Source organism: Cyprinus carpio, chromosome A17 (assembly GCF_018340385.1).
Source record: "Cyprinus carpio isolate SPL01 chromosome A17, ASM1834038v1, whole genome shotgun sequence".
NCBI lineage: Eukaryota > Metazoa > Chordata > Actinopteri > Cypriniformes > Cyprinidae > Cyprinus > Cyprinus carpio.
Window position 1 is genome coordinate 26,875,436 of NC_056588.1, and position 72,089 is coordinate 26,947,524.

Below are 72,089 nucleotides of genomic sequence, written 5' to 3' on the forward strand. Positions count from 1 at the left end.
AGACTCGAGTCCAAGTCCGGACTCGAGTCATACAGCCCTACGAAACATACCAATTTGAAAAACTAACGGAATGCATAGTCGATATAAAAAACTGGATGACGAGTAATTTCTTACTGCTAAATTCTGAAAAAAACAGAGGTGTTAATTATAGGGCCTAAAAGCTCCTGCATGTAATGACCTAGAACGCTGTCTAAGCCTTGATGGCTCATCTGTCAATTCTTCGTCATCAGTTAGGAACCTAGGTGTGCTATTTGATAGCAACCTTTCCTTAGAAAGCCATGTTTCTAGCATTTGTAAAACTGCATTTTTCCATCTCAAAAATATATCTAAATTACGGCCGATGCTCTCAATGTCATGTCAATGTCAATGTTAATCCATGCGTTTATGACCTCAAGGTTCGACTATTGTTATGCTCTATTGGGTGGTTGTTCTGCACGCTTAGTAGACAAACTCCAGTTAGTCCAAAATGCAGCAGCTAGAGTTCTTACTAGAACCAGGAAGTATGATCATATTAGCCCGGTCCTGTCAACACTGCACTGGCTCCCTATCAAACATCGTATAGATTTTAAAATCTTGCTTATTACTTATAAAGCCCTGAATGGTTTAGCACCTCAGTATTTGAACGACCTCTTGTTACATTATAGTCCTCCATGTCCGCTCCGTTCTCAAAACTCTGGCAATTTGATAATACCTAGAATATCAAAGTCAACTGCGGGCGGCAGATCCTTCTCCTATTTAGCGCCCAAACTCTGGAATAACCTACCTAACATTGTTCGGGAGGCAGACACATTCTTGCAGTTTAAATCTGTTTCTCTCTTATTCCGAGGTCACCGTGGCCACCAGATCCAGTCTGTATCCAAGTCAGATGGTCACTGCAGTCACCCGGATCCAGTATGTATCCAGCCCAGATGGTGGAAATTAGCACCTAGAAAGGACCTCTACAGCCCTGAAAGACAGCGGAGACCAGGACTAGAGCCCCAGAGACAGATCCCCTGTAAAGACCTTGTCTCAGACGACCACCGGGACAAGACCACAGGAAACAGATGATTCTTCTGCACAACCTGACTTTACTGCAGCCTGGAATTGAACTGCTGGTTTCGTCTGGTCAGAGGAGAACTGGCCCCCCAACTGAGCCTGGTTTCTCCCAAGGTTCTTTTTTCTCCATTCTCTCACTGACTTGACTTGATTATCATTCAATGAAGACCCCATTTTTGATAACTAAAGAAAAGCAATGATCAGTTCATATTTGGGATGTCCCATGCTATATACAGGTCCTTCTCAAAAAATTAGCATATTGTGAAAAAGTTCATTATTTTCCATAATGTAATGATAAAAATTAAACTTTCATATATTTTAGATTCATTGCACACCAACTGAAATATTTCAGGTCTATTATTGTTTTAATACTGATGATTTTGGCATACAGCTCATGAAAACCCAAAATTCCTATCTCAAAAAATTAGCATATTTCATCCGACAAATAAAAGAAAAGTGTTTTTAATACAAAAAAAAGTCAACCTTCAAATAATTATGTTCAGTTATGCACTCAATACTTGGTCGGGAATCCTTTTGCAGAAATGACTGCTTCAATGCGGCGTGGCATGGAGGCAATCAGCCTGTGGCACTGCTGAGGTGTTATGGAGACTCAGGATGCTTCGATAGTGGCCTTAAGCTCATCCAGAGTGTTGGGTCTTGCGTCTCTCAACTTTCTCTTCACAATATCCCACAGATTCTCTATGGGGTTCAGGTCAGGAGAGTTGGCAGGCCAATTGAGCACAGTAATACCATGGTCAGTAAACCATTTACCAGTGGTTTTGGCACTGTGAGCAGGTGCCAGGTCGTGCTGAAAAACAAAATCTTCATCTCCATAAAGCTTTTCAGCAGATGGAAGCATGAAGTGCTCCAAAATCTCCTGATAGCTAGCTGCATTGACCCTGCCCTTGATAAAACACAGTGGACCAACACCAGCAGCTGACATGGCACCCCAGACCATCACTGACTGTGGGTACTTGACACTGGACTTCAGGCATTTTGGCATTTCCTTCTCCCCAGTCTTCCTCCAGACTCTGGCACCTTGATTTCCGAATTACATGCAAAATTTGCTTTCATCCGAAAAAAGTACTTTGGACCACTGAGCAACAGTCCAGTGCTGCTTCTCTGTAGCCCAGGTCAGGCACTTCTGCCGCTGTTTCTGGTTCAAAAGCACATACCTGTGGACGGTGGCTCTGGATGTTTCTACTCCAGACTCAGTCCACTGCTTCCGCAGGTCCCCCAAGGTCTGGAATCGGTCCTTCTCCACAATCTTCCTCAGGGTCCGGTCACCTCTTCTCGTTGTGCAGCGTTTTTTGCAACACTTTTTCCTTCCCACAGACTTCCCACTGAGGTGCCTTGATACAGCACTCTGGGAACAGTCTATTCGTTCAGAAATTTCTTTCTGTGTCTTACCCTCTCACTTGAGAGTGTCAATGATGGCCTTCTGGACAGCAGTCAGGTCGGCAGTCTTACCCATGATTGCGGTTTTGAGTAATGAACCAGGCTGGGAGTTTTTAAAAGCCTCAGGAATCTTTTGCAGGTGTTTAGAGTTAATTAGTTGATTCAGATGATTAGGTTAATAGCTCGTTTAGAGAACCTTTTCATGATATGCTAATTTTTTGAGGATAGGAATTTTGGGTTTTCATGAGCTGTATGCCAAAATCATCAGTATTAAAACAATAAAAGACCTGAAATATTTCAGTTGGTGTGCAATGAATCTAAAATATATGAAAGTTTAATTTTTATCATTACATTATGGAAAATAATGAACTTTTTCACAATATGCTAATTTTTTGAGAAGGACCTGTACATACCTCATATCAGAATCAGAATGAGCTTTTATTGCCAGGCATGTTTACACATACGAGGAATTTGTTTTCGTGACAGAAGCTTCCACAGTGTAACAGAATGACAGTGACAGAACAAAAAACACAGAGAAATAATAAATATTAAATAAAAAAATAGAACAAGTAAATAAGGAATAAAAATAAACAAATTGACAATTGTATGTACAAATATATAACAACAGACAGTTGTATGTACAGGTATATTATGTGCAAATTGAAATGTAGACTAAGTGTGTTAGATAATTAAGTGTATAAGTGTATAAATAGTGTGTGTTTCACAATTATTGTCAGGTGTTCATGAGATGGATTGCCTGAGGGAATAAACTGTTTCTGTGTCAGCAGTCCGGACTACCCGCTGTAGTCTTCTGAGGTCAGATTTGGTAGCTGAGCTGAACCAGACAGTTACTGAAGTGCAGAGGACAGATTCAAAGATGGCGGAGTAGAATTGTTTCAGCAGGTTGAACTTCCTCAGTTGGCGAAGGAAGTACAACCTCTGCTGGGCCTTTTTAACAATGGAGTCTATGTGAATGTCCCACTTTAGGTCCTGGGAGATGGTGGTGCCCAGGAGCCTGAATGACTCTACTGTCGTTACAGTGCTGTTCAAGATGGTCAGTGGCGAGAGAGCAGGGGGGGCTCTTCTGAAGTCCACGATCATCTCCACAGTTTTGAGCATGTTGAGCTCCAGGTTGTTAAGACTGCACCAGACAGCCAGCTCCTTAACCTCCTGTCTGTAGGCAGACTCGTCACTGTCCTGAATAAGTCTGATAAGTGTGGTGTCGTCTGCAAACTTCAGGAACTTGACAGAGAGGTCTTAAGATGTGCAGTCGTTGGTGTACAGGGAGAAGAGCATTGGGGAGAGAACACAGCCCTGTAGTCATTTAGTCCTGTAATTTTGGGTTTCTTTGGGACAGGGATGATGGTGGAGCGTTTGAAGCATAAAGGGACTTCGCACAGCTGCAGTGATCTGTTGAAGATCTGTGTGAAGATGGGGGCCAGCTGGTCTGGGCAGGATTTCAGACAGGCTGGAGTAACACAATCTGGGCCTGGTGCTTTTTTTTCTTTTCTGCTTCCGGAAGACCTGGCACACCTCATCTTCACCTATTTAAGGTGCAGGTGTGAGGGAGACGGGGGTTGCAGGAGGTGTGAATGGTTGTGTGCAGAGGTGTACAGAGCTGGTGTGGGGTGATATTCATGGCTCATGCAAAAGTGCTGCAATAGACTGCACGATCGCCATTAACGTTACTATAGTAAACATGGTAAATGTGACTATTTGAAGAAATCACATGTCAGCTTCTTATTCTCTATCACAATCGTGTATTTATTTAGTAACATATTTTATCTGTCATAAGTCTCGTCTCGAGAGTTTAGCTCCGCGTAGCCTGTGTCATAGAAATGTAACAATGTTTTTTGTTCGGGAGCTTTTATAAAAATATAAATTATCATTCTTTCTAAATGTGATATATAGGCTACTGTGAATACAAATAGCCTAAACAGAAACAGACTCGACTGAATAGCAGGTTATGTTTATAACACTTTATTTCTGTGTGACTAATTTTCAATCCTGATAAATGTATTCATTATGATCAATGTATCACTTATTATAGTAAAACATCGATGCTTTTGGATTTAAAGCATGCAAACAAACGGCCGCTTTTAATCATGTTCGTTTTGTGATCACGCTAGTTCCCGAGACTTATTTCTGATTAGTTTTCTGATAGCTTCTCTTTGTTCATAAAATTATGGGGTTGCGTGACGTTGTTCCTGAGAAGCATGTAAAGGGCAGGTTTTAGTGAAGTGCAGCGGGGCTTCTGGCCTGACTGTGGAAACGCAGTGCTATTTTGGCCTCGGTGCTAAAGGTCCGAGGCTATTAGCCCCGCTAGGCCTGTTTAAAGTACTGGCTTGCACTGGCCCGACAGTGGAAAAGCGGCTATTGATGCACGTGGGGAGCGAAGGCTGGCCCGTGTGGTACGATCCAATAGACGAGCTACTGTAGCTCAGATTGCTCAAAGGTGTCAGAATACATAGTGCATCGGAGTTTGTTGCATATGGGGCTGCATAGCCGCAGACCAGTCAGGGTGCCCATGCTGACCCCTATCCACCCCCGAAAGAGCCAACAGTGGGCAAATGAGCACAAAAACTAGAGCATGGAGCAATGGAAGAAGCTGGCCTGGTCTGATGAATCATGCTTTCTTTTACATCACATGGATGGCCAGGTGCATATGTGTCACTTACCTGGGGATCACATGGCACCAGGATGCACTATGGAAAAAAGGCAAGCAGTGTGATACTTTGGGCAGTATTCTGCTGGGAAAACTTGGGTCCTTCCATCCATGTAAATGTTACTTTTACATGTAACACCTACCCAAGCATTGCTGCAGACCATGTACACCCTTGAGGAGCACAACAACGAGTTTGAGGTGTTGACATGGCCTCAAAATTCCCCAGATCTTAATCCAATTGAGCATTTGTGGGATGTGCTGAACAAACAAGTCCGATCTATAGAGGCTCCACCTCGCATCTTACAGGATTTAAAGGATCTGCTGCTAACATCTTTGTACCAGATACCACAGCACACCTTCAGGGGTCTAGTGGAGTCAATGCCTCGATGGGTCATGGCTGTTTTGGCAGCAAAAGCGAGACCAACACAATATTAGGAAGGTGGCCATAATGTTATGCCTGATTTACCATAGCAGTTTGGAGTTCAAAGTCAAGAAAATTCTCAGACACTCCAGTTTTGAGAACGATAGAAATATTATTTCAAATAGGTCGAAAGAAAAGGCTATTTCTTTCAAAGTTCCTCCTACTTTTTCAGCATGCCTAATGTGAAGTCTGTGTACTGTGGCAGTTTGAAGTAGCACGCATCCATACAGAACAAAAACTCAAAGACATTTTAATACTTCCTCATTTTTGCAACCTATAGAAAAAAATTCTTAAAAGTACATTGTTTCTCCGGTTTTGAGGCTTATAGAAACATCAGTTTAAATACATAGATAAAAATAATGGCATTTGCATGCAAGGCACTTCCTACTCTATCAGCAAATATGAAGTCACACACACTGTCTGAACACCTAATACGGAGTCTTTGCTCTGTGAAAGTTTAGAGTGGCATGCATCCATGGGACATTAGATGCATGGATGGATGGATCATAGCGTATCACTAGTCTTGCTTCTGGAAATCTCACTTAAAGTTCAGCTCCAAACCTAATCTAAATAACAGAGAGTTACAAAGAGGTTTGCTGGAGCAGGACTGACATTGAACTCTGCAGGAAGGTAGTATTATGTGCCTTTTAAAAATAGACAGTTTCTACTTATGTGGTTAAATAGCATTTTGTTGTATTAGGATACAAGTTACTCCAAACTGCCACAGTACACAGACTTCATTTTAGCTGTGCTGATAGAGTAGGAGATGTCTTGCATGAAATGGCCATTGTTTTCCTCTATTTTTATAAGCTGACATTTCTATACATCTCAAAATTGGAGAAATTATGCAAGGTCTCAGAATTGTCTTGACTCTGAATGCATGCAACTTCAAATTGCTACACTAAAATGTTTTTATATAAAGGCTACACATATTAGGTGAGGACCCCCTTTTTTATTGGAATGAATAAATGTATAGTTTTATAACTCTATATGTAAAATAATTACATGCTCCTAAACATCATACAGTAAAATGTTTTCCATTGACTTTTAGATTTTAGAAAACTAAAACTTTTTTTACTCTAGATTACACGTCTCTAGGATTCTCTGAAGTGAAATAATGGTGCATTTCTCTAAATTGCCTAAGTAAAATGTCTTCATATAAAGTTTGCACATTCATGTTTTCTACTTTAAAGAAATTAGGTCTGTATGGCCTTCTAAATGTAATAATGTCCCATATCTCGAAAACACTACAGTACAATGGTTTGATATGAGGTGTGCATATAGTATGGGACATCCCGTATAAGAACTGACCATTAGCCTTTTCTGCTTATTAGAAATGGGATCTTTATAAGCCTCTTAAGTAGAATAATGTCCCATATCTTAAAAACGCTGCAGTAAAATGGTTTCAGAAGAGGTGTGCAAATAGTATGGAACGTCCCGTATAAGAGTTGACCATTGGTTTTTTATACTTATTAGAAATGGGGTCTTTATAGCCCTTTAAAGTGTATTAATGCATCATATCTCAAAAATGCTGCAGTAAAATGGTTTCATATAAGGTGTGCATATAGTATGGGATGTCCAGTATAAGAACTGACCATTGGTTTTTCTACTTATTAGAAATGGGGTCTTTATAGCGCTCTAAAGTGTAATAATGTGTCATCTCTTGAAAATGCTGCAGTAAAATGGTTTCGTATGAAATGTGCATATAGTATGGGATGTCACGTATAAGAACTGACCATTCATTTATTCTGCTTATTAGAAAAGTATCTTTATAGCCTTCTAAATGTAATAATGCCTCATTTTTCAAAAATGCTGTAGTAAAATGTTTTTATATGAGGTCTGCATATAGTATTGGACGTCTCTTATAGGAACTGACAATTGTTTTTTTCTTCTTATTACGCATGACAATCACAGCTTCTGTCTAATCACGATTTATCACCTTTGCGATTTAATTTTGATTAATCGTGCAGCCCTACTTGGTCCTGCTGAGCCCTTAGATGCTTAAGGCCAGTTCATATAATAGTTGTTCCTCTGTCATAGCATGGCGGGATTGTAATGGTTCCCCACAAGCATTTAGCGACGCAGTAAGAGTGAAGTATCAATAGGGAACATACTCGGTAATGTAACCTCTGTTCCCTGACATATGGGAATAAGTACTGCGTTGCTAGCTGGTGGGCTCTGGCGGACTTTGTGGCCATAGGCTCATGCAGCTCCACTACCTCACTATTAGTTTGTTTTTTATTTCACTGCATGAACCAATGGAGTAAGTGCAGTTACACAACTTTATTGAAAAAGGCTTCAGTTTTCAGAGAAAAAGGAGTTTTCCCCATAAGCGTTCACGCAGTGCTCGTTTCCGTATCTCAGGGAACGGAGGTTATGTAAGTAAATGAGCAAGTTTTGGGTAGCAATTGGGCGGGTTTTCTTGTGAAAACCTGGCAACCCTTATTTTTAATTAAAAAAAAAAAAATTGTCTTGTGTTTATGTATGTATATATATACGGTAACACTTTATAATAACGTTCTGTTATAAGTCATTTATAAATTATTAGTTAATGATGAGCTAATCATTTACAAAACATGACTATACATTCATAAATGATTAATAAGTAATAAGTTAACATTTTAGTAATGTTTTATTAATTCAGTTATAAGTCACTTATAAGTTATTGATTAATGATGAACAAATCATTTTACAAAACATGACTATATGTTCATAAATGATTAATGAGTGGTATGCTAACAATTTACAAATGTGTTGTAAGTTATCTTAAAAAAAGTTCAAATCATGAAAATAAATCAAACGTATCATTAGTAGATGGTTTATAAGTTATTAGTTGATACATTATTTATCACTTATAAATCATTGAAGTCTTTATGTCAAAATTGTTTTGTATAATTATCTCAATAAACAATTGTTAATCATGAACAAATGATGAATAAACCATTAGCAAATGATCAGTATATGATTTATTGGCAAATTTGTTAGCTGGTCTGTGTTCAAAAGCACAAACATGCAGGTATGTTAAAGCACTATTTTTAAGAAGAGTAATTCATTTGTTTTGAAGTTGATAAACATTTATAAATGCCTTAGTCAGGTGATTCCAGTGGCTTGTGCACAGACTTGTGTTCTGTGTGGATCTAGTGATGAAGTGACCCTCTCAACCGCTTTTACCTTCCACTGAAGCTCACATCAGGTGCACAGAGTTAAAGACTCCATGTGTGTCAGAGAAGACAGCTGTCTATACCCTCACCAGTCAGTACTTAGTACACACTACACAGTGTTCAACACCTGTTATAGATTATGTGTAAACGCATGCATAAATCATTTACAAAGCTTTCTGCATCCCCTAATCTAAAGTGTAAACTATTCATCACTTGTAAATGTGTTACATATCATTTGTAGACCTTTCTTACCTGTTACACATTATTTGTATTTGTACACAAGTCATTTATAACACTTTCTGCATCCCCTAATCTAAAGTGTAAACTATTCATCACTTGTAAATGTGTTACATATCATTTGTAGATCTTCCTGTTAACATGATCCATCTCATTCCATCACTTTACCCAAGCTTGAACTTAATTTTTTTTAAATAAATAAATGAACACTCTGTCACCATTTAATCAGCACTTAATTGTTTATTTTTTATTTTGTTTACCGTGGGACAGCTGCTCACCATAACATGAAAACGCACCATAAACGTAGTCCATTATTTTGTGCATTTTATTCCAAGTCTTCAGAAGTCGTACGATACCACCGTGTGAGAAAAAGATTTGTTTTCCGTAATATAATCATTATACATTAATAACAGTACATAGCGGCCGTCTCATCCCTTAAAACTTTCAAAATTGGCGCTTCTACACAACGACACTGGTTTGCGGCATTGACGTCAAACCTCGCTCCTTATTGGCTGTCACTTGTGATTTGCGACCAGCATAGATTGTTTGCGACATGCCAAATTGTGTTCGTGAGATGCTGCGCGACGCTTTGAAGGATGGAAATGCAGATCAGGAGAATGTTTGCAGCGATTAAACACTTTAATTTCATTCTGTAACTGTAAAAAATTGTTTTGCTGTCAGATCACTGGTAATGTAGCACACGCGTCGTTTTATCTGTTCTTTATACTGCTTTTTGTAATGTTTTAAATAAATTATTGTGACTAACGTACATTTATCTGCCTGTTACACTTTGTATATTGTCAAAATGGTTATGTTTAAGATTATAGGGTGGAGAAGGGAGCTTAAAATGATCTTTTTTATACAATAGTATATTAACTAAGATAATAGTCACTGTCAATATATCTATATTGCATTTTTATTTTTGTGAAATGGCTAAAACGTCGTTTATAAGGGATGTGTTAGGGGCTCAAATATATCTATATAATAATAAAATATATTTGCATAAAAATATTTATAATTTAAATATCATATAAGGGATTTGTGTAGATTTGTATATCCTTCAACTAAAAGACATACCACAACCTTTGCATATGGCAAATACATGGTAAATTTACAAACTGCAGTTTGTACATAATTTATAAAGATCTGCAAATGATATGTAACACATTTACAAGTGATGAATAGTTTACACTTTAGATTATAGGATGCAGAAAGTGTTATAAATGACTTGTATACATATACAAATAATTTGTAACAGGTAAGAAAGGTCTACAAATGATATGTAACACATTTACAAGTGATGAATAGTTTACACTTTAGATTAGGGGATGCAGAAAGTGTTGTAAATGATTTATTCATGCGTTTACACATCATCTATAACAGGTGTTGAACACTGTGTAGTGTGTACTAAGTACTGACTGGTGAGGGTATAGACCGCAGTCTTCTCTGAAACACATGGAGTCTATAACCACTGTGCACCTGATGTGAGCTTCAGTGGAAGGTAAAACCAGTTCACATCACTAGATCCCACACAGAACACAAGTCTGCACTGATGAGTGAAAGGACTTAATGCATTGCAATCCCCTGACTTTAAGTCATTTTAAAACTATTAATTTATTCTTAAAAAAAAAATAGCTTTAGCATAATTGCATTTTCGTGGGTTTTAACCAACCAACTTACAACCTTAACGATGCATCAAAATATGATATACTTATCGTTTACTAATGTTTTGATCATCATTTGTTCATGATTAACAATTGTTTATTGAGATAATGGTACATTGACATTTTAACAGTGATTAATAATATATAACTAGTAACTTCATAACCATTTACTAAGGATCTGTTTGATCCTTTTATAATACGCTATTTTTTTTTAAAGATAACTTATGACAGATTTGTAAATTGTTGCGGGCTTATAACTTAATAATCATTTATAAACGTATAGTCATGTTTTGTAAATTATTAGTTTATCATTATCTAATCACTTGTAAATAATTTATAACTGAATCTACAAAACATTCAAAAAAGTAACAATTTATTGAACATTGATACGTATAGTCATTTTTTGTAAACGATTAGTTAATCATTATCTTATTACTCGTAAATTACTTATAACTGAATCTACAAAACATTAATAAATAAATTTACATATCACTTATTAATCATTTATGAACACATAGTCATGTTTCATAAATGATTAGTTCATTATTTACTAATCACTTGTAAATGACTTGTAACGGCATTTACAAAACATATATAAAATGTTAGCATGTCACTTGCTAATCATCTATATATGTTTTGTAAATGATTAGTTCATCATTAACGAACCACTTATTAATGACTTACAACTGAACGTTATTATAAAGTGATACCAAATATTTTCTTAATGATCACTAATATAATTCATGGAAAGATGGCAAAATTGAAAAATATTAAACATCTTGTGGGATTTACAGGGATAAGTAGGGATGCCAGGGATCGGTATGTGGACAAAATCGGCACTATTAACGGTTTGGATCAATTTGAAAATCCCAACAAAGAGTGGAGCACCGACGACGAGTTGCTGCCGCACTTTTGCATTACCAGATATCTTCGGCTACCTTGTTTGTTTTGTGAGCGCCTACACTTCAGAACAGTTCCGAAGCTACAAGTCATTGGAGTCTCATGTGCAGTTCACAAATGGATGGGTTAAGGAGCTGCAGATCATAAAGCCGGGAAACAGTATACAGTAATCCGGACAAAGGTAAACTGCACTCCGCCTAGTTGCTAGTTTAGTAACCGTTAGTGCTAACAACCATTCACATGTACTTTAAACTAACTTATGTGTTTCAAAAGTTTAGTTAGTAGCTGTCAACCCTCCCGTTTTTTTCCGGGGTTCTCATGTATTTGAGCTCTTCTCCCGCTGTCTTCCCGTTGTAGTATTTTCCTGTAAAATATTCCGTTAGCCCTTCCATCGGACCTGTCAGTCTCTGTGCTGTTGTCCTGTTGCTACACAGTTGCCCTTCCAGCAAAACAGATATTTGGCACGTTCGTTTTTGCTTAACGTTACTTGAAAGCAAAACCTCAGCGTGATATTGGCCTTTTTAAGATAACAGCGTGGTTGTTGTGAGAGCACGATTTCACACCAATGTAAGCAAAGTCACGTTAGACATAGCTTCACAATCTCGCTTAGATAATGCAGCAGTTTTGTAGTACGAATTTTTGCTGTCAGCAGAGGGACAGCAACAGAAAGATGAATGTAGAAATTTTCTGGTTTTTTGGATGAGTAGCCCAGGAAATTTCCCTTATTTTCAGTGTTTACTTAAGCTATATAAATTAATATTCAGATACTATACCTCACTTGGTCTCCGTGGTCGCGCCTCCAAGCAGGAAAGCAGTGGCAAGTTAATCCATTTTTTTTCAAAGGGTGATTATGTGTTGCGCTATTACACCCCACAATACAGCAACGGTTTACCATGGTTGAAATAGATTTTTAATTAATCAAATTAAGACACACGGCTGAGAGGGAGTATGTCTAAACACTGCGCAGTAGTCCGAGTAGCAGTAAAGGAGGCCATCAGCATCCCAAGCCCTATTGCCGGGACACATTACCCGTGTATTTTCCAAATCATTTTGATAAGAATTTTATTTTGCTGAATAATTTTGGCATTCTTCTTTGGTAATTGATCAAGCATGCTTGTTGGAACATTATATCTCCAAAGAACCCTAACATGTCTTATAAGTAAAGAGTAATTGCTGAATTTGTTAAGTTTTAGAGGGGGTGTACTCATTTATGCTGTGCACTGTAATATAAATAAAATTGTTGCGGCTGCTCAAATTGAAAATCATACCCCAACATAAATCATAAATCAAATCATTTGCCAACATGTCATGATGGCAAAATTATTACCCAATATATAATTTCATCATGACAATAAAATTCCCCTGCCCTTCGTGTCTGTCTATTGACGACAAAGGTTTCTTATTGAAAGCAATGGAGGTTGAGGTATGATTATGTCAGTGCAGTTGAATATTATTAATTTATTAATAATTAATATTAATTGCTCAATATTAATAGTCTTTTAAACCCTAACTAAGCAATCCTTATTGTTATTTTTTTAACGGACAGAGGACACAGAAGGAGAAGGTTATATATTAATTTTTGGAGGGCATTTATTTTGGAATTCAACACCAGACCGTCCTGACATTGTGAGTGTCAAAGGACTTTGATATGGATCAACACACACGAAGGAAAATAAAATAAAGCCTTACAAACCTCAATGAGCAAACCTAAAGAAACAGTGGTAAAAATGCAATAAGATGTTTAAGAAAATACAGTTTGAACACTGGAAAAAACAGGTTCAGTAAACTTTAATGTTTGCATACCTATAGATCATTAGACTATGTATCAGCCAGTGCATATATAAATCACCCTGAAAAACAGTAAAGAATCAGAACTTAAAATCATTTTTGAAAGACATGTATTTGCAGATATGTATTTGTCTGAACATTTAGTAATACACATATATGTATGGGTATATTTATACTGTGTATGGTTCATTTTGTATGTGTGAATTGAAGTTTAATGTAGAACTTAATCACACTTTTACTTAAACTGTTTGTATCATCTTGTTTAACTGTGTTTGCACCATGTTCCAAACAGGCTGACTATGTAATTGCTAAGGATTTTTCAACGATTCTTTCTTCAGGTTACAATGTTAAGCCAGTAGTTGGAAACAACTGTCTTTATAAGTGAGCAATTCAATTATTAACAAAACAAAAATGTATTTTTCAAATACATTAGTTTCTCGAACACACAGTATGAATTGCTACTTCCATTTTGTCTATTTTTGCCACACAGTTCGAAACAGAGTAACTGGAAATAATTATATTGATTGTTTTTAAAAAGTAATATTACAGCATGATTAATGCTGTTAGTCTGAATAGCATGGATATACCTGCGGACTTGTGTCACAAACATTCTTATTTATCTGTTTATATTACATAGCATATTCCATAATGCTTTAATATTCAGGGGTGATAAAGAGGTTTTTATGCATTTATTTTTTTTTTTATTTTGACTTCTGTAATTTGACATGTGGGTCAATGGACAAAGACATCCGTCTAGTGCAGGGGTAGGCAACGTCGGTCCTGGAGTGCCGATGTCCTGTAAAATTTAGCTCCAACCCTGAAAAAAAAACTTCACTTATCTGTAGCCTTATGCTTAAGCGTTCCAGGCAAGTCAAGCCAAACTGCCTGAGCGCAAGGAATTGTAGCTAGATTATTAATTTTATTGCAATGTTATATTGTACTAAAGTATATTTCACACCGTGTACCATTTGCATAAACACTGCATCCATAGGCAGTATTATCCTTAGGGGCTGCCATTGTTGTTTCGCGGGCTATGTGATGTCAGAGCTCCGAACTCGGAGTACATCGATCTAGTACGAGTTCACGGGTGGGAAGTCATGGGTTTGACTGCCGTTCCAGTGCACTTTCACGGGTAGAAGGCTGGAAAAACACGAATTACGGGTTGCCTGGAACGCAGCATTAGCAATCCTGAAGACCTTGATTAGCTTGTTCAGGTGTGTTTGATTAGGGTTAGAGCTAAACTCTGCAGGACATCGGCACTACAGGACTGACGTTGCCTACCCCTGGTCTAGCGCATGTTTACATAGAAAACAATTAAGCAGCACAGTGGAACACAAAAACACATTCTGTGTGACATGCTCTCAGCAGTGTTCTGTAAAGTACAATGTATATGTATATTGTTCATGCTTAAGAATGTGTAACATGAAAGAGTAAATAAAAAGAGAAAAAAGATATTGATTCAAATTAAGCATGAGGGAAATAATTAGAAGATCATGTAGACCTCGTACCAGTTCAAATGAGGTACATTTTCAGTTTCAAAGAAAAAGAACTAAAATAACTCCCTGCAGTTGTATTGTCATGCAAGCCCCAGTCAAGTTTTTTTTGCACAGACCAATTTTCACAACCATTTTTCCATGTGAAGATGAAATAAAATGGCAGAATACATGTGGCTTTAAGTAGTCTTTTTAACCACATGAATGAAATAACAGGGCACATCTCCTTGCCCTGGGCTGTATTGCTTGAAGTCTCCATATACATTGTGCTCGCATTTTCCAAAGAACGATGCTCTCAAAATCTCCTTAAAACTCTCCAAACGATGGGGGTAGTATGACAGGCGGAATTTACTACAAGACAGAAAAGAAAACTTTTTAAAAACATGCATGTTACATCATGTACAAACAATTCCTGATACACACACCACTTATTTAATTAAAAACAGCTACAGTTCAGTGAAAACCTCAAGTTATGAGGTATTGAAAGAACCGTTCAGCAACCATTTTGTGTCTAAAATCTAGATAGCCATGACTCTGAGTACTTAGTGAGCAACTTATTTATTGCAATTAAATTACATTTATCTTAATTGCTTACTAGAAGTTATTTTTAATGTACTAGGGATGCACTAATTGTTTTGCCACTTAGCACACAAAATCTAATCAGTCATCAGACAAATCATTCATAAATGTAAGGCTTATCTTTTTATTATTATTATTTTAAATGTATAAACAAAGCATGGCATAACAGGATGGTGTTGTCACACCCCTGGACTCATAATGTTGTGTTGTGTTCCATTCCCCATGTTCTGTGTGACCCAGTTTCTGTCCCTCCTTGATTGATTAGTTCCCAGGTGTGTCTGATTAGTTCTCAGGTGTGTCTCCTTAGTCCCTCATTAGCCTGTCTTTAAAACCCATGTCTGTTCAATCTGTGTTTGTTGGGTCTACAAGTCAGTACGTGTGTCTTCCCCATTTGTTCCATGTTGGCTTTACCACTGTGTTGGATTAATAAAGACTCTCTCGATTATTCTCGACTCTGTGTTCCTTCCAGCACATTAGTGTGACAGAAGACCCGACCAACAAAGTTTCAATTGCATGTCTACCCTCTGTTTGTTTTCCTGTTTTTCCTCAGTCCTTTTTTTTCTCTGTAGTGTTGTGTCCATGTATTCCCTCCTTCGCCCCGAATTCCTTCTCCGCCTGCTGGAGCAGGAAGGACGTTCTCTCGAGGACCATACGAGACAGTTCCTACTGCTAGCTAACATCACCAGCTACCCGGACGATGTGCTCTGCGTGTTCTATAATGCCAGAAGATGTGAACGTCCGAAGATGGTCCTCGGGAGGAATTCGCTGCATTTGTGGAGTGGACTCTGATGTGAAACGGGTCACATCTCACCATCTGCCCGATGGAGGATCTCGCCAGGTCCACTCAGGACCCAGAGCCCAGCCCACCATCTCCCCGATGTGCGGAGCGCATGCCCGAGCCCACCGATGACGAAGAGCCAGAGCCCAAACCATCAGATCAGGTGCAAGAGCCGGCTACAGTGCCGACCACAAGGGAGAGAACCGTGGACAGTGTGATGGCGGAGTGGAGCTCCGCCCCCCTTGCATCGTGGCTGAGGGTGAGCGGACTATGGAGTGCCAAAACGAGGAGTATCTTACAGATTGGGAATGTGCACTGGAGGATGAACTGCCCCCTCTCCTCTCTCCAATGTCGCCGCTGGTCCCATCCGGTCCTCCTTCATCCTTGGTTTCCTCGTCCAGCCCTGAGGGGGCTTCCAATTCTCCAGTGCCTGTTCCCGAGTTAAACCCAGGATGGGCTCCTGTTCCCGAGCCCAACATCATTGCGGTGCAAGCTCCGCGGGACTGCCATCCTCCAGCGTCGCCTTGATCTGAGTCTCCCTCACCTCCGCCTCCTGCCTCCGAGGCCTGGACTCCGCCTCGGCTCGTTGGCTCCACCATGGCTCCTAGCTCCCTCCTCTCCGCCGTGGCCCGTCAGGCTCCTTCATCCCCTCGGCTCCACCTCAGTCCTCTGTAGCTCTAGCTCCAGCGCGGCCTCCCGGCGACATCAGTTCCGCCCACCCCTCTCTTGTATCTACGGTGCTAGGTCGTACCTTCCGAGAGGGGGGAGTAATGTCACACCCCTGCACTCATAATGTTGTGTTTTCCCTGCATGTGTTCCATTCCCCATGTTCTGTGTGACCCAGTTTCTGTCCCTTCTTGATTTTTTTAGTTCCCAGGTGTGTCTGATTAGTTCCCAGGTGTGTCTCCTTAGTCACTCGTTAGCCTGTCTTTAAAACCCATGTTTGTTCAGTCGGGTCTACAAGTCAGTACATGTGTCTTCCTCCTGTGTTCCATGTTGGATTTACCCCTGTGTTGGATTAATAAAGACTCTCTCGATTATTCTCGACTCCATGTTCCTTCCGGCAAAGTTGTGGGACAGGTGTATTATTGCAGATTGTGCATACTGTATTTTAGATAATATATGGATGAATGTTTTTGCCAATTTTGCAAGCATCACTGTGGTTATTGCTCTTGCTCAGTACAGTTAGAGATGGAGAGGACAAATATACTGCAAATGGATGTAAAAACAGACACAGACTTTTAATGGAGGGACAGAACTTTCTCCGGTTTTATATATATATATATATATATATATATATATATATATATATATATATATATATATAAACCATCTTAATTTTTTTGTTTTGAAGGGGAATTAAAGAGTTTTATGGGTTTGGTAAATAATGACAGAATTAAAACTTTTGGGTGACCAAACCATGATGGCAACTACATTTTGTTCTGTTCATCATACAAAGTGAACATATCACTTCAGAAAACTGGTGTAGTATTGATTACTTTATGCTATCTTCATGCCCCTATTGTTTAATTGTATGGACAAAACAGCTGAAACATTCTTCATATATTTAATTTGTGTAACTCAAAAGGAAATCAAACAAATTTGTAATATCAAAAGTAACAGTATCTGTTGTGGCCATCAGCTGCTTTAAGTACTTCAGTGCATCTCATCCACATGGACTGCACCAGATTTGTTAGCTCTTGCTATGAGATGTTATCCTACTTGCACCTCTTAGTTCCCAGATATTTCTGAAGAGAGGTTGGGGACACACATACGAACAGCTGTCCTTCCTGTCTTCATGTAGCACCATCTTACACAAAGGACATTGCCGTTTATTGCTCTGGCCACATCTGCAGTCTTCATACCTCCCTGCAGCAGGACTATGGCATGTTCAATCAGGTGAACAGGGACCTAGGCATCTTTCTTCTGGTGTTTTTCAGAGACAGCAGAGGACAGAGTCCTGCATGGATGCTGTTTGGTGAACCTGCACTCACAGAACTTAACAGAACAGCCGTCCCCTTTTCTGACAGCAGCACTAATTTAATTCTGTACCTGACCTGACCAGTTTGAAATAAAGACTGCGACCTGAACTGCTACCACATTAAATCTACTACATCAGGTATTTTAGCGGATTCACTCTGCATTTATATGTGGTTGTCTCTCCTGAAACTCTGCATGTTATATCTTTTACTTGGATGTTATAAAGGTCCCGATATACTTCAAATGTAATCAAAGAATGAACTGATATGATGTCATTTTGAACAAAATCAGGCCAAAACGAAGATCGTTTTGAGTTTGTTTTGGCAGTTCAAAACAGCTGACCAAAGCAAACTTTCTGGGGGAGTTCGTTTTGCCTCCTATGGCGGTTACGCAATCGGTAGGTGTGTTCTGAAACTCCACCTTCTTTGATGTGAGAGTTTTTTTCCCCAATTCGTTTCTTTTTCAGCGGAGGTCATTCAGGAGAACAGCATCTCCAAGTCACTAGCAACATGAATACACTGGAGTGTCGAATAGATGAGCCGCCACAGATACTGTATATCTGCACCTGTACAATCGCTTGCGGAAAGAATTTAAAGATTCAGAGAAAGCATTTAATTCCTAGAAAGAAATTTCAACGAAGCTTGGTGCTGATGACCCAGAGTTACGCAAAAAGTGATGTAGAGAAACATCAGATGCAAGTCTTCTAAAGCCATGAAAAGAATGAAAGGAAAGAGTAAAGATATAAGGTAGCAAATACATGTGTTTCAAATAAATGTCACACCATACTGCTGCTGCTGTTTTGTTGTTCTTTCAATAAGCAAATTTAAAAGGTAACAATAAATAAAATGCCAAAAGAACATACAATAATAAACCGTTGTTTTTATCAAATCATGACACCACATAAAATATAAAAAGGTGTAATAATTTATCCAGTTTAATAAAATAAATGGACACTGATAAAATAAAAGTAACAAACAGGTTTGTGTTATTGAGATGACTCCAATATTCGTTCCACATCATGCTAAAGTTTTCAGACTATGAGTCATTCACACTTCCCATAAAGGACTGATTATGGAAATAAAATGGTTCTTTTGTATTGCAAACATGATACTTGACTCTGAACTGCTGCTAATCATTATTCTTTCGTCCATAATATTCTAACCATTGGGGCCCATCTCACACCTACATTGCCTACACTTCTTCCTTTCATCGTTGTTTTGTTTAGGGGATATGCGCGAGCATCTCGACACGTTTACATTAATTTACACTCCGCCTCCAGCAGCACGGAGGTGTTGGAAAGTTCGGAAACAGTATACTGTTGCTCAGGCTTTTTGAACTTCTTTTTGCCCCCAAACGAAGAATGAAAATGAACTTCGTTTGAAGTATACTGGGGCCTTAAGTTGTACTGAGTACATGCAGCTGGATAAAACAAAAACTGTGCCTGTCTTCATTTCAGGCTGCAAAGCAACAAAATTTGATTATTTTAAAAGGGGGGTGATTCATATCTATAACCACTGTATAAATGTATTTTCTCTTTTTGTAGTTTGAGTGCCACTCAAAAGTTTCCACTGTGTACAACATAAGTCATTTTCACTCTGTAACACTAAATCACAGAGTTTACAAGACACTTTTAGACACTTTAGACATGTAGAACATATCCGTGTTTGTGATTTTGTTTAGTTTTGGTTTAATTTAGTTTCCTAAATTAAAGCACACATTAATTTTGAAAACTTGTCTAATACGTAAGCTACGCAATATTTGTCAGAAGCTTGCATTTTGGACAAGTTCAACATGCAGAACAACAGAATAAAATGGTGACAACAAACACCACTGAAAGGTAAGTATTAGCTATATGAGCTCACATGTAGAACAATTTAAATGCTTCAGCATGACATAACATAACACTAAGTTGTTAGAAAAATGTTCTAGGTGATGTGATGAACACCATTACGCAATGGAATAAAAAAAACTGTTCACAGAAATGAAGCAAGCTTCCAATCAGTATTACCTCAGAAATTTAAAAGAGGGTCTTAAGTCAATTCCCCTTGATGGAATCAAATCCCAGCCCCATATTGATAATCTTGATGGGCTATTCACACAGAATGCTGTTTTGCCTTGACATTTTGAGTTGAACTCTGACTTTTATACCATGATGACCACTTTGTGGTGCACTTGGTATTGACCTTTCTTTAACCAGATGGTTAATAAAGAAAAGGTTACATGAATCATGTTGAGTAATCATTGAGCATCTTAAAGCAAGAACCAACAAATCTGATGCAGTGCATGAGGATGAGATGCACTGAAGTCTACTAGTAGTACAGTAACTACTTTAGTTACTGACCCCCAAATTGTCATTGAAAATGACAATGAAAAAATGTAAATCTTCTTTAAATTAAATTTTACTGCACACACCCACACACATATATATATATTATAAATTAGGGCTTGATTTATTTTTTTAAACTAATTAATTACATTATGTTTTGATTAATTAATCTAGTGAAAATACCCACAAAACATTATTTAAATATATTTTTGTGTTAAATGAGAACGTATCAAGTAGACATTACAAATTGTAGCTTTAGAAATATTTTAATAATAATAATAATAAAAAAAATGTATTACACATAAACATTTAGGCTACGACAGCCTAACATAAACTATGGAACATAAAAGAAAATCATTTGAGAAACATATAGTTTGTTCATGCAATGAAAGTCATTGGTATCCAAAACATATTTGTTACCAAAATACAAAATATCAAAATACCAAATTCCCTTTAAGGGTATTCTATAGTATTTGAAAATGCCTTATTTTATTTTCCACAAAAGAAAGGTTTGAAACAACACGATGGATGCGAGAGTAAATGAAGACAGAATTCCTTTTTTTTTTTTTTTTTTGTGGAAAAAAAATCAGCACTAATATGATACTGCTCTGTACTGATATCGTATGATATAAATGGGACAAAAACACATACAGGGGCATTTCTGCACCAATATCTTGAATTTTATGGGATAACTGCATTTATGCAACTGTTGCCCTGCATCATATTTGTCAACAGTCAACTGTATGAAATGTAAGATGAGGTACATGTCTGGGGGCGAGGACAGGCGTTAGCTGCGTTAAAATATTTGTGTTTTTTTTTTTATAACTAATTCATTAAGTTAACGCGTTAAACTGACAGCCTTAATATATATAAGAGTTTGGTTCCAAAATGCAATAAATCCATTTTGATCAATTTGAGTAAAATTATTTTTTTTTTTTAATGGCAGGATGAAAATCACTATTTTCTGTTTCAAACTTTCACATAGCATCTTTAGGTTATAATAACATTAAAAATTCTAATCCAGCTTTTGATTTTCAAAGATTTCTTATAAAATGTTATAATTTTCCCCCCAAAATGCAATAAATCCATGACACTTTTTTTTTTTCATTGAATCAATATAAAAGTAATTTTTCATATTAAAACTGTTAAAAATACACAACATAGAAAGTTGATCCACATATGACAGGCTTATGACACACACACACACACACACACACACACACACTACCAGGGAGATTTTTAATGTTTTTTTAAAGAATTCTCTTCTGTTTACCAAGCCTGCATTTATTTGACTGGTAGTGTATAGATAGATATATAGATAGATTATTATGTATAGTACAGTATTATGTGAAGCACTCGTATAGTTTGTATTTTTTATTTTTTTATGTATAGGTAAACATTTATATATAGTATATTTATAGTCAAAATCTGTCAGTAGGTTAGTTGTGCATAAGTTTATACTGTTTTACTTCATTGCTGTAAGTCTGTATTTATGTAGCACCGTGGTCCTGTGAGGCACGACATTTCGTTTCACTGTATGTCCACACATGTAGCAGAATGACAATAAAGCTCAACTTGAACTTGAACTTGAGATAGATAGATAGATAGATAGATAGATAGATAGATAGATACATAGATAGATAGACAGATAGAGAGACAGACAGACAGACAGACAGACAGACCCCACCAAAAGCTCAGGCCACAGTACCTTGTATCAGGTGGAGTCTGAACATCCTCTGGTTGAGGCAGTTCCAGAGTGTAGTCCAGTGTGATCATGTTATACTATATATTAACCCAAAGCAATGACATCAACAAATCCTATTTCAATTCAAAAAAAAAATTAAAAAAAATTTAATGCCATGTCAGCATCAAAGGCTATTTTCATGGCAAAAACAATTTAAAAAATACAAATATAATAAATACAATAAAAACCAGCAAACAGACAAACACAAGTTATAATATAGCTGCAAGCAGCAATTAAGGGGGGCAAGCACTACAGAAGCAAGCCTCAGACCAACTGCAGGAATGAGTAATTTAAACCATTTTAAGATTATTTTATCATAAATTATAAATGCAACCACTAGTAGTATGATTTCTTGGCTTATCACTTTTGACCAATAGGTGGCACTGTTACCAAATAAGTGTGGCATGGTCAGTGTGAGGTGTCAATATGTCAATATTTGCAGAGATACAGCCTCAGATGCAGTTTGGCACTATGCCTAAAATTTGTAGCGGCGCTGTACAAAAAGTATTCTGTTTATTAATACGAAATCCATAACTTCTTGTCACCACAGTCTGAAGATCATCGGACTCGATTTTGGTGAAAATCTAACCAACGGTTGATGAGAAGTTAAAAAAAGTAGATTTTCAACATAAATCAAGATGGCGGACAGGAAGTTCGGCTGACTATGGCAAAATCTGTATCTATGTTGTCGGCATGACCCAAGGAATATTTTCTTACAAGTTTCATTACAATAGGCTAATGCAATCAGAAATTATTAGCATTTTTGGAAATTTAATAATTAATGGTTAATGAACGGTTTATTACTCTTGACTAATAGGTGGCGCTGTTACCAAATGAATGTGGCATGGTCAGGGTGAGGTGATAATGGCACATACCAAGTTTGGTATCAATGTCAAATATTTGCAGAGATACAGCCTCAGATGCAGTTTGGCACTGTGCCTAATTCGCTGATCGACACAAAATCCATAACATTTTGTCACCACAGTCGGAAAATCATCTGACTCGATTTTGGTGAAAATTGGACCAACGGTCGAGGAGGAGTTCGAAAAAGTAAGTTTTTAACATACATCAAAATGGCAGACAGGAAGTTCAGAATGTCTAAGGGAAAACTGGTATCTATGTTGACGGCATGACCCAAGGAATATTTTGACACCAGTTTCATTATGATAGGCTAATGCAATCAAAAGTTATTAGCATTTTTGGAAATTTAATAATTAATAGTCAATGAATGGTTTATTACTCTTGACCAATAGGTAGCGCTGTTACCAAATGAATGTGGCATGGTCAGGATGAGGTGACAATGACACATATATAGTTTGATGTACTGTAATTATGTCAAAACATTGCAGAGATACAGCCTCAGATGATGTTTCTTATATCAACACAAAATACATAACTTTTTGCCAGCATGGTCTGAAGATGATCCGAGTCAAATTTATTGAAAATCGGACTGACGGTCTAGGAGGAGTTCGAAGAAGTAGGTTTTCAACATAAATCAAAATGGTGGACAGGAAGTTCAGTCAATTACGGCAAAAATTGGTATCAATGTTCTCGGCATGTTCCACGGAATCTATCAACATCAGTCCCATTACAATAGGCTAATGTAAACAAAAGTTATTAGCATTTTTTATAAATTTATAAGATGCTTACCGAGTTTTCTAATGATACGTCAATGCGTTCGTAAATTATAGCATTTTATGACAAAATTTAAATTGGCTCGACGGCCAAAATGGCTGACATAGGGAAAATTCGACTTGGCATGATGCATCGAATCTAAAGAGACCAGTTTTGTCATTTTTGGCCCAACCATTCAGAATTTATAAGCAAAAATATGCATTTTTCATATCTCCTGACCACTAGGTGGCACAGTGCCGACATGCTGCAGGTAGTCTCAGGTCATGCTTGTTATAACACACACCAAGTTTGTTCTCAATATGCCTAAGCGTTGCGGAGATATAGCCTCACATGCATTTTTGTGTGATTTTCATAGAATTCTTTTGCATGTTATTCAAGAACGGTTGGACGAATCAACTTGAATTCCATAACTTTTTGCCAGCAAGATAATCTGGTTAAATTTTTGTGACAATTGGTGCAATGGCCTAGAACAAGTCGAAAAAGTAGGTTTTATGATCAATCGAAAAAAGTAAACCTTACGATTTTTTTAATTTTGGGGTTCATTCAACTCGCCATGAGCCAAGGATTCAGAGGAAAAAAATATTTTTTACGGTTTAAAAGTTATAAGCATAAACATGAGTGCAACTTTGGACAAGTGGTGGCGCTAGTGAGTTTGAGTTAGAGACTCCAAATTTGCTATGGTGAATTTTCTCACTGTCCTCTATCAGTGTGCCAAATTTCACAACTTTCCCGGCAAGCGGTTCTATGTGCTGCCATAAACTTGCAGCGGAAGAAGAAGAAAATCACGCTAACGGATACAATAGCTGCCTAAGCATCTTCGGTGCTCGGCCCCTAATTACACAAGATTTTCTACATTAACGTAATAAAAATTCTAAAACTGTTCCTGGCAAATTTTTCACTCTGAAAAACAAGCCCTAATTTTTTTCCATATTTCATCAGAATTACAGGACTTTCACATAAGTCTTTTAGTTTAACAGCCTTAAAATCAAACATATTTTTTTTCATCAAACAGAACAGACAGCTAGCAAATATTCACAGAATTGTTTGTTTGCATGTTGACTTAAATTTTTCAACACTGTTTCTCAGAAATTGCATTACTGCACCTTTAATTCCTGTCATGTTCAGGCAGGGAATGCTGAGAAAATAATTATGAGAACTTGTCTTTTTTTCTCACATTTTTGCAGCTAAGCCCTGACATTAAAAAATAATAAAACAAGTGGATGCAAGATTTTAGACAAAAGCCAAGCACAATTATAGTCTACAGGCTATTCTTAAAACAAAATGGAGTGAACTCTGGTCCAAAGTACAAAGTTGGATTTTTAAAGGCCCCATAAAAACAAAACTTAAGCGTTTTTAGTATGAATATGTTAGTCTTGAGGATATCTATAAGCTTATGTGCTCCAATACATGAAAAAAATGTTCATTTAGAAGATATAAGAATTCAAACTTACAGTCTCTCACTTTTGCCAATACGGATAAATGATTTTGAAGTTTTCACTAATGCATGTTATATATGGCAAATGGCATATATTGCATTATATAGGGAGTGATTCAAACAGTTTAAACATGCTTTCCAATGGGGTGAATTAAGTCATGCAAACCTCCACAGCACGCACTGTGTGCTCTGGTCCAGAGACACGATATCACAGAGTGGATCAGATGCATGAGTCAGCACAGACAACAAAATGTATGAAGCCCAATTGAATTCTAGACAGAATGCTGTATTTCAAAGTGCGATGAAGGAATCAAATGTTGCAAATGGTTAGACATCTTCTGCATTATAAACAGCAATGATGAGGAAAAGAGATAACATCGGTGCCACGCACCTGCATTTTCAAACTGTATTACTGAAAAGTATCACTGTTTTTTCAAAAGTAGTAGTTCTAAGGCCCTGTTTACACCTGGTATTAAGATGCGTTTTGGCCAATTGGATCACAAATAAACAAGGGAGACACATTCACGTTTACACCAGGTGTATTAATCAGTCACTTTTAGCCACTTTCGAACATTTTCCTGATTTCATTGAAGGAAGTGACTATGGGCAGGTGAATGTATGGGCTTTTTCTGATCTTTCAATCTAAGGCTGCTATTACACTTGGCATTAACACGCAATCACCGTGATCTGATCAAGCAGACTGGATCATCAGTCAATCAGAACATGATGCGCTTACAATTGACAACATCAACTGACTTTTCTATCTGGATAACTGATCGGATCTGTCTTTCCCGTGCAATATTTAAATAAGTCTGCAGAGAATGGCCCTGTGCAAAGTCAACCTGAAGTGGTGGGTTTTCTTTTGAAAAGTATTTTCAGTCACAGGACATTTTACAAATCAAAGATAAGTGTAGGAGTCTCACTAGCACTCCACACGGGTGTTCTCCGTCTTTTTTTCTGACAGTTCACAAGAGAGGGGGCGGCGTTTTGCATGATGTCGACTTGTGAATGCAGACACGTTGGCTGGATTGCATTAACATTACACTGAGATCCGATCACAATGCGTCCTCAACTACCTCTGGACCAGGACATGCTGATCGGATAACATTCAGATCAGAAGTGCGTTTACACTTGTCTTTTTTAATTTGTATGTGGACAACATCTGGATACAGGTCGCACGTTAATGCCAAGCCTTATATTGCGAAACAAGATTTATGTGATTTACTCTATATTTACATTTGAACGTGAAAGGAGACAGCTGGATATGTTTCTGCAAAATGATGCTGAACGCTGTGGGTTTGCATTAGAATCAGGACTGGTAAGAAAACATTTGACATTTTTCGCCTTCTACCCAAATTTACACTTTCAGTAGGCAGTAGTTTAAATTCAGTAGTTTAAACTCTGGCTGGCTGGCACGCTTCATGTCCCATAATATTTAAGAATTAGATCAGTAGGCAAGAGAGCATGTAGTCATTAGTGGCTGTTTGAACGCATTCAATCACAAGTGTCTATATTACGAAGGCAATCTCTTCGAAACCTTTCTTTAGCGTTGTCCACTTGTGATCAGAGCGACAAAAACGCATCTTAATACCAGGTGTAAACATGGCCTAAAGGGGTAATCTATTAAACGCATTATTTTATAAAACTGTGGTTGTGACAAAGGAAACACTATTGGCTTTTTTTTTAAAAGGGGAAGACACACGCGATATGTCCTGCCCTAATTTCCTGTTTCATTGAAAATTAGGGCAGTACACCTCAGTGGGTCTTTAACTACCTTATAGTAAATATTCTTTCCTTGGGGTGCTTGGCCAGTCTCAAGGATGTAATCATAGTTACGGTGGTCAATGATTAGGATCCCTCCAGGTTTCACCATGCTGGCTATGTTTTGTAAGGCAAGCTTATGATCACTCTGGTCCCCTGTGAAATATGAGAAAGTAGTTAAATAGATAAATCCGTAAAAATATTAAACATATTTTGGTTTGGTATTCTTACCTTTGAAGTCTGGTAAATGAGCAAATGAATTGCCTAGACAGATTACTGCATCAAACCCATCTCCAGGTTTTTTAACATCTTCTGATAATGTTAGCCAGTTGGCCTCCTCAATTACTGAAATACAAAGACCAGGGATCTCATTTATAAAAATCAACGTAGATGTGATCCTTAAATTGTAAAATAGTTCTCAGATTAATATTTTAGAATAGAGTTCAGCTCATTCTTTTTCAATGGCCAAATAGTATTTCAATTGTTTTAAACAATATAAATCAAATTATATTTATGCAGTTTTGCTGATAAGGTGAACATCTTTTAGCTATTTTAAGCCTATATTACATATTGCAGTGTAAATACAATTGTCTGACTCGGCGCATCACTGACACAGTATTTTAAAAAGGAAACATGCAAATTACCATTTTCTTAAAGTTGTATCCTTCAAATACAATGGGATTTTTCATAATGTTGTGGAGATGCCTACAAACGACATCAACACCTCCGTGCAGCTGTGGTTGTACAGTAAGCTATTATCACTGGACCTATCCAAGCCAGACAATGGACTGTTTGACCACTAAATCCAGCAGTATCTGCCATAATATCGAAGTAAATGCACAGCATTGATTATTGTTCTCAAATAACTAAACTAAACTAAAAATATTTTCTCATAACATCTGCAGTTTAGTTTAAAGATGGATTATTTGTGCACCTATAGCACTCCTCGCTGTCATTAGCATGCCACAGGAAAAGTGATCAAGTGCATCCACTATAAAAATGTCTAAATTCATTTCATTTTTGTTTAACTTCTGTGTAATGATTTTATGTAATTTCAGTGCTTATTTCCATTAATGAGAGTTGAATATTTTATGTAAATGTGTATATATCGAAATGAAAACAAGAGTTTAAAATCATTGTTTACTTCATTACGTTTATCACTCCAGGAAAATGAGTACATACGCATGGTCTAGAATGTCCGTACAGTGCGTACATATTTAGGCCAATTTTATTTTTTTATTAATCCCGATATGTGCACAGAAAATTGCCCATTTTGTGCATACGCAATGTTTATATATAAGACCCCAGACCATGAAGAAACATTTAACTGATTCTCGCATAACAGTAAAGTCAACCACTCAAAACAGAGATCTCCACTTACCTAGGCCTGTCATATCGACTTATCGCACAATATACTGTAGGTACATGACCCCCCCCCCCCCCCCAAAAAAAGTTTTTGGTGACGCAATATATTGTCCATTATATTTACATAAAAATTAATGTTACCATGTTTTTGGCATTCCACTTGCTCCTGTGTCTTTCGCAGCTTCTCGTATATAATGTGGTGTAGTTGGTGCTAGTACAAATTTAAAGGGGTCATATGATGCGATTTCAAATTTTCCCTTCTCTTTGGAGTGTTACAAGCTCTTGGTGAATAAAGAAGATCTTTGAAGTTGCAAAGACTAAAGTCTCAAATCCAAAGAGATATTCTTCATAAACGTTAACACTCGTCCACGCCCCCTTGAAACACCTTGTTCTAACATGCCCCCACATATCTACGTCAGTAAATGGGAAGATTTGCATAACGCCGCACAGATGTTCACGCAAAGAAAGAAGGCATACCTTTTATTGTCGTTGCAGTATTGTTATTGCCGCCGCCACCATGTCGTATAGACGCTGTGAAAGCGAAACTACTTTGTATGGCCTTCCAAAAGAGGTTGATATCTGCTTCGTCATGCCTGGAGCTGATTCGTGCTGGTCGCTGAGGAAATACATCAACTTTGCACTGTGGATTGCCGAATCGGCTTTCAACCATGGATGATGCAGCATCCAGCCCGGGGTCATCACATGTGGTTGCTGCAAGACCAAGGTACGCTCCTTCGTAGAATCCGCCTGCTACACAATTCTCAAGCCACCCGCCTCTGCTCATTCAAGCCAGACGCGGCTCACTCTAGACCGCGGCTCACTCTAGGCCTCCGGCCTCTGCTCACTCAAGGCCGCAGTGTGTGAAGTTGTTCCATTGAGAAAGCGAAACTACTTTGTTTTTGCCTTCCAAAAGAAAACACAACTAAAAATCATATTTATATCACGTTTATAATGGGTTTTATGTTTTTGTCTCGTCGCTCCGGCTGGACAAGGCTTCACAATATGTTTCCAAACACAGCACACCTCGCTTTTCAGAGAGATGAGCCTTGTGAAAATCGAAGCGTTTCAGAAAGCGGGGCATAAAGGGGAAACAATAATATACAGTATGTGAAAAATAATGTGTTTTTTTAACCTTAAACCGCATAAACACATTTCATTACACCAAATACACAAAATAATGTTCTTTTTAGCAGCATCATATGACCCCTTTAAAAAATGCTTCTACAAACAGTTCATCTGCATATATGGCCTTGTTCAGGGATCTGTGCCTTTGTGCATACGGACATCTGACTGCTAAGTAGGGATTGTGTTTTTCAGCAATAAAGTGCACCCTTAATTTACAGAAAAAAGAAGGTCAGGGAAAACTCTGAAGATGGAAAAATCTCCATACAATTTATTTGTGTATCTGTATATCGCACAAAAAAAAATGGTTATCGTGACAGGCCTATACTTACCCCAGTTATCGAAGGTGGACTCTTTTCTCCTCTCCCATCTCTCTTTAAGAGCATATTTGAGCATTTTGTCACTGGCATCCACACTAACCACCTTGAATCCCTCTTCTACCAACATGATGGAATCCACCCTTAAAAAAAAAAAAAAAAAAAAAAAAAAAAATTATACATAGATTGGACACTCTTGGTGGAATTGATCAGAATTGTTGAAAAACAGAGTTTGTATAGGTTTAGGCAGGATAGACAACAGTTTCACTATATTTGCAGCAATTTCTGATAAATATTAATGCATAATGTGTACTGATTACAACGCTGACTACACTTTACAGTAGCATTTTATTCTGAGGAGTTATAAAGAGACAACATTAATGTTTTTCTTGAGTTTAAGCCTTAGTTATTCCTTACTTGGGTCACAAAACTCCTTGGTCGGACACGTTAAGTGTAACTTTGTATTAGTTGAATAATTGTACTGTATTTAAGATCAATAATACTTATTTAATATTTTGAGGATTTTTTTTTTTGGTATGATATAATATTTGTGCAATAATTCTGATCCATAAATGACCATTTAAAATAATATTTTGTTTTCTAATATGTTTATTATACTTATATTACTTACACAATTAGTATAGTATTTAAGGTTAAAATATAGAAAAAAGTTTTTTAATTCCAATGCAAAGTGGAAGATTAGAGGCATCTGGTGGCCGGAAACATAATATTCATACAGTATATAATGCCATGGTTTAGCCACTAGATGTCTAGTTTCTCAAAAGAGAATTGCCAGTCATAACTGCTTTTTTGTTTGTTTGTTTTTTCTTTCAGATTTTGCATTTGAATCAAACTCAAACACTAGATTTTACTAGAAGTTTAGATTTTGTAAAAAAAAAAATATATTTTTTTTTTGTGATTTAACATTTATTATAAAAACAGTTGTAATCAAATGAAAATTTATCACTAGACTCTTTTAGAAAAGACTGTGTTGAAGCATTTCAAGAACGCTAAATAAAGTGATTGGGTTGATATGCGTGTTTATATGTCACAAGCTTCTGATCGGATTTACTCTTTTGACATAGGCACATTGCATGAATATACAGAGTTTCATGCTGTTGTCGCATACTGTTTAAAAAATCATACTTGATATTTATCTACTTCGGGTCCTAATTAAGCGACGATCAGCACATGAACTGTTGTGCTGTGCTGCTTACTTTATAAAGCAGTAAAAGTGCCCCTTCCCGCACCTAAAACACAGTCGTCTGTGGATGATACTCCTAAACAAGGACTGGTGGGACGTTGTGCTGCTCCACTTCACAGACGTTGAGTGAAAGGGGAGTTTTATAATGACGGGACTCTCGTTTAGCTCGTTCCTTGCGTTCCTCGTTCCTCTGCTATTTTTACGTCACTGCACATGCGCAGTACTTTCCAGTTTCGTTTTTCAATCCGATCAATTGTTTACATGTCCTCTCGCTTTGATTACAAAAGGAATACACCACCCCTTACAATCTGATCGAAATCGGAATCCAATCTAGCCAATTCATTCCGATTGACATGGTTAATTGTGACTTTTTTATTCTGATTGTGCTTCTAGTCCTATTACGATCGGATTAGTAGGGTCCATGATCGATCTCTCTCTGATTTCTTCTTTTTGAAAGCCGCAAGTTTTTCGCTTGCTATTTGAGCAAATGGGAATGCAAAGAAATATATTGCACGTAGTCTCCTGTTCACCTCTATAGAAGATATCAAATGACTTCTGCTTCAGAACTTAAGCAGAAATGTGAAAAAGGTCCATTACTTTATTTTTTGGCAAATAAAGTGCTGCATGACAGAGGTTTACTGCTGAATTAAAACACAGAAGAAAAACTGTGCAATTATTTCTTATTTTATATATATATATATATTGTTGTTATATATATATAATATATATATATATATATTATATATTCTTATTATTAATATTTTGAGAAGCACATTACTGTAGTAATATATATCTCTAATGTTAAACCAAACCTTTATTTTGTCAGGTTGTCATGAAGAGTTTTGAGCTTCTTTGTGATATACGGTTGTTTTATCAAATGAAATGGTGAAGTAACTCTCAGAGCAGCTCTGGAGATTAAGTTCATGCCCTTATATTGAGACAGCAAATGCTAAAAACACCATGAATGTCACATATACTTCAGTATGTGTAGTAGAGAAACCGTGCCATTCATTCACACAGAGAAATTCAGACTTCAATAGCAGTCTTTTTGTGCTTTAAAGGGGTCATATGATGCAATTTAAAGTTTTCCTTTCTCTTTGGAGTGTTACAAGCTGTTCGTGCATAGATAAGATCCCTTAAGTTGCAAAGACTAAAGTCTCAAACCCAAAGAGATATTCTTAATAAAAGTTGAGACTTGTCCACGCCCTCCTAAAATGTCTCGGGAAGATTTGCATAACACTGCCCAAATGTTCACGCAAAGAAAGAATGCGTAACTTTAATTTTCGCTGTAATATTGTTGCTCCCACCGCCGCTACCACCATGTCGTGGAGATGCTGTGTTTCTCATTGTGAAAGCAAAACTACTTTGTCTGGTCTTCCAAAAGAGGACACAACTAGAAATCAGTGGTTAAGTTGTATTTACAACACTGTTCCAGAAAAGTTCAGCCCAAATATTCAGTTGTGTGCAGCGCAGTTTATGGAGGACTGTTTCCCGAACCTGGGAGAGTAGCCTACAATGCCAGCTGTGTACAAAGGTTGTTTCTATAAAGTGGGGCAATTACAACTTTGCAAGGACAGTCAGGCACTTCTGACTCACAGCCTGTAAGTACGTTTTCATATTTAAAGAATTTGCAACTGTTGATTCAAACGCAAGTTTTGAGCAGTGTAGAGTAGCGCTTGTTGTTTGTCGTTTCTCCGATCACAAATGCAGACATGGTTTTATGTTAACGCGGCGTGATACGCAACACAATGCATAAAAAGACAGTACAAGTCATTAAAATCCATAATAATGTCCCCACTGGATGCAACAAATGCCTTGTTTTTAATGGGTTTTATTGGTTTTGTCTCGTCACACCGGGACACGGCATCACAGTATTGTAAGGGGTGTAACATTTCCGTCACATGCTTGAGGTATTCAGCCAATCACAACGCACTAAATAGCTAGCCAATCAGAGCACACCTCACTTTTCAGAACAATGAGCTTTGTAAAAATCGATGCGTTTCAGAAAGGCGGGGCATACAGGAGCAACAATAATGTACAGTATGTGGAAAATAATGTGTTTTTTGAATCTTCAACTGCACGCATTGCATTACACCAAATACACAAAATAATGTTTTTAGCAACATCATATGACCCCTTTAATAATCACTGACACTAAACTATTGACTAATCTATACTGTAGTCTATTTAATTATATCTAATCTATTTGAAAACTACTGCTCTAAAATGCTCTAAAGCACTTAAGTAATGAATTACTTAATCACCTCTGCATTCTACTTATTATGACTTGACAACTTTCAGCACACCTACATGCAGTGATTTATTCATGTCAGTTTTTTTATTTTCCTTTTCTACTTTTAAGGGCTGTAAGGCTTACTAAATTAAAGACAACAGAATGATGTGCTTATACTGACAAGATGGAATAAAGCTAATTATATTTAATGATGTAAATATCAATTTTAATCAAACTCGCTATCCTTGGCAGTTCTACTACATTTTAAATATAGTTACATGCAAAAATGAACTTTAATGAAACAAATGCAGAAAATAGTGATTCAATTTGAAACATGCATTTAATAAATGCAGAGTGATGCGTGCATTCATGCATGCAAGTCTTTTTCTCCTATATCACACATCGAGCTTTGCAGTGTATCACTGAAAGAGTGCTGGTACTGACACTATTAATCACCATGCAATCAAAATGGACAATTCTTTTTTTTTTTTTTTTTTTTTTTTAATGTGTCCTTTTAGTCCCCTCGTAACAGCATTTCTTCTCTGACATGTATATTGATGTGAAGGCTGGGCAATAAGGTTGTCCAGTGGCCAGACGAGTTTCAACCCCTCCCTTCCAGCAACTCAACTTCTCACTCCACAACTGACTACAAACTTGCATTCAGATCTGCCTCCATTTAGTTAGCAAAACAACTTTCTTTGATTCAATCAATTCCAAATGGATGAAGGCCTGACCTATATTTCTTGTAATAGATGTTTCACTTGGATATACATCACATTAGGGATGCTCCGATCCACCTTTTTCGCCTCCGATACCTAGGGTTCTGTATTGGCCAGTACCGATCTGATACCAAAGAATTTTTTTTCCCCCCATTTAAATAAATGTAGAATTTATATATCTTTGTTTGTGGAACTGGTAATCATTCTTTCACAATCTACTAGATATAGACTACTTCATTATAAAGAAAAATAAAATAAACAATACATATAAAAAAATATAGGCCCATGTATATTCATATTCTATGACAAATATTTATCATAAACTAGGACAGGTGATACTGGATAATTCGGCAGCAAAAGTCATTCTAGAAAAATCAATGCACAATAATTTTAGAAATCCAAACATTTAGTGAAAAAAACATTATTTTGTGGGGAACAAATGAAAGTGTTGCACTAAATATGGTAAAATGTAAGCGGATAGCGCTTCATATATAAGTATATACTATAAAATTAAAATAAATTTCTTTTAAATGTATAGCATATTTTTTAATAAGGCAATAAAAACATTATGGAGGACCCAGAGTGCCGCTTAAAAATAAAATGAAGAATCAATTTATTGATTTAATAATTCAAACATAAAAATGTATATAAATAAATCACTTTTTTAAATGGACAAACTAATAGACATATTTAAAGATGTTTATTTAATTTGTGTTTTTAAATGTAGTTTAATAAAACAATAAAACAATACATTTAAAAAACTTTTTTAATGTATAAATAAATAGACAAATTTAAAACAGTTTATTGAATTCATGTTTTAAAACATGGATTAATACAACTATAAAAAAAAACATTTATTAAAAACATTAATAAATCTTTTTAAATGCACATTTTAAATTGCTTTTTAAAAATGCATTTGGCAATCGCTTTTCTCTCTCTATTTAGGGCTCAAGCCTGGAGGGCGAGAGCCCTATTGTTTTCCTTAGGATTATTTTTTATTATTATTATTATTATTATTATTATTATTATTATTTTTTTTTTTTTTTTTCCAACGTCTCGGGGGCTTTTGGGGGCCCTTAACATACTCGAAAACTCTTGAAAATTGGCACACACATTGGAACCTGCGGCCATTAGGGGCCGGGCAGAGACACATACACGGGCGTGGCACAGGGGCTCTACAGCGCCCCCTGGAATATGGAGGGCCATATATCATACATACTTGCACGTAGACGTATGAAACTCAGTACACATATAGATCTCATCAAGCCAAACAACTTTCGTACTGCATGTCATAGGCTCCGCCCAACAGGAAGTTGGCTATTTAGGGTTTAGTATTCTTATTTTTCGTCAAAGTTGTGGGGGCTTTTGGGGCCCTTAACATGCTCAAAAAACTCTTGAAAACTTGCACACACCTTAGAATCTGTGGCCATTAGGAGGCTGCAGAGGCTGAGACCCGGGCGTGACACAGGGGCTCTACGGCGCCCCCTGGAACACAGTCAGAAATGTTGATGTATAGTTCAAACATACTTGCACGTATTCATATGAAACTCAGTACACATATAGATCTCATTGTGCCGAACAACTTTCGTATTGCATGTCATAAGCTCCGCCCAACAGGAAGCCAGCTATTTAGAGCTATGTAAAAAGTGCATGCTCTGGAATTTGATATACTTGTCATAGGTTTTTTTTACCCGATTGCCACCAAACTTGGTCAACATGATCTCAAGACATCGGGGATGCAAAATTGCCAGGGGATTTTTGATATCTCGAATGGTTTGCTCGTGGCGAGGCGTTGAAATTATGGCGAGAAATGAGAAACAGGAAGTGTCTAATAACATCCACATACATTTCCTGATTTTAATTAAACTTCATCAATTTGTTCGTTGTATGATGCCGATCGCATATATGTGACTATTTGGAGTCAAAATTATAGCGCCACCAACTGGCAGCAGGAAGTGTGTCATTTTCAAAATGCTTTGAATTCAGCATCTTATTTTTACTCAATTTGCTTCAAACTTCATCAGAATAAATGACAAAACACGGCCCATGTAAAAATGTTGAGGGGATATTGATATCTAATATAGTGTTGCCATGGCAACATATCAAACTGGAATATTTTTCTGTATAATATATTCTGATTTTGAGGCAGATAACATGCTTAGAATTTCATGAAACTCAGAACACATATCAGTATTAATGATAGCTAGACACTGGCAAAAGGTCATAAAAGGGCGTGGAGGAGGCACTCTATAGCGCCACCTTTTGTCAAAAGTGGGGGGCTTAGTTTTAGCTATAGACACCAAACTCGGTACATATATTGTTCTTATTAAGACGGACAACTTTCTAATTTACAGTCATTAGCTACGACCAACAGGAAGTCGGCTATTTTGATTTGAATATGGATTTTTGGCTCTGTGTGAGGAATGAATGTGTGCTGAGACTTTCATTGTCTGAGAGAAAATGCGCCTCTACAGGAGCAATTCCCGCGACTGAGAGGGAGGAGTCTCGCTTAGTTTCACTTTTAAATCGGTTAAAAATACAACTAAATAAATCAATTTAATTCACACTGACAAGCTAAACCAACATATCTTATTATTAGCGGGTCAGGGCTTATTAATAATTGATGTATGGCCAGAGAACAGACAGATAGACGAGAGATAAATCACCGCTCCGAACAGCGCGTGCAGTCTCAACGAGCTCACAACAAACGAGTTTATTCTTGTTTAAGACCTTTTAAAAATAAAATATTTACGGCGATTCCACACAATCCGCCAATTAGAACACACCAAGAGCTAAATTCAGATGTTTGTGAGTGTTAAAATGAAATATTTGCTGCAGCCTGTGTGACAGCGCGAGACTTCTGAACACTTGAAGGGAAAAAAAAGTCTACATACAGAAACTACAGCCTTTTACATTAAAACACAGCGGCGAATTAACACAAAACAATTAGAAGAACATATTATAGAGATGAAAATGAGTGTTTATGAGTGCTTGTGAGATTTTCTTTGTCTAAGGGCTGAACATCACATCGATTGCTCTGCGCTCCAGAACACGGTGATGGTTTTTCGGCGAGAACGGACAAATAAATACACATTTAATACACACTGACAAGCTGAACCAACATATGTTATTATTACCGGCTCAGATCTCATTAATAATTGATGTCTGGCCGGAGATCAGTGAGAAAGACCAGAAAGAAATCACCGCTGCATCAGCGCGTGCAGTCTCACGAGCTCACAATAAAAGCATTTTTATAGTTTTAAGAGCTTTTTAAAATAAAATACTACCGCGAATGCACACAATCCACCCATAAGAACACAACAAGAGCTAAATTCAGGTATTTGTGAGCTGTTTGATTGTGAAAATTTAAAGACTATTTGACAGCGCGAGACTGTCTAAGGGCAGAATAACATCGATCTCTCGAAATCCAGAGGACGCTGATTCTGGCAAGAACGAACAAATCAAGAACAAGGTTATTTCAAAATACATAATAGCTTGGCGAATATAAACGAAAACAGTCACGTGAACATAAACAGTTGAGAAATAAATCTGAAGTGTATCATGGTACTGGATTTGAATATTAAAGTGACTGCATTTACCAGCTGCTTTCTGTCTTTAATTTTAATCTATAAAAACAGGAAATTCGCATCGTCTTGGCTGCTTTTTTTGTATGTATTCATGTATTTATTATTATTATTTTTTTTTTTTTTTTGCTCTAACAAGAATTAATCTATATGATTAAATTACATTTCTGCATCTAAACACCTATAAACCTAAAACATGCTCTATTAAACTATTGTTAGCAATTTCTTTATCATCCAGTTTAACTGGTGTACACACTTTTATTTTCATAATAAATTTGTTTTTTGTTTTTTTAGATAATAGACAGTTACAGTGGTCTATAATAAATATTAACAGGTTTTGTTCAAGCTGCTTAAAATGTTTGAAGTAGGCTCATTTTTTTAAATGTAAATCCTAAAAAAAAAAAAAAAAAAAAAAACAAACAAACAAAAAAAAATAAAACTGGGAAACAGCCAGCTTTACGAAAAGGTGCTTAACCTATAGAAAAATAAAACTATGAATTAAATTAGTGTTTAATTTTTAGTAATGACCATTTTTGTTGTCATAAAAACCTTCTTCTTTACAATACAGAATAACGATTGTCAATAGTAAATATTATGAAAACAATAACTGTTGTATTTTTCATCATTATATAGTTTATGTATTATAATTGTAAAAACAAAACAAATTTAGCAACTCACTTAGTAATCATTCAACACCGCTTAAAAATGTAAGTTGAAAATTAAACTCATGATTAAGCATGAAATAAGATACAGAATCAGTAAATTCGATTTTAATGTGGGTATATTATCAGTAAACTAATCATTAAATATTTATAATCAATCAAAAAATATTGGCCCCTTTCATAATGTTGTTCAAAAATGAAGGGCACAATGCTAATGTTGTCCACTCGATGGCGCCACAGGACAGCAAATACTTCAAGATCTGTTCAAAGACTTGAAAATGTTTCATTTATGTAAATAAATCAAAAATGCATATACATTCATTCTTTTTTCATAAACTTTAATAAAGCCCAATATAGTAATTATGCAAAAACTATCATCTACGAAATACCATTACGTTTTATCTTATTTTAATAGTATTGACAACATATTTCTCAAGTTATCACGCATTACTGAAAAAGTGAAGAAGGGACACTATATTTGTTATCTATTTTCATGTTGTGCGTATAATAATTTACTTGAAAAGAGACACGTCCATTGTTTAACCTGCATCATCTACACAAACCAATGTGCTTGGAACCCTAATAATCACCTTGACTTAAACCACATTGTTTCAGTTACCTTCTGTGTCTTTGGCCACAACGCTTCAGTGACAGGAATGTGAAATAGCAAACAGGGGAACAAATAAAAGGCATGACTTTATTTGCATCCAGCTAGCCAACTCTATTACAGGTGTTCCACAGCCAAGACTCTTATTAGAATAGAAAATAGCAAGGGTTCGAATAAATAGTTTATTAATCATTTAATTTCACTTTCTTAATGAATATTATTCTGTGTATGTGATTTCAAAGTCTTGATGCTTCGTATTAACCCGTTAATTGCCGTATCCCTTAAAACCTGAGTGCCAGAGGATTACTGTAAATGCATGTGCCTGCTGGGCACAGTTTACCTGATGCCACCGGGGTGGCGTTTGCGCTGATGGCTTGAGCCCACCATCGCTGCTTGCAGCTATATTTACCAATTGCTTTTCTTTGTCCTTTTGCCAAATGCTTTTCTTTATCCATTTGTCAATCGAGTCAAAAAGTCCCATTGGACAGTACACACGTGGGAGCAACCAATCAACTTTCGCCTCAATTTGAAGTGCCAACCCCTCTCTCGCTTGTAAATGTATGGCATTTTACGAACAAATTCGTTGATGCGCTAAACGAAAACCGTTTTGTATATCAACACGAAATCCATAACTTTTTGTCAGCTTGGTCTGAAGATGATCCACGTCAAATTTGGTGAAAATCGGACTAACGATCTAGGAGGAGTTCGAAAAAGTAGGTTTTCAACATTAATCAAAATGGCGGACAGGAAGCATGGCCAATTTTGGCATAATTGGTATCAATGTTCTCGGCATGACCCAAAGAATATAGAGAGACCACTTTCATTTCAATAGTCTAATTTATTCAAAAGTTATTAGCATTTTTATATATTTCATCATAACTTTAGACCACAAGGTGGCGCTGCCCCCAAACTTTTTGAGTAGCATCAGGGCATGGAGCCGAAGATTTTTGTAATTATTTTTGTAACGATACGATAATGCATTCAAAAAATAAAGCATTTTAGAACATAATTCAAAATGGCTGACACCTAAAATGGCTGACACGGGAAAATTGGATATTATTCGACTCGACATGACCCTCCGAATATATAGAGACCAGTTTTGTGATTTTTGGCCAAACCATTCAGAAGTTATAATATTAATTCTTCATATCTCCTGACCACTAGGTGGCGCTGCGTCTAAACACTGCAGGTAGTCTCAGGTCATGCTTGTTATAACATACCCCAAGTCTGGTCTCAATACGCCAATCAGACTAACCATCTAGTACGAGTTCGAAAATAGCGAAAAAACAAAACCTTGCGATTTTCGAATTTTGGGGTCCATTCGACTCGGCATGAGCCAAGGATTCAGAGGAAAAAAATTTTTCCTTCTGTGCCTTAAGGATCAAAAGTTATTAGAATAAAGATATTGACATTTTGGAAAAGTGGTGGCGCTAAAGAGTTGGATTTAGAGACTCCAAATTTGCTATGGTTAATGTTGACACTGTCCTCTATCAGTGTGCCAAATTTCACAACTCCACAGAAATCCATCCTAAGAAACGCAATAAAAATAAGAAGAAAAAAAAAAAAAAGAAAAAAAAAAGAAAAAGATTAACAAGAACAAGAAGAGGAAGAAGAAGAAGAACGCCAACGATTTCAATAGGTGCCTACACACCTTCGGTGCTTGGCCCCTAATAATAATACAAGCTTCACAGTTTGCCAGTGTGTTATATTTAAATGTTCTATTTAAATGTTAAAAGTCATTTTATTTCCCCCTTCTCTACAAAAACCACACTTTACAGTTTCAAGTTTACTTTTCAAGTTTCTTAGCCTGAAATGAAAGTAAATGCTGCTAGGAAAAATTCAGTTCAGTTTGTCTCATGGAATTGTAAGGGACTTAATGGGGCTATTAAACGGGGTAATGTATAATCTCATCTTGGAAGACTGGGGGATGATATCGTGTTTTTACAGGAAACGCATATAAGGAACCAAGACCATGGCCGATTAAGAGGAAAGTGGGTGGGACAAATCTTTCATTCAAATTTTAGTTTTAAGTCTAGAGGTACAGCAATACTCATAAAGAAAAATGTACAATTTACTGCAACAAAAGTTATTTCTGACTCCAATGGGCGTTATGTTATAGTAGCAGGAAAACTCTATAATACATTAATATTGTTAGTTAATATATATGCCCCTAATATAGATGATGAACAATTTATATCATCTGTTTTAAAAAGTCATTTTATTTATCCACTGTTTTATTATTTAGAAAAAATTTTATCCAGAACCAGGACAACTAGATGAGCCCCAGAGACAGATCCCCAGTAAAGACCTTACCTCAGACGGCCACCAGGACAAGACCACAGGAACCAGTTGAGTCCTCTGCACAATGTGACTTTGCTGCAGCCTGGAACTGAACTGTTGGTTTCGTCTGGCCAGAGGAGAACTGGCCCCCCGACTGAGCCTGGTTTCTCCCAAGGTTTTTTCTCCATTCTGTCACCGATGGAGTTTTGGTTCTTTGCTGCTGTCACCTCTGGCTTGCTTAGTTGGGGACACTTCATTTCCAGCAATATCATCGACTTGATTGCACAGATACTATTTAAACTGAACTGAGCTAGATGATGACATCACTGAATTCAATGAATGTCTTTAACTGAAATGAGTTTAATATTGTCATTTTGCAATATTTACACACTATTTTCCTAATTAATGCTGTACAGTTGCTTTGACACAATCTGTATTGTTAAAAGCGCTATATAAATAAAGGTGACTTGACTTGACCTGACTTTAAAACACATCGGATGGTTTAACCCGGTTGGTGGAATTGTCATTCGGTCCTTTACCCATCAAGCTCTGTGATAGCACTTCAAAGCTTTCTCCGGTTTAATTTACTGCTATAAATACACAAAGGCAGTTTTGAAATAATTTTCTTCATGTCAATATAAAATGGCTGCATACTGTTAAAACTGACTGTGGTAGTGATATCTTTAGGACTGTCGACTGTATAGAACAGTGTCAAGCGAAAGCAAATATCCAGCGAACTAAAACCTTACTAACTTTATACCACACTAGTTCACCACTACATAAGAGCAGGGGCACAACTGCACCTTTACCAAGGGGTATGCAAGATCAGTGTCGGCACCCCCTGAATTCTAGTAGCCCCTAACACTAATTCCCACAGAAAACTTTCTGCAAGTCAATGACCAAAAGCCCATTACTAGCTTGTACATGGAAGGATAAAAATTCATCAGGAGTGAAAAAAGTGACAAAGGTTTGAGCCCCTTTTAATCCAGAATGCGGCAGCAAGATTAATTTTTAACGAGCCGAAAAGAACACATCACACCTCTGTTTATCAGTTTGCACTGGCTTACAGTAGCTGCTCGCATAAAATTCTAAGTATTGATGTTTGCCTACAAAACCACCACTGGCTCTGCACCCCTTTACCTAAATTCATTATCAGAGTTACATGCCTCTAGAAGCTTGCATTCTGCAAGTGAACGACGCTTTATTGTTCATCCCAAAGAGGCACAGAATCACTTTCACAGACTTTTACATTAACTGATTCCTCCATGGTCCGTGTACGTATTGATAGTTAGTTTTTCCATTTGAAATGAAATAAGCAGAATTGGTCAACCAAATATGAGCCTGTGACTTATCAATATATCGTCTTTCTTCTGTACAACAGCTGTGGCCTAATGGTTAGAGAGTTGGACTTGTAACTAGAAGGTTGCAGGTTTGAGTCTCAGTGCTGAAAGGAGTTGTAGGTGGGAGGGAGTGAATGAACAGTGCTCTCTTCCACCCTCAATACCCATGGCTGAAGTGCCCTTGAGCAAGGCACTGAACCACCAGTTGCTCCCTGGGCACTGGATATATAGCCGCCCACTGCTCCGGGTGTGTGTTCATGGTGTGTTCACTTCTCACTGCTGTGTGTGTGCACTTGGATGGGTTAAATGCAGAGCACCAATTCCGAGTATGGGTTACCATACTTGGCAAAATGTCACAACTTCCACTTCCACTTCCTAATGCATTTCACAAAAATATTTATTTTAGAAATAGCCTATTAATCAGCACCCAGGGTGTTTTTAGCTGTGCATTGTTAATGGTGAAGCTGCGCTACCCATAGAGGAGCAGATGAGAAGCAGAGATAAAAAAAAAAAATTAAATTAAAAAAATTAAAAGGTTAGCCTGTGGTAAATTTCATTAATTATTTAGTCACTGAAGTCTGTTTTTAAGCTGTCATTGTGTTTTTAAAATGTAAGTGCACCTACATCTGTAGACACCTAAGCGCATGACATCGTTTTGTAGGCTACTGCTCAGGTGAGGCTAACATAAGCGAAAAAAACGAGACTAATAATACACTCGGCGAGATAAAACATCTTATGCTACTGATTCTTTTGACGGGTATAATTTTCTCTTTCTCGGTCTTTCTACTATGTAGGCGACCCACTCCATGTCGGAGCTTTATCTTACCTGAATAAATTGGAAACGTGCACTCTTCATTTGCTCTTTATTACAATTTTTTTTTTACATTTTATACATTTACATTTAATCATTTAGCAGAGCAATTTAACCAGTGAGTGCTGTGACAAGTCTTGATCATTATAAGTCTATTTTGACGATTACTGCTGAGTCAACAGGCTCATGGCATCAAAACTATCCAAAATGTCAAAAATGAATCAACATGATCATGCACGACATTCCTTGAAGTATACAGTAAGCTGTCACACAAAATAATTCGCAAAATCACCACCAGGTGGTGCAAAGGGACAGGTGACACACCATGACCGCGATAACCTCCCCATGCGAGAAGTACCCGGCTGCAGCCTGCAGATGGAGGCGGGGCTGCACCTGGGGCGGGGTTGCACGTGCAGCCCCGCCCCATACCAACTCTGATTGGTTTGATCGTCTTTCATAGACATACATGATAGGAAATGTTGGTGTAGGACAGAGTAAGTTGATAAAAAAGCTAAAAATGCTGTGCAGTTTTATAAAGCCTTCATTATAATGCACAGAAGAAAAAAAAAAAAACATTAGTCTGTAACTCTCCATGTCTGTGAAATTATTGTTTTGTTAAATTAAGCTGATTTCTAGGCTAACAGACGGACAACCAACTACATTTAGTAAATTAATTGGGTTGACTATCCACAGTGGGAGGATCAGGCCTTTAGATAGAAAAATTAATTATGAATTAAATAATTTTTGAAAATTTTATTATTTCATATCATCAGAGTATGAGAAAGGAAATGAAAAAGATGTATCAGTATTGTTTTAATTTATATAACATGACATATTGTTACATATAATAACCTCTAATTCACATTACAAATTACACTCCAATAAATTTCATGAAAACAATCTCAATTTCCACTAAACTTCAATAAAATATACTACACCTCAATATTTTAACCCCTTTATTTCAGGAAAATATGCTGCTCCTCATTATTTTAAAGTGAAGAAATCGAGAAACTTTTATTTCTACCGGTCGTGATGATTCTGAAAGGACATACCTGTAATCTGTTGCTATAGTAACGAACACAATTTCATGATCATCATGCTCTTATTTTAGTGCAGTTGTGTCACAGCCATTGCACATCCAAGTTTCAAATTTCAATATTTTATTCAGAATACAACATAGATGACATTAAATGTTTAAACTGTATATCATTTTAAGGTAAAAAAAAAAAGTTGATTTTAAATTTCATGGCATCAACACATCTCAAAAAAGTTGGGACAAGGCCACGTTTACCACTGTGTGGCATCCCCTCTTCTTTTTATAACAGTCTGCAAATGTCTGGGGACTGAGGAGACAAGTTGCTCAAGTTTAGGAATAGGAATGTTGTCCCATTCTTGTCTAATACAGGCTTCTAGTTGCTCAACTGTCTTAGGTCTTCTTTGTAGCATCTTCCTCTTTATGATGAGCCAAATGTTTTCTATGGGTGAAAGATCTGGACTGCAGGCTGGCCATTTCAGTACCCGGATCCTTCTTCTACGCAGCCATGATGTTGTAATTGTTGCAGTATGTGGTCTGGCATTGTCATGTTGGAAAAATGCAAGGTCTTCCCTGAAAGAGACGACGTCTGGATGGGAGCATATGTTGTTCTAGAACTTGGATATACCTTTCAGCATTGATGGTGCCTTTCCAGATGTGTAAGCTGCCCATGCCACATGCACTCATGCAACCCCATACCATCAGAGATGCAGGCTTCTGAACTGAGCACTGATAACAACTTGGGTTGTCCTTGTCCTCTTTAGTCCGGATGACATGGCGTCCATTTTAAATGAGCATTTAACTTTTCCGGCCTCTTATTGCTACCTGTCCCAACTTTTTTAGAATGTGTAACTCTCATGAAATCCAAAATGAGCCAATATTTGGCATGACATTTCAAAATGTCTCACTTTCAACATTTGATATGTTATCTATATTCTATTGTGAATAAAATATACGTTTATGAGATTTGTAAATTATTCCATTCCTTTTTTACTCACAATTTGTACAGTGTCCCAGCTTTTTTTGGAATCGGGTTTGTAAGTTTAACGTGGCTTAATGCATTAAAACGGTGTTTTTAAAAGACTAAACTCAGTAAACACATTATTAATAAAGTATTATATTCACAGACAAGCAGATGAGTCCAGAATAAGAACGCAATGCGTTTAATCACGCGTTAAGCGTTTTCCTCCCATAGAAAACCATTAGACTAAAAGGAAAATGCCTAACATGGCGTAATGCATTAAAACGTGTTTTAAAAAGCTGACCTAACTCAGTAAACATTTTTAATAAAGCATTCTATTTACAGACAAGCAGGTTATGGGAAGAAAATGCTTAACGCCTAGTTAATCGCGTTGCGTTCGTATTATGGGCTCATATCTGCTTGTCTGTGAATATAATGCTTTATTAATAATTTGTTTACTGAGTTTGGTCTTTTTAAAACACCGTTTTATTGCATAAGTCCACGTACTTTCACGTTAAATGCTTTTGAATGTCCCAATGATTAATTTGTGAATTTGACATGGTCCAGATTAAACTTGCAGTAAACGTCTCTTGATTCAATTATAGTGAGTCAAGTTAACAATAAACAACTGCATTATAGTAAAGGCTTTGTAAAACTGCACAGCATTTTTAGCTTTTTAATCAACAACATCCTCTGTCCTACACCAACTACGCACACATTTCTTATCATGTATGTCTATAAAAGACGATCAAACCAATCAGATTAGGTATGGGGCGGGGCTGCACGTGCAACCCCGCCCCGCCTCGATCTGCAGGCTGCAGCCGGGTGTACTTGCCCCATGCTGGGTTTTGTCGAAAGGCAGCCAGAGCAGAGCCCTTAGATTAATTAGAGACTCTCTCAACGGCTTTGAGCCAGAGATAGCCTATTGTCAAAACCATCAATTATTGGCAATATTAAGAGGTTTGGAATTTCCAATCTGTTACATTCTTATTTTTATTAGGTCTTTTATTTTTATTATTAAATTACTTTTATTATTAAATTAATATTACAAGTCTATTTGCCCAGCAATATTTTCATATTTTCACTGTTATTCATGGCCATTTACTGCAAGACTGACGCGCTGCAAGGATAAAAAATGCTAATGCTATTTAAGCTACTCCTCAGTGAAAATGTTTTGTTTGTTTGTTTGTTTTTAAGTCTTTTAAAACAGGTATATAAGGCTGTACAATAAATTATAGGCTTATAATTAAAATGAACTGCATTCATCGATAAAAAAATAAAATAATTAAGAGCAACTTTCATGCACCAACATTCAAAAACAACCTGTTTAACACAAAATATGTTTCTTTTTATTTTTTCTAAATGCACGGGCAACCAGAGAAATATTAAGGGAATAAATTAAATACGTTATAAAGGCCTCTGAGACAATATGCGCTGTTAATGCAGCTTTAGAAGCTCTGACATTTTTTAATTTCACTTTCTGCATGATTTGATTGAGGTTAAGGCATTCGCCAACATAACTTTTGCTGCCTATATGCCCCTGAAATGGTGAGTAAAGTTTTGGAGCAGCACCTGGGTTTTGGAGATGTCTTAGGCCTAGACTATTCTTTTGCTCCTTTGCCTATATATAGCCTATATATACACAGTTGAAATCAAAAGTTTACATACACCTTGCAGAATTTGCAAAATGTTAATTATTTTAACAAAATAAAAGATAATACAAAATGCATCATTTATTTTTATTTATTTAGTACTGACCTGAATAAGATATTTAACATGAAAGACAATTACATGTAGTCCATAAGAGAAAATAATAGAATTTATAAAAATGACCCTGTTCCAAAGTTTACATTCACTTGATTCTTATTACTGTGCTCTTAACTGAATAATCCACAGCTGTTTTTTCTTTTGTTTTGTTTAGTGATAGTTGTTGATGAGTCAGTCCCTTGTTTGTCCTGAACAGTTAAACTGCCCGCTGTAACGCTGTTCTTCAGAAAAATCACTGATTCTTCAGTCAACAGGAGTACCTCAGCAATTGTTTTAATGTATTCCTGATTTCCCTCTCCTTATTTACTGAATTTACAATGCATGTATTTGTTTGCATAACAATTTGATGCTGCTTCCATGCAAACACCACATCTAGGCTAATGTACAAATATATATATAAAATGTGCGAAATGGATAACACTGGTGTTGTCATAAGTTAATTATGTGGGAAAATTTCCTCCCCAGTACAATGCTGGCTACATGTTTCAGGTTTACTGTTGAGTGATTGTTAAAGGCTTCTTAATATAGCTACTATCAGAGTCAGAATTATGTGTTAGGCCAAAGACTAGGGACTTTAGTTAGGCCAAGATTACAACTGTCATTATTTGGTGACCTGGTGTAATTATATAATACAGCATAAAAATCAAACACTTTTTTGCTTAAACATTATTTACAAGTTGGTGTAACCAGATTGAGTAAATAAATACAGACTACTAAAACAAATAATTATTAAGACATTATAGACAATAACTAATAAACAGATAAATTTTTAATGGTTTTTTTATGCCTTTATTCATACAGGACATATGAGTCCCTCAGTGAAAAGATGGATCTCAAAATCATACAGTCACTGTTGAAAAGGGTTTAAATACACAAAAATGCTTAAAAACCACAGAATTTGTGGGAGCTGAAGGATTTTAACAGTTAAACTCCTGAGCAGTTTAACTGTTCAGGACAATCAAGGGACTCATGAACAACTATCACTAAACAAAAAAACACAGCTGTAGTTTATTCAGGTAAGAACACAGTAATAAGAATCAAGTGAATGTAAACTTTGGAACAGGGTCATTTTTATAAATTAAACTATTTTCTCTTATGGACTATATGTTAATGTCTTTTATATATTTTTTTTAATATTTCTGAAATAAATATTTCTGTGAAACGCATTAGGTTGCATAGAAGAAAGACGACATATTGATACAGCAGCAGAGGGCTATTATTTTGGTGAACGAACTGAGGATGACGTCACAGGCTCATATTTGGTTGACCAATCGGCAGACAGGGGCGTGTCATGATCGCCCACAAGGAGAAAATGAATTTTGAGTGGTTTATCAATCGTTTTTCTGAAAAAAAAAAAAAAAAACGGTTCATATTTGGTTGACCAATTCTGCTTATTTCATTTCAAATGGAAAAACAAACTATCAAAACGTACACGGACCCTCCATGACCTGCTTAACTCCATCCGAGTCCTTAGCCATCTTCAAGATGTATGAACATATGAAGTATGAAGCAGCAAGAGTTTTCAACTCTTTGGATCTACTGAAATCACACAGATGGACTTTGAATTCAGAACGGCAATTTTCAGTGAAAGGTGGCCAGTTTGTATCCTTGTTCACAATATTCTCAGTTTCTCTCAAATGCAAATCTAATGCCCATTTTTTTTTTTCCTCGATCAGTAGAGATACTCAGAAATAAACTGATATTAATTACTTTGTCCTCTTAGGCTGTGGAGGTGCCAGGATGTCTTCATAGGGGAGGCCAGGAACCAGTCTGGGGTGGCACAGAAATCTTCATTATTTCTATATAGAAATGGATTTGACTATAAAGTACTTGACAGTTTTAGGACCTAAAAAACAACTGAATACAGTTAATTTGTACTTAATTGTAATTGAGATTTGAGAGACATTGAGAGACATTTGAGAGTGAATGACAAATGTTGTTATTTTTGTATTACCTAGGCTCCAGGTGTTTTAATAAAAGGGCTCACTATAGCTTTATTGCTCAGTCAGCTTGGTTCTGGGTCTTAACACCCCCAAAATCTTGTTCTCCATCATTGCATATAGGCCTACTCATTTATGAGACATGCAGATAACTATAGTCAGCCTTCACTGCATTTTATATAATCAATGAACTCTGAACAAGTTATCAGTCAATGTTTAACATTCTGTTAGCTGTCAAAATGTTTTCTTTACAGCACCTTTGTCATATCTAAATTGAGCTCTGTACATAGGAAAATAATGTAAGAATTTAAAGTTATTTTGTGCATTTAATTGGTTTCATTTTCTTTTCCGTACTTAAATTAGCGCATATTTTGTAGTAAAACTGCACTTTGCTCACATTTGGCCTACTTGTTCATTAAATTATAAATAAAAACATATCATCTTGCGCCCTATGTGATCTTGAATTGTAGAATATTTCAGTAGACGTGTGTGTGTGTGTGTGTGTGTGTGTACACATACACAACAATTTCAGCTTTCCCTTATGTAGTGGTGAAATAGTGCAGGTTTTAGGTTGCCGGACATTCGCTTTCGCTTTCTATACAGTCGACAGTCCTAAATATATCACTACCACAATCAGTTTTAACAGTACGCAACCACTTTATATCGACATTATTTTTTTTTTAAACCGCCTTTGTGTATTTGTAGCAGTAAATTTAAAACGGAGAAAGCTTTGAAGCGCTATCACAGCGCCTTGATGGGTAAGGGACCAAATAACAATTCCACCAACTGGGTTATAACGTCCAATGTGTTTTAATAAAATGACTTTTAACATTTAAATATAACACATTGCTAAACTGTAAAGCTTGTATTATTCTTGTTTTTACTATAGCTCCGCAGTGCAAACATTAATTTGAATAATTTATTGAACTTCGTTTTTTACTGTGTGGTACATTTGCAGACAGTCCCTAAAGCAGCCTAGACGATTATGCCGCGAATATCAATAATATCAAACATAAACTGACTATTAACAAACTTCATGATAAATGCATACAAATGACAGTCCCGTGGAACATAATGTTATTTTGTTTAAATGTATTTTTTAATATATAAAAAGTATTACATCAAATTATGTAAATGGCCAGCGAAGAAAGTCCATGCTGCTGGAGATGCAGTCGAAAGTGCCGCTACGAGATGCCAATGCCGCTTTTTGCGCCAGCCCCGATAACCGAGAGGAGAATTTCTTTCGCAGAAATCAGCTAAATCTAACAAATCATCCACAATCCCTCTCCAAACCTGTTTTTATAAGTCTATGCTCCAAACACATTCAGATCCCCCTGACATTTTGGGTCGCATGAATCAGTCTTCATACTCCCTCTTTAATGACGTACTGTATAGCTTTTCTCACTGTCCAATGACAGTGCGTGTTACATTTACAAGCGAGAGAGGGGTTGGCTCTTCAAATCGAGGCGAAAGTTGATTGTTTGCGTCCACGTGTTTACTGTCCAATGGCATTTTTAACTTGATTGACAAATGGATAAAGAAAGGCATTTGGCAAAAGGACAAAGAAAAGCAATTGGCAAATAGAGAGAGAAAAGCGATTGCCAAATGCATTTTTAAAAAGCAATTTTAAATGTGCATTTAAAAAGATTTGTTAATGTACTTTTTATTGTTTTATTAATCCACATTTTAAAACATTAATTCAATAAACAGTTTTAAATGTGTCTATTTATTTATAATTTAAAAAATATATTTTTTTAATTTATTGTTTTATTAAGCTACATTTAAAAAAAAACAAATTAAATAAACATCTATAAATATCTCTATTAATTTGCCCATTTAAAAGTGATTTATTTATATACATTTTTATGTTTGAATTATTAAATCAATAAATTTTACATTTACATTTATGCATTTAGCAGACGCTTTTATCCAAAGCGACTTACAGTGCATTCAGGCTATACATTTTTTCACCTAATGTGTGTTCCCCTGGGAATCGAACCCAAAACCTCTTGCGCTGCTAACACAATGCTCTACTACTGAGCCACAATTTCAATAAAATTAAATTGATTCTCCATTTTATTTTTAAGCGGCATTCTGGGTTCTCCATTCATCATATGATAGATACGATAGGACACAACAAATACAGTGCAGCACAAAGCGCTTACAATGTGCGCATCCGGTGTGTAAAATGATGCGCTTGAAGCAATACGGCGTCAGGCTGTGACTCCGTGTTGCTTCAAGCGCATCATTCTGCACACCGGATGCGGAAATTGTAAGCAATTCGTGCTGCACTGTATTTGTGACTCACAGGACGCAGCGCTTTGCATTGAATTTATGCGTAGCGTATTATATCTGTGCAACTGTTATTGAGCCTTTCTTTTAAAAGGTTTAAATTTTAGATACTGTGCACATTAAAAAAATGTATAGTCTCTTCTATGCCCATGTTTTGCTCTCACAGACACCCAGTAGCAAGTAACAAAACAACAAAGTCCTTTTTGCAAAATCATAGACATTTTTACAATTTTATTTACAAATCAAGTATAATAATGGGAACACAGAATGATCTTGGAGAGAGCTTTACTGAGCTGACTGTCGTAACTGAATGTGACGAGGTTTTAAAGGATGAACGAATGACTGACAGCCACAGTGGAGAAAAGAGTTTGTGTGAACTTTAATGTAAGGACTTAAATATTCATATGCAGCTCACATTAAGCTACCGTATGGCTTAAGAAGTAACACAGAATAAATCGCACAATCAAAAAAATATCGGATTTGGATTGGCCATCTCTGACCGATACCCGATCCGAGAAAAATGGCAGTATCGGAGCCAATACCCGATATGAACATCGGACTGGCACATCCCTACATCACATTATAGAAAAGTCAGTCACAATTTACATTTCATGCTGACTTTAAACACATGATTTGCAGTTTAAATTGATATGCTGTTAAATATCTGCTACAGACATGCCTGTGTGGAGAATACAAATGTCTGGGCTGGAGTTCATCTAAATGGAAAACAGGTCTTGCAGGTTATGCTGAGTTAACAATTGAAGACACTCCCCAAAATGCAGCTACCACACAGCACTGCCCAGCAGCAGCAGCAGCAGATATTATTAGAAGTTAGTGTGTGCATGTTTCATTGGCAGGGAGTAAATTTTCAAGCGTTCATATACTGTACAAAAAGTGTAACTGTCTGTAACTTACTCACCACCAGTAAATGTTTATATATATATATATATATATATATATATATATATATATATTATTTTTTTGCACAGGTATGACTTGTTACCTCTTTATTCTGTACCAACAAAATATATTTTAACAAGCATTTTTTTCTTGGTGTCACAGGTTTTTGGCAGTGAAATACAAATGCTTGTGTTTTGTGTATATCTATTTATCCACACACACACACACACACACACACACCCTACCACACACACACACACACACACACTTACCTACCTACCTGCCAGTGTCAAATAACACATGCAGACATGACTCTTGCTGCAACACACCCTTTGTGTTATTCAGCCAAAATGCCTTCAGCTTCAATGCCCAACCACTTAACCCAGATTTCTGAGAGGGGCAGTTGAGTAAACCACAAAGCAACCAGTCTGGACTAAACTTAAGGCTAAATACTATCTGCAGCTATAACGTTTGAATTTGAGAAGTTATTATTAGCATTGTTATTTAATTTAGGTCATACCCTGTGCCGCAGGCTACATCCAGCACCTTCTGAACCCCATGCTTTCTGAGCAGGGACAGCACCCAGCTCTTGTACTCCTCTGTCCTGCTCCGAGTGTCTCCGATATACAGCTGCCACACTTTCGCTGCTTTACCATCGGCATACTGATCAGGAAGACCAACTACACCTACGCCGAGAGAGCGTGTACGGTAAACACTGTCCACCATACTCGATTATCACACCACGTGAACGGTTAATCTCCTGTCTTCTCTTGTTTGAGTTTCTTTTTCAGGCTTACAGCGTCGATGTTGACATTTATATCGCGTCTGTGTTGAAACAGGAACTTCTGACCAATCTGAGGCGCGAATACACTCACGCCTACATTTCCATTAACCGAGACTTGTGATGACGTGTTCAGGCTGATACACATCCGACCTGTGTTTCGTCAGATTTTAAAAAAGGTTAAATAGTAAAATGTTAGGAATATTGTGACTGATATGATAATGTTGGACATATGTCGAAACGTGGTCATTAGGACCTAAAATATTTTAAACTTTGCTTCTGAATTTCAAAGTCTTGTTGTTTGTTGTTGTTGTTTTTCCTCTTGTTTTTCTTATTATTGGGTTATCGGCATTATTGGGTTTTAAAGACTGATTAGAAAATGAATGCCATATGTAATTTTTTTAACGATATAGCATACTGAATGAACATAATGCAATGATTGTCAGTGAAAAAAAAAATGTAACAAATATCCACATATCTTGAGCACTAGCCTATAAAGCACTTAAAACATAATACAGATCCTGTGTGTAATATTTGTACTCAGTGAATCTGTCACAACATATTATTAAACGGCTTATTACATTCATTTCGCCTGTTGTTTTTTGTTCAGGTCCATTCTTTTTTATTTATTATTATCTATGAGTTTGTCTCATATAATACACTGGAAAGTATCTATTTATGTAACATTTGATATTTTTACATTTCAAATTCCAGTCATGAAATTTTTTTTATTTTTCTAATGCCACATGCCTCAAATGCAGCATAGACAAAGTCAGCCCTCAGCACAAGTTTTGCCATTTACTTGCATTCTTGAACAGATAATCTGTTTCCACCCCCTCACCTCTCATGTAGCCTACTCAGTGACCAGTGTGAACACTGATTCAATAGAAAATAGTTGTCAACTCAAATCACCTTTATTTAAATAGCACTTTATACAATAAATATAACTTAAAATAATCTTTACAGTTATAGACAAGAAAATTGTGATTCAGTGATGCAAACAAATTCAATTCTGCTGTAAAGCTGCTCTAAAAAGATAATAGTAAACAGTCACTATTCAGTTAAAATCAGCTCATTTGTTGAGTCAGTTCCGTCTGACAACTGTATGAAGTCTATCAATTATGGAATGAGTTAAATTAGTCTATAAAGCAGCTCTGGAGAAAACAGTAATTTCATCTTCCAGTTTTTGCTGGATGTTGGATGTAAGTGGCCACACTATCTAATGTAGTACCCCATTAAGCACAGCATCACTGGATGAAAGATAATAGTTATGAAAACAGAATAAAAAGTTAACCTTTCTCAACAGTGGTTTTGTACTGTCTGGTTTATGCCAACTTTTCATTGAATCAGCCAATCCAGATAAAGTGAATGTAGGTTAGCAGAAAAGTGTCATATCTTTTGACATTAAATCTACAGAATTTAAGTCACTTAGACAAACCAAGTAATTTATATAACAAATGACCAAATGCTTTGCTTTGCGAACTTCTCTTACAGTCTAATGCATATATTTAACAGTTAGGGGACTTTGTTAAGTACACAATACACAGTATTGATTTACAATGTCAAACATGTTTTTTCTAAATAGATAAACATTAAAAATGTTGTATCATACATGACTTGATTTGACATGGTACAACAATTAGAAAACATTGGACAATACAATTCAGTTTACATTTTCTTTGTCCTCGACATTGTCAGTTTGGTGTAAATAAATTATTACCATAGGCACGGAGAAACAGTATAAACATTAGTTCAACCTTGGACTAAGACAATGAGGTTAAAGAGCAGCTTAAGTTAAATATTTGTGTTGATCTAGAAAGTGAGGACTGGGTTAATGTTATCTGTACAACTGCACTGCATGTATCAACACGCACACACACACACACACACACACACACATATATTTATATATATATATATATATATATATATATATATATATATATATATATATATATATATATATATATATATCCTGTTAAACTGTTTGGGATCAGAACAATTTTTAATGTTTTTTTAAAGGAGTTTCTTATGTTCATGAGGGCTGCATTTATTTAATAAAAAATACAGGAAAAATGTAAAGTGAAATATTATTACGATGTAAAATAACATTTTACTATTTTAATATACATTAAAATCTAATTTATTCCTGTGATGCAAAGCTGAATTTTCAGCATCATTATTCCAGTCTTCAGTGTCACATGATCCTTCAGAAATTATTCTAATATGCTGATTTATTATCAGTGCTGGAAACTGTTGTGCTGCTTAATATTTTTTGGGAACCTGTGATACTTTTTTTCAGGATTATTTGATGAATAAAAAGTTAAAAAGAAGAGCATTTATTTAAAATAGAAATATTTTCTAACAATATACACTACCATTCAAAAGTCTGGGGTCAGTAAATTTTCATTCTTTCTTTTTTTTTTTTAAAAGAAATTAAAAATTGTATTCAGCAAGGATGTGTTAAATTTATAAGTGATAGCAAAGATTTGTATTGTTAGGAAAGATTTATATTTTGAATAAATGCTGTTCTTTTTTTAACTTTTTATTCATCAAAGAATCCTGAAAAAAGTATAGCAGTTTCCAAAAAAAATATTTGGCAGCTGTTGCCAACATTGTTAATACTAATAATATATCAGCATATTAGAATGATTTCTTAAGGATCATGTGACACTTTATACTGGAGTAATTGCTGATAGAAATTCAGCTTTGCATCACAGAAATAAATTATATTTTAAAGCATATTAAAATAGAAAACATTATTTTATATTGTAATAACATTTTTTCCTGTATTTTTGATCAGATAAATGCAGCCTTGATGGGCATGATAGACTTCTTTAAACAAACATTACAGTTCTTACTGATCCAAAACTTTTGAAAGGTAGTGTGTGTTTGTGTGTGTGTGTGTGTGTGTATGTATAACAGACCATAGTACAGTTACCATGTTGTTGTTTTTGTGTGTAGTTCCTCTAATGTGCCCCAGGGGGCCCTATAGGATTTTCTATGTTAAGGGATCAAATGGATGTAGGCATACAAATAGAGTAAGACATACAAATACGGAAAGCGCATGTAAATAAAGAATTTGTCTTGGCAACATTTTTTTGACATAGAAAAGGCATACGATATGTTATGAAAGGATGGGTTATTAATTAAATTGAATAAGATGGGGATAGGTGGTAAGATGTTCAGTTCGATTAGAGACTTTTTAAAAGAAAGAACTATTGAGGTTAGAATAGGAGTGGAATCCTCAAACACCTACTCAATAGAAAATGGTACACCTCAGGGGAGTGTATGTAGCCAAATATTGTTTAATATAATGATTGATGTTTTTTTTGCTTTTTTTTTCTGGAGTTGAACAGAGAATGAGTAAAGCCGTATATGCAGATGATGGGGCATTATGGGTGAGGGGTTGTAACATTGGTATACTGGAGGCAAGAATGCAGAAAGTAATAGATCAGGTTGGAAACTGATCATATGAGTGGGGCTTTCTTGAATGTGTGGAAAAGATGCAATATACGTTTCACTAAAAAGAAGGTATAGAGGCAAAAAATAAAAAAAATAAAAAAATTGAGAATAGACACTTTTGCTTGCTGTAAGACAATAAGTATGACTGTCATCCCACCATGGTTATTCTGCTTTCCTATAGTAAATATTTAAATAAAAGACACTGTGAAATCTGGCATATACCAAAATATTCAACAGTATATAGAAACCAGGTATGAAGATACAATACAGATATACACAGGTGCATCCAAAGATCCAATAATTGGCAAAACAGATGCTGTATTCATCCCAAAATACAATATTAGCATCCAAAAAAGAATTTCAGATCACCTATCAGTCTTCTCAGCTGAAATAGTGGCCATTATTTTAGCACTACAATGGGTAGAGGAAGTTGTATAAGATAGTCATCTGCTCAGATTCCATGTCCTCATTAAGTATCCAGAGTGGAAAATCTGTATGTAGACAAGATCTTTTGGATGAAATAAATCAATTAATTTTTTTTAGACTAACTTTTCCAGGGTTCCAGTGCATGTGGGTATTGAAGGAAATGAAAAGGTAGATAGGTTGGCAAAAGAAGTCCTGAAGACAGAACACATAGAAATGCAAATACCACTTAGTAAATCATAAACTAAAGTTATCATTAAAGACAATATTAATAAAATGTGGCATAAACATGTCAGCTGGAGTGTCCATGAACTCCTATAGAGGGCACTCCACTCAGGACTCTGGCATCTTGTATTTCCATTCCCAACTCCATTTTCCATTATCCCATGTTTAGGGTTAATAACCACCAGGTGTTCCCCATTACCACTCCCCTATATAAACTGTGTTTGGACTCTCAATCACTGCGAAGTCTTGTTTAGTTCTGTCTGGCATTTCCGTGTTTGTTCCTTCCGTGTTTCTTCCGTGTTCCTTCCTTCCGTGTTTGTTCCTTCCGTGTTTGTTCCTTCCGTGTTTGTTCCTTCCGTGTTTGGTCCTTCCGTGTTTGACTTACGATTGTGTATACCAACTTTGATTCTCTGCCACCTGCCCCGACCTTTGCCTGGTACTGTTTCTGATTTTGGATGTCCCCTGCATACCTGACCCTGTTATCTGATCATTGCCTGTTTGACTACTCTGTAAATAAAGTACTGCACATGGATCCGAACGTCTCTGACTCTCTGTTACAACATGTGATCAGGAGGAGAAAGGAAGACATTTATATAGCATTCAGAAAGAAGTGATAGTTAGAAAGTATAGTAATCTGAGGCAGCAAGAGGAAACAATTTTAACAAGGCTAATAATAGGGCACACAAGTTTAAATAGTAGTTTAAGGTTTATAGGAAAACACCAGACAGGATTGTGTATATGTTCTGGAGAAGTGGAAAATTTTAAACATGTACTCTTTATATGTAGAAAATAAAGAAAAAAAGGAAAGAACTAGAGAGGGCATTGAATAATGGATTGATCTTAAAAAACTTACTGAGTTTGCCAGGCACATAATCTATAATTAAGGCTGTCATGACCTTTCTGAAAGAAACTCAGCTTGTAAACAGATTTAGAATATATATATATATATATATATATTTTTTTACACAGCAGAATGTTCCAATGAGTTCACACCTCAGTCCAGTAGATGGCGGTAATGTACTTCGTTTGCAAACTGCCAAATAAAAACCGAAGACGAAGAAGAGTAAAGCTGTGTTCCAAAGTTGAGTATACACACTTAAAGCCAGGCCTCTAAAGTGCACGAAGGGCCCTCCGAAGTGCATGAAGTATGCTCCGCCTTCAGAGAATTTCCTAATTGCGACACCAGAGGTTCCCGATTAGCGCTCTGTTGCATAGCAACGGTATAAGAGGAGAGCTGAGAAGAGGACAATCCTACCAGGATAGGTGGAGCCTGAATTGCTCATTTTTGTTTTTATGTTTTACGTCAAAATGGAGGAGATGGTGATGTGCCTCAGGCTTAGCCAAGACCGAGGCCAGGTAAGTTACACTGGTTTGCTGGGTCCTTTGTCGGATTACAACTTTCAATGCAGGTTTTGACTTGGACCTTACTTGAATAATGTAATGATACATATTAAAAATACATGTAGGATAGTACTTTTACTTAAAGGATAGTTCAGCCAAAAATGAAAATTCTGTAATCATGTACTTGTCAACAAGTTGTTAAAAAAAAAAAGGTGAAAGTGACGTGACATACAGCCAAGTATGGCGACCCATACTCAGAATTCGTGCTCTGCATTTAACCCATCCAAAGTGTGGAGCACACACACCGTGAACACACACCCGGAGCAGTGGGTAGCCATTTATGCTGCGGCACCCGGGGAGCAGTTTGGGGGTTCGGTGCCTTGCTCAAGGCCACCTCAGTCATGGTATTGTGGGCCCGAGACTCGAACCCACAACCTTAGGGTTAGGAGTCAAACCCTCTAACCATTAGGCCACGACTTCCCCTTGTTCCAGGTTTCACACAAACTATAAGATTAAATCATTCATTCGGAACCAGCTTTCGAATCTATAAACTCTCTCAGAGCGCGCTTCACATCAGCGCATCTTGTCTGCACTACAGCGACCTGCTTCACGCTGCGATACAAGACTTTCACTCGCATTCCGGGACAGCTGACAGAACTGTCACTTGACTAATCGGGTCATTGTTGCATTGTCACAAAAAATTTATAATTTACACTCCTTTTTAAGTATTTTAAGCCATTTGGTACTCGCGCGCTCCAAAGGCTGTATTATGTGCCCTCACAGTCACGTTGCGCGTATAAAGCAGACTAGACTAGCAGACCAGGGAGTATTATATAGAGTTATATAAGAGTAATTTTTCGTAGTTTGCTTAAGCAACCAAATACACACAATATGATGTCTGATGGGTGTTGACAAATAAAACAATTTCATGGCACACTCTACTGAAATACAGGGGGGAAAAGAAAGAAAGGGGGAAAAAGTCAATAATTAAACAACACTGCGTCGTCAGTGTTGGTATTGTATCGGACACTTGCACTTAACATTATATGAAAAACAAGCTCAAATGGAATTAACAAGGTTTTTGCCGGCGAATGAGGAGATCTGTGTTTTGTCTGTCAACAGAACGGCCGCATCTGAGGCAAGTGCATCACACTCATCACTCATTTACAGAATATTTATTTAAAACGTACAAAGTATATTGGCTAGATGGCAAAAAAAACCTAGTTCTACAGTCTTCAAACACACAAAAACATTAGCCTTTACAGACAAAGTGTTTGAGTAAAGAAATGCTGTACTTTTCAAACAGTTATTTGTCTGCCCTTTAAGCGGAGATCTGTCTCCTTCAGGCTGTGCACAGCGCGTCAATCTGAGTGGAGGCGGGTGAAGTTACAAGGTTCGCTGAGAACTGGAGGATCCAATGGCGTTACATAGTTTACTGACAAGCTCTTTTTAATACTTATCGTTGGTTAAATATTTGTAAAACCCTCTGATTTAAAATAATAATAACGAATTATAATAGATATGAAGTCTGGGTAGTTTCACGGCACATCTGACTGGGTTAGGGTATGGCAACTGCTATTCTCTGCCATAGAGCCCTGCACAGGCTTTAAATTTAGGCCCTAGCCTGGCCCATGTCCTACAGCTTTTCAGAATTTCCCCTTCTCCCTAAACAGCTTATACCGTTTCAGCTATTAAAATAGTTCAGTTTGTATGTAATAGCAAGTGATTATATTTCATTAAATTTTTTATTAAGTTAATTTATAAAAATGATGGAGCATTTTTTTTTCCGTTAAATATGTTTTACTTTTTTTTTTAAAGGGATACTCCACCGTTTTTTTCATAGTAAACTATGTTATTCCCTTAACTAAGACGAGTTGATACATACCTCTTTCGTTTCGAGCGCTTTGACTTGGCGCAGTAATATCTTCACTCGTGAAAAGTCCTCTCACCGGCCCCCGCTCCCCATGTGAAGATATTACTGCGCCAGGTCAAAGTGCTCCCGAGCACTTGCTATGGTATTCCGCCATACAATATAGTTATCCATTTTACACGCTTAGAAAAGCGCAACGTTTTGTTTTGTGTCACTGTCCTAGCTCTAAATACACTACTCGAGTAACTGTATTTAAATAGGGAAAACGTGGAGGTGTTTGGTAGCTTCTCTGCTTGGCCCCTATTGAATGAACTGGGCTAAGCTAAGTGCTAACAAAGTTTTGCCGCAAGACAGAGCGATTTAGTGCACGCACTGAGACGAAAGTGGTATGTATCAACTCGTCTTAGTTAAGGGAATAACATAGTTTAATATGAAAAACGGTGGAGTATCCCTTTAAGTAACGACCAAGCGGCCAGTAGCAGACAGTGAGCCTATGTTTGATCAATTTAGCCTTCTCAAATCATCACGACTTTCCTAAAATAAAATCTATAGATATGAAACAGTTCAAGCATATAGCATGTTTAAACGTTAAACCTAGATAAATGTGCGCTATATCCAATAGTTGTGCAGGAGACGCATTGCAGGACATGCAGGCGCCAGCGTGATTACTTGCTTTTTTTTTTCAGGGGATAGGCCATCATTTTTGCTTATAAGTTAAGACTGAGTAATACATCATTCGTAACTGTAACGGGTCTACTTTTATTTGTGTGCATTTACTATAGCAACAAAATGTTGTGCTTTTATTAAATAAAGAAACATGATGCACTTTCTGACCTCTGGTCTTTAACAGGAGGTGCCGAATTGGATTTCGGAGGTGCTGAATCCGGATCCAGCTTGTTCCGGCACAAATAAGCCCTGTCTAAGGCCAGTTTTTCTGTTATGTTTGCTAGGCATGCTATCCTATTGTCACACTGGTAACAATACCAGTTACATTTACCAACTAGCCTTGTTTTAATCTGTTGTCAAAGCTGTCGATAAGAAAACAGGCTTGCTGCATCAGGCTCATTTATTGGGGATGCTTTCATTAAACTTATCCGACTATTTCCAACACACTGGGTTTAGTCAGTGATTTGCTGTTTCTCAAGCTAACTAGTGTATCGATAATGTGCTTGATACTTAATGTGCAGATCGTAAATTTGCTTGTATCAATGCTAAACATTATCTGGACAAGGGCAAATGCTGTAGCCTAAATTCGAGTATTGAACATATGCCGTACTGCTTTAAAGGGGCACGCTGCTCATTTTAGCTGTTATAAAAGAGGACCCCTTTGCTACTTCTATTCTTCTGTAAGGGAATGCTGCCCTACACTATGCATTTCAGCAGGTCTTTGCTTAAAGCTATCAGGGTATCAGGATCGCTTACTTGTTAAGGCTTATCTAGTGTCCAGTATCATATTGTTGCTAGACTTGCCGTGGCATAAGCGGGATTTATACTTGCCTGGCTCCACTTTGCGAGCCTCTGCTGACTGCGCATGCACCTTCACTATTGAAAGGCTTTTAAACTTGTCACAACAACAGGGGGTGACGAGGAGTAATGCTGAAATGCATAGTGTAGGGCAGCATTCCCTTACAGAAGAATAGAAGTAGCGAGGGGTGCTCATTTATAACAGCTAAAAAGAGCAGCATGCCCCTTTAAAGCAGTACGGCATATGGTCAATGTCCTCTAAAACCATCAGGAATCACCAGTGAGAAGTCATTTGTTTTTCCACACCGCATCTCTCTGCCCTAAGACCAATTCAACTCACGACATGTGGTATGCCTCCATGCCTCCATTGTGGTATGGACCCCGTGCTTTATAACAGCCATTCATTCCGCATAGGCGTGGCAACCACCGCAGCTTCAACAGTCTCCATACCCATGCTCAAAGCAATGGGTCGGTGGTCATCATCAGCATAGTCTTATTAAACATATTTATACTACAGGGCCGTTGAATGCTTGAATCTGATTGGCTGACGAACGTTCTGAGGTATGCTATAATTTTCTGGGAAACGCACGGCAAATGTAGTTCCAGGCAGCTCTCTTTAAATGCATTACAGTTCCATATCACTTCGCATAGTAGAACTGTAATAACGGAAATGACAGGACTAACAAAAACAACCACATGATAGACGATTTTCCAAAAGTAAATACACATGACATTTCTCACTAGTGAGGTAATAACAGTGCTGTTTAGAGATGCAGTGGTTGCCTCTAATTTAAATGGAAAACACACAGACAAATAAAAATAAAAATCGTGAATCGAATCGAATCGTGAAATCAAAATCGTGAATCGAATCGTGAGTTGAGTGAATCGTTACATCCCTAGTTAAAAGTGTAGAGGGTCAAATTGATTACTACATAAGGGAACACGGTTCAGTCTGTTTATATTCATTGTTTTGATGAACAAGTATTTTCTTGAAAAATAGATTGGTTTTCTCCTGTTGATGTATAATTAAAGGAATATCCTGTTTAATAACTCCTTAACTCCCACCAGAGGGACGCCAGAAGTTTGCTTCAACATATTACAGTTAAATCCTAATCTAATCATGACAAACTATATATCGTTGGAAAGGTCTAAGACTCCTAAATAGATATTTTACCACTGTTTTTGTTATAAATTATGTAGGAACAGTAATAGATTAATTTATGACATGAGTGCGCCTCAAAACATATACCTCACAACAGGAGATTTGACCTTTGTCAAAAAAATTATTTTTCGTTTCCCTTTTCCCTATCAAATATTTTAGTCATCATCATAAATTATATATCATTTGAAAGCTTAAAACTCAAAATTCATAGTGTGAAACTCATTTTGAAATTGGATATTGCATTACCGTGGAAATGGTACTTTAAATGTTTTAGAGGCCTCCTCCCCCTTAGTAGAATTTAGCTAAACTTAACTAACCACCCTTTACACCCTTTTGTTACAGTAGCTAAAAGAACAATTGCCATAAAGATAATAAAAGATAAGCAAACATTTATAAACATTTGCAAATAATGAATAGTTTCATCTAGATTGGGTACTGCAAAAACATGAACACATGATTAATAAATAATTAGTTAAGATGTGTATAAATAGGGTGAATTCAGGACCTTTGGGACATATTTTGCCATTGGGATGACTCCTCATAAAGGTACTGTAATATTTACTGTACTTAATATGCCACTGCCACCACCTTTAATTCTCTAAGCCAGTGTGGTCTTACACCAGAAGACAACACACCACCACAACTTCAATCACAACAGGTAATTTTATTAAGAGAGGGGACTGCAGAATAGGCTAACCACAACCTGAAAAGCCTTAGGGCAGTGTACTACATAAATTCACTCCATTAGTGACAATCCATAAGATCAACTACAAACAGTGACACTTCAGACTCATGTAAAACCGCATCTCACGCATTTGCAAAATCTGCCCGCTTAAACCCTCCCAGTTTCAGTCTTACCCACCCTCACTGTCACCCTCTAATTTTGCAAGAGACACAACTTTATTAAATACATCAATTTAAAATAAAAACTTAAAACCACTTAACTCGCCCCATGGTGACACTGCCCCTCCCGGGGGGCGGGGATGGAGGTTGAAGGAGCTTATTGCAGTCCGTGGAACACCGCTTGTTGCACACCGTTCCTTAATGGAGCCGCGTGTCCTGACACCCCGTCCCTACTAACTCTAACACATGTCCCCGCTATCTATCTATCTTCATTGCCGGCGGCCCTTAACGACCGAGAACGACACCCTCCCAACAATATCCGAGTACCGCTGTCCTATTTCGGCTTGTAAATAGACCAACCACCAGCCCACATCTATTCTCTTCTACACTCTTTTTGTCCTTCTCACCCCAGTCTCTGAACACACAGATCACACCCCGTGTTCCTCGTTCCCCAATCAGTCTTGTTAATTAATTGTCAGTACAGTTTTCAGTCTCATTGATTAGTTGTCAATACGATATTCCAGACACAACACACACATTACACTATCCCCTGCCAATGCAACAGACTCATCCCTGAGTCATACTGAAGCCATCTCATAATCCTGTGTCCAACCAGGTGGACATCGCTCTCGTGCTGGGTGCTGCAACTTTGACTGATGAATCACCACTGTAGAGCCATTCTGTAGTCCATCCAGCTCCTTCTCTTGTATATCAGGCTCTTGGACAGGTTGTTGTCTAGGGCCAGCAGACACTGATACTGATCCTTCCCTTGGTCCTTTTGAATTACGAGGGAGCACTGGTGCCCTTTGATGAACTCAACTGGCCCCCAGAGGGACTTCTGACTGATGCTCTGACTGGTCAGCCACCCTCTGACTTGTACACAAGGACTCAACTCCCTCCTGTGGTAGGACCAAGGGTGCCAATGTTTCTGAGAGAGAAGAAAGGACATATGGTTTGAGTCGGTTGTAATGTACCACTATTTCAGGAACCCCTCTGCTAACACCACGCGATACAATACATCAGATATGCTTTCCAAAATTTTATAAGGGCCCCTGTAACACCTTTGTAATTTTGGACAAATAACTTTTTTCTTGACCTTATTCCGTACCCACTCCATTTCCCCCAAAGAATAGAACTGCAAATTAGCCCGAAGATCAAAGGTCTCCTTCTGCTGCCCAGAGGCTTTAGCCTGATGTCTCTTTACTGCCTCTACCACTGTGGATAACGTGTCTGCCAAGCCAGTCACATACTCACTGGCTGACAGAAACTGCTCCTAATGACCTACATTCAGCATCACGTCCAAAGGAAGAACAATTTCCTGTCCAAACAAGATTTTGTAAGGTGTAAACCCTGTACTGACATGGACACTACTTCGATAAGCCATCATAACATATGGCAATAAACAGTCCCAGTTGGTTTGATTCCCATTAACAAATAGACTCAACATCAACAGTAAAGTATGGTTAAATCTTTCGACTAAACCATTAGAATGGGGGTGATATGAGGAGCTACGCGTCTTACTCATATCCAACAATCGGCACAATTCGTTAAACAGAGTAGACTCAAAATTGATCAGAATGAATACTACGGGGAGTACCAAAATGACAAATCCACTCCTCAACCAGGACACAAGCAACTTTCTGTGCCTCCTGGTTGGGAAAATGCCTTAGTGCATTTAGAAAAGTAATCACTCACAACAAGAATGTACCTGTGCTTTTTAGACGTCTCAGGTAGAGGCCTCAAAATATCCAAAGCAATACGTTCGTGAGGATGAGAGGTCACTGAAGGATTCATTGGGGCACAAGGGGGCTTTCCATGCGTCTTTCAAGAAGCACAGTCTACACATTGCCTACACCACTCTCTTACATCTGCAAACCATCCTGGCCAATCAAAACGATCTCTTACTTTGTCTTGCAATTTCTGAATACCCAGGTGGCCTCCTGTTACGGAGCTGTGAAGCTGATTTAACACAGATGCTACCAGCACCTTAGGGAGCACCACCTGCACCTTCAACGCTGCATCTGAGTAAGATGGGGGCACCTGTACCAACCGCTGATCTTGAAGCTGCAATTGGCCCCATACAGAACTACTGTATACTTCCTCCATGAAGCATTCTGCTGTAAAAATACAAACCCGATTCCAAAAAAGTTGGGACACTGTACAAATTGTGAATAAAAACAAAATGCAATGATATGGAAGTTTCAAATTTCAATATTTTATTCAGAATACAACATAGATGACATATCATATGTTTAAACTGAGAAAATGTATCATTTTAAGGGAAAAGTAAGTTGATTTTAAATTTCATGGCATCAACACATCTCAAAAAAGTTGGGACAAGGCCATGTTTACCACTGTGTGGCATCCCCTCTTCTTTTTATAACAGTCTGCAAACGTCTGGGGACTGAGGAGACAAGTTGCTCAAGTTTAGGAATAGGAATGTTGTCCCATTCTTGTCTAATACAGGCTTCTAGTTGCTCAACTGTCTTAGGTCTTCTTTGTCGCATCTTTCTCTTTATGATACGTCAAATGTTTTCTATGGGTGAAAGATCTGGACTGCAGGCTGGCCATTTCAGTACCCGGATCCTTCTTCTACGCAGCCATGATGTTGTAATTGATGCAGTATGTGGTCTGGCATTGTCATGTTGGAAAATGCAAGGTCTTCCCTGAAAGAGATGACATTTGGATGGGAGCATATGTTGTTCTAGAACTTGGATATACTTTTCAGCATTGATGGTGCCTTTCCAGATGTGTAAGCTGCCCATGCCACACACACTCATGCAACCCAATACCATCAGAGATGCAGGCTTCTGAACTGAGCGCTGATAACAACTTGGGTTGTCCTTGTCCTCTTTAGTCCGGATGACATGGCGTCCCAGTTTTCCAAAAAGAACTTCAAATTTTGATTCGTCTGACCACAGAACAGTTTTCCACTTTGCCACAGTCCATTTTAAATGAGCCTTGGCCCAGAGAAAACGCCTGCGCTTCTACTCAAAGTTGGGAACTGCATGTCAGGTTGTAGAGTCGTTATATGACAATGTCATAATTATGAGCCAGCTCTCCAGCAGCAGCAGAGAATTCCATGCGGTTATGACTGCTATCATTCCCCGATTTAAGTTGATCCGAAGGCACATTCGGTATGAAAACATTTCTATATTGTGATTCTATGCAAGCATGTTTAGTTTATTCTTTATACTTTATATGCCAGATGTTAATCTTATTGCCTTTATCGTACAAATTGTGCAATATATTTCTAATGATGCGATGCTAGTCATTCTCTGTGACTGATAGTAAAGCTGGAGAAAAGATTCCTTGCTTCTGTTGTTATTGGAAGGCGTTATCTGTCTGCCAGATCAAGCAGGGCGTTTGATAAGAGGGCAGAACAGTAAAACGAATTTCTTCAGTGAGCAACTTCCAGTTCTGATTCTACGGCGGGTAGCAAGCCAGCTTACAAGTCGATCTCTCCATGATGTCTGAGTCTGGATCGCTGAAGAGGGCTTCAAATGTATCATGTTCTTCTCGACATTCACGTGGTTCATCAGCTGTTACCACAGCCGCCGCAATGGCGAGAGCAGAGGCGGAAGCAGCTAAGGCGGAAATAGCATTTGCTAAGAAAGAAAGTGAACTGAAAATACAACAAGCACAGCTTGAAGCATCATTAGAGACTTTAAAGCTGGAAAAGAGAGCTGCTGCCAAACAAGCGAAAGCAGAGGCCTTAGAAATGGCTGCAGAGCTAGGAAGCAGAGGGAAATCAAGTATAATAGAGTTACCTATAGAGGACGCAACTGATCGCACACAGGCCTACGTATCAGAACATACAGATAGTGTCGTGGATTCACAAATGCCAGTGCTGCATGGGCCATTTTATGACAACAGAGGCATAAGTGTTTCAGAAGTGCAGACCACTGATTCATATTTGCAGCAGGAAGGACAGTGTAATTTTTATGCCAGTCCACCCAAGTCTCAGCCTGTTGATGCAGAGAGTGTGCAGTACCCTGCCATTTCGCAATCTGTGGATGTATGCTTTACACTCCCAGTTCAGCATGAGGCATACTCCCGGACACCTCCAGACATCTATCACCCACCATCTGCAGCGTTTCAAGGCAGTGAGGAAAGGCGCCAAGACAGGCGAGTGACACTTGACTATTCTCAGACTCAGTCAGCTACCCCCTCACAAGCTGGACCATATCTAGGTAATCTGTATGCAAATAATCAAATGTCTGATGTCGTCAAGTTTATCACAAGACGTGAATTAGTGTCTACTGGCCTTACACAGTTTAATGATCAGCCAGAGACCTTTAGAGCATGGAGGGCATCCTTCATAAATGCCACTAAGGACCTTAACCTCTCACCAAGTGAGGAGATGGACTTGCTAGTTAAATGGCTAGGGCGAGAGTCAGCAGAGCATGCGAGAAGAATTAGAGCTGTTCACATTAATCATCCATTACAAGGGCTCAGTCTGGTCTGGGACAGACTTTACGAAACCGGCTCGCCGGAAATGATAGAGAATTTTCTCTTCAAAAGATTGGAGAATTTCACAAGAATAGCGAACAGAGATAATCATAGATTGCGAGAGTTAGGAGATTTGCTAATGGAGATCCAAGCAGCTAAGCAGGATGGCGATCTGATGGGTCTTTCCTATCTAGACACACCACGAGGAGTTAATCCGATAATACAGAAACTGCCATTCAGCTTACAAGAAATGTGGCTCACAGTGGGATCTAAATATAAAGAGGACTACAGGGTTTCTATTCCACCCTTCAAGTTCCTAGTAGATTTTGTACGTCAGCAAGCTAAAATGCGCAATGATCCAAGTTTCTCCCTTACAACGATACAGGAAGAATCTCGCAGACCAAACAAACCTGCATTTCCTAGAGCTGTCGCGACACACAAGACTCAGGTCTCTTCTGAGAACCCATTAGCTGCTAGTGAACCCAAAAACAAGGCAAACCCAACAAAACAGTGCTTTTTGCACAATAAGCCTCACCCTCTGTCCAGATGTCGAGGATTCAGAATGAAATCTATGGAAGAGAGGAAATCATTGCTCAAACAACAAGGTATATGCTTCAAATGTTGCAGCTCCATTTTACATATGGCAAAGAACTGTGATCAGGTCATTAAGTGTTCAGAATGCGGTAGCCTTACCCACATAGCAGCACTCCATCCAGGCCCCGCACCATGGATCCTTGCAAGATCAGAATTCTTCAGTCTGTTTGTTATTACAGAGTGCAATGTAGCCTATACTCTCAAAACATGTGCAGGCACGGTTGAAACGGAAGGCAGGCTAGCACGAGGCTTTCAAGTGGAATCCCTTGATGGAAGCATAGTCTTATCCTTACCAGTGCTTCTTGAGTGCAACGAGATTCCAGACAATCGCTCAGAAATTCCCACTCCAGAAATGATTAGTAAGCATAGACACTTAAAACATATTGCGAAGTACATTCCAGAGCCTGATCATCAAGCTCCTATTCTTCTTCTGTTAGGCAGGGACATCATCAGAGTTCACAAAGCCCACAAGCAGGTGAATGGTCCATCGGATGCCCCTTTTGCGCAGAAATTAGATTTAGGATGGGTAGTTGTTGGGGATATGTTCCTTGGGAAGGTTCATAAACCTACCTTTGTTGGAGCTTACCGCACCAGCATTCTGGAGAATGGTCAACCTACATACTTCCAACCATGTCCCAACAATTATCACGTGAAAGAGAGATCTCAGTATGTATCATGCATTAGATCTCTTATTAGGGAGAACACACCAAAATTAACAGAATGGGACGTATTCCAAACAACTAAAGATGATGAGGAAAGAGCTTTCTCTATCGAAGACCAACTTTCCCTGCAGATTATGGATAGAGAGGTTTACAAAGACGAAGAAAATTTGTGGGTTGCTCCACGTCCAGAACGCCTTAATTCACTTCTACGAGCTTTCAGCAGGAAGTCAGAGATGAAGGAAGACTTCATAGGCTTTATGGAAAAGCTATTTCAGAATGATCACGCGGAAATTGCCCCTGCAATCAGTCCCAATGAATAGTGTTGGTATTTACCTTCATTTGGCGTATACCATCCTAAAAAGCCATCCCAGATCCGAGTAGTCTTCGATTCAAGTGCTCCGTGCAAAGGTATATCACTCAACCAGGTTCTCTTGTCGGGTCTTGATCTCAATAACAATCTCCTTGGAGTCCTCATGCGTTTTCGCAAAGAGCCTGTTGCCTTAATGGTAGATATTCAACAAATGTTCCACTGCTTTAAAGTTTGACCTGCAGACAGGAACTACCTCAGGTTCCTGTGGTTTTGTGAAAATAACCCAGATAATGAGGTCACAGAATACCGTATGAAGGTACACATATTTGGGAACAGTCCCTCTCCGGCAGTGGCCATTTACTGTCTTCGTCGCGCGGCTCAAGAAGGAGAAAAAGAATTTGGTCAAGACGCTCTACAATTTGTGGAGCAAGACTTTTATATGGATGATGGATTGAAGTCCTTTTACGATTGGGATGCACCCTTACCTGCGAACAAGCAAGAACTGTGGGAAATATGGAGAGATTCCTTGAGGGATTTACAACATGTTCAAGTCCCAAGAAGCTATGGACCTACATCCTTGTTAGGTGCCAAGTTCATAGAGCTCTCTGTATTCTCTGACGCTTCTGAGAGAGTAATTGCAGCAGTCGCTTACCTTAAGATGACTGATGCATATGCTAATAGTCATACAGGATTCATTCTTGGCAAAGCGAGGTTAGCACCACAACCAGAACTCACCATACCTCGTCTAGAACTCTGTGCAGCGGTGTTAGCTGTGAACATAATGGAAACCATCACTGCAGAAATTGCTGTCAAATTCGATGATATAACCTTCTATACAGATAGTTGTGTGGTTCTTGGTTATATCTACAATGAGAAACGTAGATTTCATGTCTACGTAAGCAACCGCATACAGAGAATTCGGAGAAGCACTAATCCAGAACAATGGCATTATGTAAGCTCGGAGCATAACCCTGCAGATGTTGCGACACGACCCATAGCTCCAACCATATTGCAAGACACCATCTGGTTCAGTGGACCCGCATTTTTGCATCACCCAAGAACACAGACTCCCCCTAAAACACCCTACGCACTTGTTGATCCCGATCAAGATGCAGAAGTTCGCCAATTAGTTACAGTGTTGCATACTGCTGTCTCAAAACGCTTTGAACGCTTTTCTGACTGGAATCGTTTGATCAGAGCTATTGGCAAACTGATTCACATTGTGCCCTCTTACAAGCGAGATCAAAATGACAACCCTCCCACATGCAAGGGATGGCACTGTTGTAAATTTCCTCTGAGTGATGACATAATACTTCAGAGTAAGGAGATTATTGTACGAGCGATACAGCAGGAGACATACGCAAATGAACTGCAGTGTCTTAGACAAAACAAACCACTTCCAAAAGCTAGTATGCTTCGGAAATTAGACCCTTTCATCGATCAAATTGGATTGAGTCGGAGGTCGTCTGATTAAAGCGAATCTAAGCTCTGAAGAGAAGAGACCTCTTATTATACTGGGTAAAAGTCATGTAGCAGCACTGCTAATTTGACATTTTCATGAGCAAACACATCATCAGGGTCGCCACTTTACAGAGGGAGCAATTAGATGTGCCTTAGATGTGCTGGCTATTGGATAATAGGAGGCAAAAGACGTGCGAGCAGTCTCATCCATTCCTGTGTTGTATGCCGCAGACTCAGGAGGGGCTGTGAGATGCAAAAAATGGCGGATCTGCCTGCTGACAGACTCAGCACAGAGCCTCCCTTCACACATGTGGGACTGGATGTGTTTGGCCCCTGGTCAGTATCTGCTCATAAGACAAGAGGCGGACATGCAGAAAGCAAAAGATGGGCAGTGCTATTCACGTCTAAATATCAGAGCCATTCATATAGAAATGATTGAGTCCCTAAATACCTCCAGCTTCATTAATGCCTTAAGGAGGTTTTTGGCTATCCGGGGTCCTGTGAAACAAATTCGCTCCGATAGAGGCACCTATTTCATTGGAGCTTGTAAAGACTTGCAAATTCCTTCTAATGTGGATGAAAAGGTGGTAAAACAATTTCTGTCAAATCACGGCTGTATATGGACATTCAATCCTCCACATTCGTCGCACATGGGCGGTGCGTGGGAAAGGATGATTGGGCTTACCCGCAGGAACTTGGATTCTATGCTTCTTCAGATGACATCCTCCAAACTCATGCACGAAGTACTCACCACCTTTATAGCTGAAGTCACTGCCATTATAAACAACAGACCATTGATTCCTGTGTCAACCGATCCAGCAGATCCTTTCATCCTAACACCTGCCACACTACTTACCCAAAAGACCGATACTTGCTCAGTTCCACCTGGGGACTTTGGA

At 37.6% G+C, this 72,089-nt stretch overlaps 1 protein-coding gene across 1 annotated transcript; it reads right to left on the bottom strand.

The window, feature by feature from the left end:
- Positions 1 to 13,053: 13,053 nt before the first annotated feature.
- LOC109106984 (glycine N-methyltransferase-like) lies at positions 13,054 to 52,998 on the bottom strand. The gene is given in 6 exon segments (XM_042774584.1): positions 13,054 to 15,113; positions 22,134 to 22,243; positions 27,014 to 27,156; positions 27,232 to 27,345; positions 29,820 to 29,947; positions 52,658 to 52,998. Coding segments are annotated over 6 exon segments (873 nt in total). The 5' UTR covers positions 52,864 to 52,998; the 3' UTR covers positions 13,054 to 14,941.
- Positions 52,999 to 72,089: the final 19,091 nt, after the last annotated feature.